At 33.3% G+C, this 63,506-nt stretch overlaps 6 protein-coding genes and 4 non-coding genes across 27 annotated transcripts; 3 read left to right on the forward strand and 7 right to left on the reverse strand.

Annotated features, from left to right (window-relative positions):
- The first annotated feature begins 5,379 nt into the window (after nucleotides 1-5,379).
- On the forward strand, nucleotides 5,380-11,488 carry LOC114186954 (probable disease resistance protein At1g61180). The gene is made up of 3 exons (XM_028075039.1): nucleotides 5,380-5,574; nucleotides 6,679-11,019; nucleotides 11,325-11,488. Exon 2 carries the CDS (start codon nucleotides 6,683-6,685, stop codon nucleotides 11,000-11,002), a length of 4,320 nt encoding a protein of 1,439 aa, XP_027930840.1. The 5' UTR covers nucleotides 5,380-5,574; nucleotides 6,679-6,682; the 3' UTR covers nucleotides 11,003-11,019; nucleotides 11,325-11,488.
- A 645-nt stretch (nucleotides 11,489-12,133) lies between these two features.
- LOC114187733 (probable sugar phosphate/phosphate translocator At1g06470) lies at nucleotides 12,134-20,945 on the reverse strand. 6 transcript variants are annotated; one of them, XM_028076070.1, is made up of 14 exons: nucleotides 20,774-20,935; nucleotides 20,252-20,576; nucleotides 19,438-20,129; nucleotides 19,160-19,329; nucleotides 18,355-18,440; nucleotides 18,045-18,094; nucleotides 17,556-17,623; nucleotides 16,634-16,734; nucleotides 16,466-16,478; nucleotides 14,808-14,992; nucleotides 14,510-14,596; nucleotides 13,659-13,753; nucleotides 12,978-13,121; nucleotides 12,134-12,628 (listed from the first exon to the last, which is right to left on the reverse strand). In XM_028076070.1, the coding sequence occupies exons 3-13, from the start codon at nucleotides 19,959-19,961 to the stop codon at nucleotides 13,010-13,012; spliced, it is 1,491 nt and encodes a 496-aa protein (XP_027931871.1). In that variant the 5' UTR covers nucleotides 19,962-20,129; nucleotides 20,252-20,576; nucleotides 20,774-20,935; the 3' UTR covers nucleotides 12,134-12,628; nucleotides 12,978-13,009. The 6 variants fall into 6 exon arrangements, 5 of the variants coding, with proteins under 5 accessions (XP_027931871.1, XP_027931870.1, XP_027931869.1 ...); XM_028076069.1 differs by having other exon boundaries at nucleotides 20,252-20,633; XM_028076068.1 differs by lacking the exon at nucleotides 20,252-20,576 and having other exon boundaries at nucleotides 19,438-20,251; nucleotides 20,774-20,945.
- Nucleotides 20,946-28,028: 7,083 nt separating this feature from the next.
- Nucleotides 28,029-30,562, reverse strand: LOC114187455 (septum-promoting GTP-binding protein 1-like). Its single transcript, XM_028075716.1, has 6 exons — nucleotides 30,094-30,562; nucleotides 29,489-29,609; nucleotides 29,294-29,390; nucleotides 29,157-29,196; nucleotides 28,505-28,588; nucleotides 28,029-28,272 (listed from the first exon to the last, which is right to left on the reverse strand). Exons 1-6 carry the CDS (start codon nucleotides 30,424-30,426, stop codon nucleotides 28,108-28,110), a joined length of 840 nt encoding a protein of 279 aa, XP_027931517.1. The 5' UTR covers nucleotides 30,427-30,562; the 3' UTR covers nucleotides 28,029-28,107.
- Nucleotides 30,563-32,947: 2,385 nt separating this feature from the next.
- Nucleotides 32,948-39,326, forward strand: LOC114188790 (pentatricopeptide repeat-containing protein At4g28010-like). Of its 13 annotated transcripts, XR_003605457.1 has the most exons (6): nucleotides 32,949-35,237; nucleotides 35,649-35,732; nucleotides 35,823-35,921; nucleotides 36,560-36,640; nucleotides 38,631-38,900; nucleotides 39,056-39,326. XR_003605457.1 is itself a non-coding variant. In XM_028077435.1 (2 exons), exon 1 carries the CDS (start codon nucleotides 33,045-33,047, stop codon nucleotides 35,199-35,201), a length of 2,157 nt encoding a protein of 718 aa, XP_027933236.1. In that variant the 5' UTR covers nucleotides 32,948-33,044; the 3' UTR covers nucleotides 35,202-35,229; nucleotides 35,649-38,396. The 13 variants fall into 13 exon arrangements, 1 of the variants encoding a protein (XP_027933236.1); XR_003605453.1 differs by lacking the exons at nucleotides 38,631-38,900; nucleotides 39,056-39,326 and adding an exon at nucleotides 38,041-38,396 and having other exon boundaries at nucleotides 35,649-35,930; XR_003605452.1 differs by lacking the exons at nucleotides 38,631-38,900; nucleotides 39,056-39,326 and adding an exon at nucleotides 38,041-38,396 and having other exon boundaries at nucleotides 35,649-35,921.
- A 6,585-nt stretch (nucleotides 39,327-45,911) lies between these two features.
- Nucleotides 45,912-46,072, reverse strand: LOC114189356. Its single transcript, XR_003605659.1, has one exon. It is a non-coding gene; the product is annotated as a U1 spliceosomal RNA (small nuclear RNA).
- A 2,336-nt stretch (nucleotides 46,073-48,408) lies between these two features.
- Nucleotides 48,409-48,569, reverse strand: LOC114189333. Its single transcript, XR_003605636.1, has one exon. It is a non-coding gene; the product is annotated as a U1 spliceosomal RNA (small nuclear RNA).
- Nucleotides 48,570-49,840: 1,271 nt separating this feature from the next.
- LOC114188467 (disease resistance RPP13-like protein 4) lies at nucleotides 49,841-51,472 on the reverse strand. Its single transcript, XM_028077039.1, has one exon. The coding sequence runs from the start codon at nucleotides 51,470-51,472 to the stop codon at nucleotides 49,841-49,843; it is 1,632 nt and encodes a 543-aa protein (XP_027932840.1).
- A 704-nt stretch (nucleotides 51,473-52,176) lies between these two features.
- LOC114189354 lies at nucleotides 52,177-52,336 on the reverse strand. The gene has a single exon (XR_003605657.1). It is a non-coding gene; the product is annotated as a U1 spliceosomal RNA (small nuclear RNA).
- Nucleotides 52,337-53,693: 1,357 nt separating this feature from the next.
- LOC114186775 (protein LHCP TRANSLOCATION DEFECT-like) lies at nucleotides 53,694-57,855 on the forward strand. The gene is made up of 2 exons (XM_028074785.1): nucleotides 53,694-54,009; nucleotides 57,302-57,855. The coding sequence occupies exons 1-2, from the start codon at nucleotides 53,734-53,736 to the stop codon at nucleotides 57,482-57,484; spliced, it is 459 nt and encodes a 152-aa protein (XP_027930586.1). The 5' UTR covers nucleotides 53,694-53,733; the 3' UTR covers nucleotides 57,485-57,855.
- Nucleotides 55,246-55,405, reverse strand: LOC114189339. Its single transcript, XR_003605642.1, has one exon. It is a non-coding gene; the product is annotated as a U1 spliceosomal RNA (small nuclear RNA).
- Nucleotides 57,856-63,506: the final 5,651 nt, after the last annotated feature.

Raw genomic sequence — 63,506 nt, forward strand, 5'->3', positions numbered from 1 at the left:
CCATACTAAGAACTCCTCGCCCAATAGTAGCCGACGGGAACTCAACCAGTTCCATGCCCATCGTATGTCCAACCACCGAGCACATCCCAAACCCCTAATGGACTTAGTCCTTCAAGCCCAACACACCACAACACATGCATATACAATCTAACCATGGTATAACAACCAAACCCACTCACAAGCACATAGAAACATAGTAATTAGCATAAACTCGCTTAGGCTAGGGACCCCTCGCCCAAGCTAGACCCGCAATCTCGCTTAGGCTAGTCCACCTCGCCTGGGTGAGTTTAACTCAGCAACCAAAACACGCCATCTCGCTTAGGCGAGATCCTCTCGCTTGGGCGAGTGACACGTTCGCCCAAACACCCATTCCCACCTCGCCTAGGCTAAAATACAAGCAAAACACCACACCTAATCAAGACATCTCGCTTAGGCGAAGTCATCTCGCCTGAGCGAGACACTGATTCGCTCAAAATCCATAAAACCCTCGCCTGGACGAGAAATCGCGCTCAACACGTGCAACTCCCTCACTATCTCGCTTAGGCGACCCTTACTCGCCTGAGCGAGAATCTATGTCGCTCAAAACCTATCCTCTTTGCCTGAGCGAGAAGCTCGCGTATGGCACTAGGGTACGCGTCTCTGCTAATCTCGCCTAGGTGAGCCAAGCTCGCCTGAGCAAGAAATGCAGGTTCTCTCACTGATCACGCACTCGGTTCACTCTAAACATGTCCAATTCGCACCACAAAACACACCAAACAGAATTCGAGCATACCAAAACAATTTACACATTACAAAACATCACATTGGCATAATATAGACTCCCTATAATCCCCAAATTTCCAAATCCCATTCCATTCCCGCATATACCATGTATATACCCCTTTTCTCATGCATTTAGTCCAAAATTCAACACACAGCAATACTAATTTCTCCACCCCCAATTCCCATCATATGCATCACGAATTTCAGCACACATTTTCACCAAAACCATGCAATACGCACAACAACATGAACTTTTGGGTTCAGCTCCCCTAACCTGGAATTAGTGACCAAAAATTGAAAAAGTAGAAGCCTTGATTCGCAGTCCCCGCTTGGTCCAGCCCTTGCACACTCACAACTCCACTCACTCTCTCTCAAATTCGTTCTCCTCTCTGTAGGCACAATAACCAATTGCAGAAACCCTATTCTCTCTTCAATTTAGCCTTTTATAAGTGGCTGATGGTAGGTTAATGTAAAAAAAAAAAAAAAAACGAATTGAACTTAAGTGTGGGCTTAATAGCTATTCAAGTCACTTAGTGGAAATATTTTTCAGCACCTAATGGTTATCCTTCTGCTAGGTTTTCTTTACCCATTCACATTCATACCACCACTAATAGTTAGCAAAAATAAAACCTACTTTATGCCTTACAAGGTTTGAACCCGTGACCTTCCCCTCATAAGGCCCAAGCACAACCACTATGCCAAACCACATTTGGTGATACTCATAATTCAACAATATCTTACAATACTAATCACATACTCATTCATATCCTTAAAAATCAATAACAAAACAATCACACATAATTGGCATACATAAGACTCGAACCCAAGTCCTCTCACACAAACCAAGTACTCTCAACCACATGAGCTAGTACTTTTCCACATCACATTAAACAACAATTAATGCCATAAAGGTGGCTTCTACCCGCATTTATTAATTAATTAATTATTTAATTAATTAATTTTTCCTGGGTCTTACAGTAGGTCCCCATGATTGTCATGGTTTGAGCAGACATTTGAGTAGGTCTTTACGTTTGCTATGGTTTGGGCAGGTCTCTGTGACTACCATGGTTTGGGTAGGTCTCCATGACTGTCATGGTTTGAACAGGTCTCCATGACTGCTACGTTTGGGAAGGTCCCCATGATTGCCACGGTTTGGGTAGGTCACCATGGCTACCACAATTTAGGTAGGTCACCATAACTGCCACAATTTGGGTAGGTCCCCATGATTGTCATGGTTTGGGTAGGTTCCCATGATTGTTATGGTTTAGGCAGGTCCCCATGATTTCCATAGTTTGGACGAGTCCCTATGACTATTACAATTTGGGCAAGTCCCCATGATTATTACGGTTTGAGTAGGTCCCCATGACTGTTATGGGTTTGGCAGGTCCTCATTATAACGTTCTAACCGGAAATTACTTAAATAAATATTAAAATCAGAAAATAGAATAATAATCCTCATTTATTAATAAATTGCTTTTCCAAAAATACGAGATATTTTAAAACATTTATTTCAATGCGCCAATTATAATTAAAGTCCAAGGCGTTCAAATTATTACAATTATCAACTAGTTATAAAACCATTACAAAATAGTCCATATAACTTTCATGAAGAAAACTAATATTAAAACTCCCGTAGCTGGCCCTACTTCGGCTCTAAACATCCACGTGCTCACCTGCATCCACATCTGTTCCCATGTAACAAGTTACATGCTCATCTCCAAACATACATAGATAGGGTGAGCTCAATTACATTAAACAAAATACGATATGCAGTAATAAAGCATTCAAAACCATGACTCATGTTAGCACCCCACTATTCAATCCTCACTTCCAAACCTTCTGTTGGACGCCTCTTGATTCTACACTGATCGATCTTTGTTGCACGAGTGTCTATTCACCCCTCTAACTACAGGCCACCACCTAATAGTCCACACGCGGGAATAAATTGCCACGGCCACAATCTACGACACCAAATGGAATTCTCCAAAACAAACTGCAGTTTATAGTTGTTCCCAGACTACCAAACTCATTCAGTTGCACTAAAGAGGGCAATCTTTCGGAACCTCGTCGTATGAGCCACGATCTCGCATGCTCCACTGGACTTCCTAAACCACCAGGCTACAACCTCGAGTGGCCACGTGTCACCCCAATACAAGTTACACTCGTAACTGGCTCCCAGTCAAAGCATCACATCATGACCTTCATCCAAAGCTGTGTAGAAATCCTCCTCACGATCCAACTCTGCACCCAAAACCGCCTAACGCACCTCTCGCATCGCTAGACAGAACTTGGTTCTAGACCGCCTGGCGGGCCCCTCCTGCCACCAGGTGCCAAGCGCCTTTCAGTGCTTCTGTCACACAGCTTTTGCCTGGCGAAACCAACCCTTCCACCAGGCGCCACACACATCTAGTGGCCACTGCCACTGTTTTGGGTCACTATCGCTTGGCGGCTCGTCCCGCGTCGCCAGGCGCCATACCAGTAGCGCAACACTACTGGTGTTTGACATATTAAACAAGTTCTAATGGATCCCAATCACACCATACACAAATTATAGCACATTCACACTTATCCACACATAACCCTAGGACAAAAATACAATGCAACACATTCGTAGTTTCACAATTCGAGTTATGCTTATGCTTAAATATAATGCAATTCATCATGTCGTCATTCCTTTACCAAATAATACATGTCACCTCAATTGTAAATCAACATCGCAATTGACACGTAATTACAGTTTTCACAGTCACTAAGCAACATCACAGTAAAACATTATATTGCTTTTACCCATATAACATCACAATTACCAACTTGTCATGCATATAGTTAATTATCTCACACGCAAGGTTTCCTCCTCACACCTTATACTCATTTACCCAGTGTGATGTGCCAATTTTTCCAGATAACCCTACCAAGAAATCCAACACAAAGCAAAATCTGGGTTCTGCCCAGATTTTTCTGCACCTACGTGAACCCTAAACTCCCAATTACCAATTCCAGTAAGTGTTTTGGTATAATTTTAAATGTTTAACATCACTCTAGTTCCTGCCAGCCAATTTAATATTATTTTCATGCAAACAATACATCAATTCTAACCCAACACATATTTCATCGTTTCAAAATCCCATATTATCCCATATAATGGCCGCATACTGTAGAGGGGGGTATCTAGCATAGAGTATGCGACCCAGATGACAGCTGGTGACCGCATACTACAAAAGGGGGTATTCAGCACAGAGTATGCGGCCCAGAGAATTGCTGGTGACCGCATACTGCAAAGGAGAGTATCCAACACAGAGTATGCGACCCAGAGGATTGCTGGTGACCACATACTGCAAAGGGGAGTATCCATCATAGAGTATGCGGTTCAAAGGATTGCTGGTGACCGCATGTAAAATGAAATATCCAGCACAGAGTATGCAGTCCAGAGAATTGCTGATGACAGCATACTTGGGTGTGATAAGGACATATAACACGAACACTTAACACATGTATTCACCGGCATATAGAACAGAAAGATGTGGTTCAATATATCAGATTATTAAGAATTATTTTAATCTGATAATCAATATTTATTTATTTAAAACCATCTATAAACAAACAAGGTTAATCAAATATATTGATACGAACGTATTGTCACCTAATATAAAAAAATGAACTTAATTCATCTAACATCCAAAAAGTAAAGAAGAGGATATAATTCATTTAAAATATTTCATCCTTTTTTTATCATCATCATTAAAAAAACACTTTAATCCATGATTTGCTCCTTATTTTTATAATTATAATACAAACTTAAAAAGTTTATTATTTTTTAGAAAATGATTGTATTTATCATTAAGATTGTGTTAGAATTGTCTCAAAAATTATATCACAGACAAAATATATATATATATATATATATATATATATATATATATATATATATATATATATATATATATATATATATATTGAGTTGGACACTTCGTTGATATGTGTCGAGTGTCATACTTGTGTGAGTATGCAATACATGTAAGACTCAGAAACACACCATTTAGAAGCAGTTTCCAAGCTTCATGGTCCGTGCATTCTGTATTAATTCAAACCTCATTACGTTGATGTTGTTGATGATGATTCATGCCTTATCTTTTTAATGGCAACTAGTTTTAAGAAATAATTAACTCTTAAGATTTTAGTGATTTAATATGATAAAGCTTTAAAAAATTCACTACAACCAATCAAAAGTTATTATTGGTGTGGTCACTGATGAGTAACAAGTTACTGTAAAAGTTAAGGAACTTTTCCAACATAGTATTTGTAATTAAATAACAAAGTACATAGACGGTTTACTTTTGGTTATTAAATTCTCTTATAGAACAAATTAATGAAAAATAAACACTTTTATGAGAAAATAAATTTTGCCCTAGTAATTTAAAACGATTTTACTATGCAGTTCAGCTTGAACAATTATGCATGTTAAGCTTGTTGTCTCATATAATAATGGTAGGCAACTTGCGATTGGAGGATAATGTCGTCTTACACTAATATTAAATAGTCACTAAACTCTTTTTTATTCTAAGTTATTGTTAATTCTTTTGATTGGAGAAGTTAAGGACACTTTAGTGCCCACCATCATCAGACATGAGTGTCCCTAAAGGTCAAGTCTTCGTCAACTGATACTAAGTTTTTGCCTATTGATGAGTAAACCTTTCTCAATAGTAGCCTCTCTCAAAGTCATTTTGTTCATTCTGCAACCTAAGCCTGGTAAAGGAGAAGAAACGTGCAACAATTGTTCAGGGAATTTTGGTTCATTAGTAATCTTAATCCAAGGTTTGTTTCATCCTCATTCATTGCATGTTTAACTGCTTCATATCTGCAATACGCACTTGACTTCTTTTTTATTGGATTTAATGTCAAAAGATAGAATCCAAAACAGCATTTAGGAATCAAAGAAGCACACATGTTTTGAATGATTTTGTTTTACACTCTTGGATTCTGGTTTTTGGTAAATAATGTGTATTTAGTAGCGGAAAATCAAAGGAACATGCATTATCTTTCCGAAATCACTTGGCTGTTGGCTCTGCGGCTTTAGTTCTTGAAATGTTTTTTCCTAAAATATTGAAACCAGAAATTTGTTTGAGCTCAGACATATTTTTCTTGAAATTTATAATTTGGTGACCTCTTCAACATTCAGGCAGTTGATACTTTCCTAATGTTTAAGGTGCAGTTCATTGAGATCATTACTTTGAATATTCCCTCATAATTTTCATTATTATGTCATAGTTGTTGTTTTAATGTGCAAATACAAAAATTAGTTGCAGTATGCATAATTATTGTTCATACCACTACGTGAATAATAAACCCTGTATTTGCGAGTCTTTTGGTAATCAACTGGTACTTTTCCTACATGGGGTTGTCTAACTTGCCTCAACCAAAAGTGAAGTTAAACAATCCCGTTGTAAATCATTGGTATAATTAATATCAGCCACCGATTAATAGCAGCAGTTCAATCTGTTAGGCTGTTTGGTTTTGGAAGTGATTATCATGAAAAAATTTGCAACATGAATTTAACGAAGCTTAAGAAAAGAAAGATAGCTATTTGGCTGAAACTGAAGAGAGATTTGGTAATTTTTGTCATTGTTTTCTTCATTATCATCATAGAAAGACCATATTTTAGTATGTCAAGAACAGCTGTTCCAGAGTATGTATAATCACTAGAAAGCTCTTGTATGAGAAAATCCACCCGTTGAAAATATTTGTAGTTTATCAATAAGTTCAATATAAACATTACTTTACCGTTATTTAATTGCTATTATAGTAACATAATATAAAGAGAGGATGTTTATGACTTTTACTCAGACTTCTTATCATAAAAACCTATGAAGGCTTACATAATGCTGAAAAAATATGAATCTCGAAGTCTTTTGGTTGCAGGGAAATGGCTGAAATAGGTACAGCTGTGGTTTCAACATTAATAGAGCGTGTGGTGGATGCAATTATAGGTCGTGCTCGATGTTTATTCTATTTCAAAAAGTCTGTTGTTGATCTTCGAAAATCAAAGAGAGAGTTGGAGAAGTCATTGCAGCACATGAGAGAACGTGTTAAAGAAGCCACTACAAATGCAGAGAAGATTGTGCAACCAGTTGAAGAATGGCTGAAAGATGTGGAAAGGGTTCTGGAAGATGTGCAGGGGCTGGAAGAAAGGGTGGAAGAAAGTGAATGCTGTTTGAACATGACATTTAAGTATTCTCTAGCAAAAGAGGTGATATGCATGACGCTGCAAATGAATGTGGTGAACAACAATAACAAATTTGAGCCATTTTCACACCCCATTAAACTCTCAAGCATGAATTACTTCTTTCCCAAAGACTTTGTGGCATTCGATTCTAGGAAGCCAGTTTATGAAGAGCTACTGCAGGCAATCCAAGATGAGAGGAGCAATGTGATTGGAGTAGTTGGTGTTGAAGGTTCAGGTAAAAGCACTTTAGCAAGAGTGGTGGGGAAGCAAGTAGAGGAATCAAAGGTTTTTGACAAGGTGGTTATGACAATTGTGTCTCAAGATGTAAAATTGAGAGATATTCAAGGTCAAATTGCTGATCACTTGAGCTTTTCATTGGTGGAAGAGACAGAACTTGGTAGGGCACTACGGTTATCTCACAGGTTAAAAACTGAGAAGATTCTCATCATCTTTGATGGTGTATGGCAGAAGCTGGATTTGGAAGCTATTGGCATTCCATTGAATGAGAATGACAAGAGATGTTGTGTCCTCCTCACCACCCGCGACCAAGAAGTTTGCACCTCAATGAACTGCCACACAATGATTGAACTCTCTGTGCTAGATGAAGATGAAGGTTGGGATTTGTTCAAGCAGCGTGCACAAATAGATGATGATTCTCCAGAAGAAATGAGAGAGGTGGCAAAGAGAGTTTTTGACAAATGCGAAGGACTGCTAGTTGATATTCTGGCAGTGGCAAGAACATTGAAGGGAAAGACTTTTACTAGTTGGGAATTGGCATTATTTAGAGTAGAAACTTCTGAATCAATTGATGTTCAAAAGGGCTTGAACAGTACCTATGAATGCAACGAATTGGAGGAAATAATTTGCTTGGATTGGAAGGATGCAGGTCAACTTAGATACCTGTATGCTCCTTCCCAGCCAGTTTTTCCCAAACTGAAGAAAATCTTAATCAAAGGATGCATCAAATTGACAAAAATCTTCTTCCCAAGCATGGTTTCAAGCCTCCCAGAGTTGAGAGAGCTGTCTGTACAAGATTGCAATGAATTGGTGGAAATTGTTTCTTCAGAGGAAGCTAGACAATTGGCAAATCTATCTTTTCAATCTCAACAAGTTTCTTTCCCCAAATTGTGGGTGATTGAGATTGAAAGATGCAACAAATTGAAATCAATTTTCTTTGCAACCATAGTTTCAAGCCTATCAGAGTTGACACAGTTGTCTATACGCAACTGCAACAACTTAGAGGTAATCATTTCTTCAGATTCCGAGGAAACAAAGAAGCACAGGAATGTAAATGCTCCTTTCTCACAATTTTTCCCCAAACTAGGGAGGATTAGCATTGAGAATTGCAACAAATTGAAAACATTCTTCTCTGCTATCACCGTTACAAGTCTACCAATGTTGCAACAGCTAATTGTAAAGGACTGCAACACATGGGAGGAAATAATTTCTCTAGATTCAGATCAAGCAGGACAGTTTAGAAACCTATATACTCTTTACAATCAAGAAGACTGTTTCCCTAAACTTGGAAGCGTCCAGATTGAAAGATGCAACTCGTTGAAAACAATCTTCAGCATGGAATTTGTTTCAACCCTTCCAGAGTTGCTTGAGTTGACTGTAAAGGATTGTGATGAATGGGTGAAAATAATGTCCTTAGGTTTAAAGCAAGCAAAACAAGCTGGAAACCTATCTGCTCATTCCAAACAAATTTGTTTCACCAAACTGCAGAAAATTGAAATTGAAAGTTGCAAAAGGCTTAGAACAGTTTTCTTTACAAACGTTGTTAGAAGCCTTCCGGAGTTGGAACAAATAGTTGTAAAGAACTGTGATGAGTGGGAGGGCATAGTTTCTTCAGATTCAGAGGAAGAAAGACAGTATAGATTCCTTTCTGCTTCTTCCCAAGAAGTTTGTTTTCCCAAATTGAGGAAGATTGAAATTGAGAAGTGTAACAAATTGAAAGCAATCTTTTCTACAACCATTGTCACAAGCCTACCGGAGTTGGAGCAACTGATTGTAAAGGACTGCGATGAATTTGAGGAAATAATTTCTTTGGATTCAGATGAAGCTGGAGGACTTAAAAATTCATATGCTCCTTCCCAACAAGTTTTCTTTCCAAAACTGGGAAGTATTAGTATCGAAAGATGTTCCAAAATTAAAAGAATGTTTTACATGGTTATTGTTAGTATCCTACCAATGTTGGAACAATTGGTTGTAAAGGATTGCAATGAATGGGAGGAAATAATTTCCTTAGATTCAGTTGAAGCAAGTGAACTTACAAATGTTTCTGCTCCTTCCCATCATATTTGTTTTCCTAGACTGAGAAAGATTGAGATTGAAGGCTGCAATAGATTGAAAGCAATTTTCTCTTCAACCACAGTTACAAGACTGCCAATGTTGGAGCAACTATTTGTAAAGAACTGCAGTGGATGTGAGGATATAATTTCCTTGGATTCAAAGGAAGCAAGCCAATGCACAAACCAACTCGCCCCTTTCCAACAAGTTTGTTTCCCCAAACTGATGAAGATTGTTATAGAATGTTGCAACAAATTGAAAGCAATTTTTTTCACAACCTTAGTTACTAGACTGCCAAGGTTGGAGCATCTGAGTATCGACAACTGCAATGAACTGGAGGAAATAGTTTCTCTAGATTCTGTGGAAATAAGCCAACTAAGAAACCTGTGTGATCCTTCCCAACAAAGTTTTTTCCCTGTGCTGCAGAGGATATTGATCAACAGATGCAACAAATTGAAAAAAATCTTCTCAGCAAAGATTGTCACTACCCTTCCAGAGTTGGTGCATGTATGGATTAACAATTGCAATGAATGGGAAGAAATAATTTCTTCAGATTCAGAGGAATCAAGTAAGCAGGGAAACCTATCAGCAGCTTCCCAACAAGTTTTTTTCCCTAAGCTGGAATCACTTTATATTGAAAAATGCAACAAAATGAAAACAATCTTTTGTGCAACGGTTGTTACTAGCCTACCCAAGCTACGACGTCTAAATGTAAAGGGATGCAACGAATGGGAGACAATAATTTCTTTTGGTTCAAAGAAAGTAGGACAGAATAAAAACTTCCTTAATCCTTGCCAAAGCAAATGTTTCCCTAAGCTACAAAGTATTTGGGTTGAGGAATGCAACAAATTGAAAACAATCTTCTTTCTAAGCATCGTGTCCAGACTACCTAACTTGGAATCCCTGTTTGTTGACAACTGCAACAATTTGGAGGCTATAATTTCGCCATATTCAATGGAAGCAACGCAATCTAGAAACCTATCAGGTCGTCCAAATCAAGTTAGATTCCCCAAACTTGGAAGTATTGTGATAAGGAGATGCAGCAAAATGAAAAACCTTTTCTCTACAATCACTTTATCAAGATTTCCAAAGTTAAAACAACTGTTTGTACTGGACTGCAATGAACTGGAGGATATAATTTCTTCAGAAGCAAAACCACTGAGAAACCTGTCAACTTCTTCCCAACAAATCTATTTCCCCACACTACAAAATATCCAAATCGAAAGATGCAACAAATTGAAGACAATCTTCTCCTTCATCATTGTTAGAAGCCTGCCAGAGTTGGAATGTGTGAGTGTAGAGGATTGTAATGAATTGAAAGAAATATTCTTTTTCGGTTCAGAGGAAGAAGGACAAGTTGAAAATATATCTGATCCCTCCCAACATGTTTGTCTTCCAAAAGTTCGAAGCATTAAAATCAAAACATGCAACAAATTGAAGTTTATATTCCCATATTCCGTGGCTTGTCAATGCTCTTCACTGAATTTACTAGATGTAGAATCTTGCCCTCAACTAGCGCAGATTGTTAAATTTGAACATGAAGGTACAAGTGAAGAAGAAGGTTCAGGGGTGGCGATTGATGATAATCATGCTAAGCATTTATTGTTTCCAAATCTTAGTTCGCTAGAGCTCAAGAAGTTGCCAACTATTACTGGGACTTTCCCATGGTATGAACCCCAAAACTGTCACTTGATCATACAAGAGTGCCCCAAGTATTTGTGGTTCACTTAGTGTGCCTCAGCACACAGGTACACAACTAATACTATTCTGCTACATTTTTCTCCGGTGCTGGTTTAAAATGGCATTCATCAATTTAATTAATGAATGTCAGTAGTTATAGTTTAGGAAATCTAAGCATTACAAATGAAGCATGAAATTAACTTGTTGGATTTAATTCCAAGTTGTGAATGAATTTATCAACCCAAAGATGTAAATTACAGTGATGGTTTGTGAATTAAAGTATGATTATACAGTGAGTACTGGACTCTTTTTCCCTGGATATTTAATAAATCAAATCTATACTCAAAGGAATACATGTTTTTCTTTATGTCAGTGGCTAAGCAGGGAAGCTAGCTGGTGGTGTAGTTCCCATGGCTGCTAGAACTCTTAATCTCAAAGCCTCTTGGTGTCTCAGTTCCTTCGTACGTGTGGTTCTTTCCTCCACATGCAGCTTAGCTCTGTTTTATTTCATTGCTTAATTTAAGTGCTTGTTTATTTATTTTGTCTCTGAAATTTAAATTTAAAAGCGTGTGTTGCATAATGGTCCCAGTAATTATTGATTGGTTAATGGAATTTGAAGGACTTTGGTTGAAGTATCCATCTTCAAGAAATTATTGTGACATTGTCGATCGAACTAATTAATATTGCTCATCTTATCTCAATTAGTATTTTCCTCGGGATTTAAGGTAAAACCGATTTTTTTCAATGTAGAAAAGATTTTGTTAGAACCCCATGTATGTTTGGGATCAAAGAGTTCTCTTTTTACCTTTGTCCCAGTGGGATCATAGAGTTGGGGCATTATACTTTTCTCGACTCATTGCATACAAATTATGCCTCAATTTAGTTGCATTCTTGAATTTGAGAGAAAGATTGCTTGGTTAGTGACTGATGATTCTTTGATTTCTTCAACATTATTGGAATCAAGTGGTACACAAGGATCCCAGAGTAAGTAAACACTATTGTTGGCCAAATTTCAAGAATGCTTAACTGATGCATAGTCTTTTACTTCCAACTAGGAAGTCTAGAGGTCCTATAGGTGCCTAAAAGGGAACTCTACATAGATGCTGCAATAAATACATAAAGGTCTAATTGATGTTAAGTTACTTTCCCATAACAATGAAATTCAAATTCAAGACCAATTTGTGTTGATAAGAAATAAAGAACTGGATTTAGTATATACAACAAAAATTCTGGTAATGTGATCAAAATACAATTTCATTACTAGAAAGCAAAAATGATAAAATTTTATCAATCACAATCTGCTGTGTTCTGCCAACATATGTCTAAATCTCTCGACAGATTCCGTACGTACTTTTACAGAATAAGTGAAGATGATTGTAGAAAGGCATTATATCCCAAAAAGTTGTTGGCTTACAAACTTCAAAAGAACTTTGATACCAAGCAGTGTCAAAATCTCTTCACTGATTGAGTACATATTTTTACAGAATATAAGTGATGTTGATCATAGGAAGGGGCATTATATCCCAAGAATTTGTTCACTCAAAGAAACTTCAAAAGAACTCGGACACCACAATTCCAAAGGGGAACATAAACATGCGTCTCTTGATGAAATGTAGCAAAACAAGTGGCATGTCGCTGGAAGATTATTATGTGCCCTTTGGTCTCTAGAGAACATTGCTTCGATATACATATAAGTCATGAAAGCAGGCTTCAGTGAATAGTTAGCCAATAATTTAATCAATAAAGACATAAATGTAATTTCTGCAAAATTCTCAAAAATATGGACATTTGAGTGACAAAATAGAATCTATACTTCATAATTAACATGCACTAAATATTTCCTAGAAATTGCAGAAATGGGAAATACCCTATGATATAAACTTCAACTTGCATGATTCCAATTTTCATTTATGATAACATGAAACATGTATGTTTCTGGATGACAAGACAATATATTCATTAGTGAATGAATAAAAGATTAGGTGACGATTTGTGCCATTAAACTGGCATCTGAGAAAAGGCTTACTTTGGCTGTGAACTGTTTGCTGGTTAATGGTTTCAGATGACATCTTCGTCCATCTCCTCAAGAATAACATATTTGGCTGCAGAATCTATTGAAGGTTCTGCCATGTCACTTCCACCAGCATGGCCCTTCCGAAGCTTAAGGTATCTGATATTTAAAAAAAAATAGAATAAACCACTCAACGGCTGCCATTAAATTGAGAGGAAATATCACAACATTTGAGAGAAACACCAGTATGGCAACAAGATAGTATGAGTATAAGAAGAAATATATAGTAGCAGGTTGTAGTTTAAGCTCTGACGTTGTATTATTAGATCAAAAAAATACTTTCATCCATTGTTTTACATATAATAAATTGAGTATTAAATTGGTTACAAATGAGAAATTCAGTACTAAACATATGATAAGGCATTGAACTTCCCAACTATGCGACCTATTAGTACAAGCAAATAAACTTTAAATATCATGTAATAAAATCTTTCCTTCTTTATGCTCTAAGCCATGTCTACCTACCCTGCAAGTTTTTGAAGTGGGAATATAGACTATAATAATTATTCAATTCAATTGTTCCCCTCAATGAGGCTGAAAGCTTAGAAAATAATGCATTTTATTGTTATCAGAGCATAAATTAAAAGTTCAGACAAGAAGAATGCAGATTTAACTGCTTTATGATTGATGACTTACTTGTACCAATTAAACAAACTGACACCAACAATAATAATTAATAGACCATATGCTTTCAACCAAGTGAATTGATCGTGGAAGTATAATACTGCAACCTACACACACAAAAAAAAAAACAAAAAACAACATAAAACCAGAAGAGTAGTTCAAATGTACAAGCAGAAAACCCAGATGTGAGGGGGAAACAAACATATGCATTCATCTACTCATTCAATACACAGCACTATTAGTAGAAATGTAGAACAATACATATCTGTTGCATTATACGCATAAATGCAAATCTATGTATTATGAGCAGATGTTGAAACTCAAGAATCAGTTAGTGCTCTAGTTAAAATAACATGTTAAAAATTATACTGCAATATCGAATTGACAAATTTCCCTAATTCAATAAAAGTACAACAACTAACTAGAGTAGAAACAAAAAGGACAGCTCTAATCAATAATTTAAAATATTACAGCTGGATTCCAACATCAGAGTCAAACCAAAATATGAAACTTCTTTGTTTAAAGGTTTCTGTCTGTATGATCGGTAACCAATTTCTGTCTTATATGCACTAACAAGAGTAAATAAAAGAGAGAAAAACTTATGCAATTTGTTTTGCAAATAACTAACAGTTCCATGAATGCTAATTTTTTCCCCTTTTTATTAAAATGAATCCCAGTGTTTAGCTCAGCAACTATTGTAATAAATATCATTGCTATTTGAAAGCATACGCTGCAAAAAAGTAATCCTGATACATTTACAACACAGAAGTGGAACTTGGTAGTATAGAAATACTTGATTGAATAATAAGAGGGAGGGACAGACACTGGATAACAATATCAACAAATGGAAATATAATTGATACCAATATGGTGACTGCCTCCTTAACAACCCCAGCTATTGTCACTGTAACAGCACTAGTTACTGAGATCAGAACATATTCTGTTAGTACCTGCAAGAACATCAGGATCCAAATGTAGGTGTGAAGAAATATTAAAGCTAAGCAATGTGACAGTAAACAAAAGCCTATTCAGGACAGGTGTAACAAGCAAAATTAAACAATAACTAACGAGCATAAAATTGTTAGACATCTCTTTCAGTCTTAGGAGGAAAGAGAAATAAAATACTATACACATATCTTAAAAGCGAACACACAGCCTTACCATAAGAAAGGCAATTGAACCACCAAGAAGCATCAGCAAGCAACTTCGAGTAATATGCACTGAACTATCAAAGTACTGATTTTCTCGGAATTCATCCCATGGATCTAAAGCCAGGGAAAGAAGGGCAGTTGACACTGCCATTACTGGAGTTACATAGCTCATCAGGGTAATTGGATTTTTCAGACCTGAATTATTTGAAAAAAGCATAAAATCCTTTTGTTAAAGTAGAACAGCATTTACAAAATCTTAACTCGAAAGTAAACTTGAGCAAAGAAAAATGATTCAATGCTAGATAGAGTGAGAATTAAAAAAGATGAAAATACTAGAATATGTCAATATAAAAAATTAGCCTTACTAAGTCTTCAAATAATTACTAGGCTCTATAATTTTAGAACTTCAAGGCCCACATCAATGCTTGGAGTGCTCTAAATCTCTTTAGTCGATTTGGTCTTTTCCTTTACCTTTTTGGCTTTAACCAGGATTTCTGATCCTCTTCCAGTATTTTGTATTCATTCTATTATGTTCTTTTATTAAAAGAAAAAAAATCAATTTCTTGATGCTTAATTAAATGAACAGTTTCATATCTTCTTTTCTATTTATTAACTACAACACATTTATTAATTTCTTCAGGAGCTTAATAATCAATAACCTTGTGTTAAAATGGAAGATTTCAGGATTGAAAAATATATCGATTGCAATTAAATTCAGATTTCAAGTTAAACAAGGTAGGCAATCTATGTGGTCTACAAGATAGTTGGTTTAAAATATATGGAAGGTAAATATAATTTTGGATTATAAAATCTACCGTGAAGCAACAGAACTATTTAGCTGATGAGCTGACGGAAAAACTAACTGAGAGGGCAGTACAAGCTTTCAAAAGAAGCAATATCCCTCTGACAGTTGAAGTCACCATTGTTGATGCATCATCAACCATCCAGCAAGGAGACTCCAATAATAGGTGTACAATTGATATCTTAGAGCTGCAGCATTAATCTTCTCTTTTTCAATATTTTCTTCTCTTTTGTTTAGGAGGACTGCTTGTCCTCTTTACTCTTTGAAATTATTTCTCTTGATCTCAATAAAATTATTTCTTTTACATAGAAAAAAATAGCTATTAAAATATATGGTAACTAGTATTTTCAAAGCTTCAATGTCTAAAATACGTAGGCATAATGCACCATTTTCTGTACCAGCAATTTACACTATTTGGTCACATAAATTATTAATGTGTCCAAAAAGGGCAAAAAGAATGCATAGTCAACTGGCAGAAATTAATGTCAGATTAATGAATTCATGGACCAAAACCACCAAAAATGGTGCAGCTCTAAGATATTAATTGTACATGAATATGGTAACTACTATTTTCAAAGCTTCAATGTCTAAAATACGTAGGCATAATGCACCATTTTCTGAACCAGCAATTTACACTATTTGGTCACATAAATTAACGTGCCAAAAAGGGCAAAAAGAATGCATAGTCAACTGGCAGAAATTAATGTCAGATTAATGAATTCATGGACCAAAACCACCAAAAAATAAATAAATTTAAATAACCAATTATTTAATTAAGCGAAACATTTCATCCAATATATCATATCAATTTAATAAAATTAATATTCTCAACAAATTATTGACATGAAGTTATGCAGGGCACATACCGTAGGCTTCTTTCTTTCAATTTGGTTTTCAGTTCAACACGAATGGCAAGAATGCAAATCAGGTTCCAATACAATAAAATGAAGCAATGTATCAGAATACATGGTTGACAAAAGCAGGAAGAGATGTAGATATCAATATACACAGAAATGAAAATGCAAATACGATACCTGTAAAAGGATCTGAGTCATACACCAACGAAACCCAGACATAACAGCAGCAAGCATTACAAGAACAAACCCCCAGAAGTCAAACTCAGTCTCTTTTGAAACTGCACCACACCAAAATAAATCAGGGATGGAAGGTTTGAATTCTTAATGTGCTATAAATTCGTAAATCTTATAAAATGCAATTGAACAAGTTTTGGTTTAATTCTAAAACATTAACAGAATAAACCAATACTTTTAACTGGTGGAGATTTCCAACAAAATTATGAAGATTTTATTGGCTGTTTTAGATTCTGAAAACATTTCTGTTGTTTAAACTTCAAACTAAATTATAAGAATAAAATGTCTATCCTAACTTCTACTGGATGCTATTTCATTTTGGAATTGAAGAAAAGTCCTCCAAAACAAAAAAGAATCAGAAGTATATTCAATAAGACAAGCAAAGATGGAAAAACCCTTGATAGCTATGCTGCTTATTCTCAGAAGGTTTCCATGCTCTATACTTTATCACTGAGCATGTAGGCAGCCAAACTGGCTCAGGTGCTTGTGAAAATAAACGCATATAAAAATAGCACATTATGATAGATACCAGAAATGTAAAAGGGAAACACAAACAGAGGTTCTTCAATATATCTCCTTCCTCCCAAATCTTACCACTCGATTCTTGCTTAACCCCTCAATCCCCTCATCAGTACATTTATGTATCCTACCCTACAGAATGTACTTGAAATGCCACCTCCCTGCTACCACACCCCATGCACAAGCAGTCACTTTGGAGCCACACATCCTACCTAACATCCCTTACCAATCTGTGCCAGCTCTCATCAGCTTTATCCCAATAGCCTTCCCTTTATCCCTTAAAAATTTAATAATAGGGGGGTATTTATCATATTACTATCACAAAAAGTGAAGGAAGATATAATACCTGTTAATAGTATGCCAAAAGAAATGATTAAGATGATGCCTGAGAGTCTAAAGCTTGGTGTCTCCAACCTTCCAACCAAAATTTACAAACAGATGTCAAAAAACAGGTAGAAATGAATATATATCACCTACAGGATGCATAACCAAACATGCAATCATTTGAGAGAGAAAGAAAGCAGCATGAAAAAGTATAACCGAAAGTAGAAAATAAAATGTTAATTGAAATAATTGCTAGCATGTCAATTCTAAAAGAATTCCACCTCATGGAATAAATAACTATTGCTGAAAGTAATGATTAATGAAAGCACATACCTAATGCCTTCAAGATTATGCAAGATTTCATGATAAAAAGTGTGTTTTCATTAATAAAGAAAGCCCACAAACTATCTTGTTGATGCAGCTGCTTAAATTTTAGTATGTTTAACATTTAAAGCAATCACAAGAATCATATAATCAGAGTGATTATGAAGGCAAAATGACTGGAACACACCTTAAAGCAAAAGCAAACAGAAGGAGAAAAATTGGAGCAGCAGATTTACACTGCAAGAGAAAAGGAAAGGTCAATAAGAAGAATAGTTACTTTGCTTCCATTAAAACGAGGTACAATGTAGAATCAAATCTACTGAACACTACGAAGCAAAATAGAATTAAATTAACACACACACACACACACACACACACACACACACACACACACACACACATATATATATATATATATATATATATATATATATATATATATATATATATATATATATATATATATCATTGTTCATGAAAAGAGAAATGTCACAAACCATTGTAGCAAACGTGACAGAAATGAAAACTAGAGATGCATTGCTCAAGTTAACATCCATTGCAGTTCCAAAAGCAGTTGGTACAACTGTTAAAGGCAAAGTCCATCTGTGGCATTAGTTGATATAAAAGTTAATGTAATAAGTGATGAGAAATTTGCAGAAAATGTGTGATTCAAGGTATAATGTCAGCAAAAAAAAACAAATAAAAAAGAATAACAGAAAAAATGGCACAGTCAATCATCCTAGGAGTTATCAATTCATATTGCTAGCAAATTTGTGCATACTCAGAGCAGCAAATAACAATAATTGCTGTTTGCTGGAACATAGCTAAGCTCCCATATTGACAAACAGAAATACGGGAGTAGCTCCACAAAATTAAGCGCCATATGTTTTAATTTTTTAGTAGAAAAATGTGATAAGTTGAGCTAATTTGTCTCACCATATAAACAGACACTCAACCTACAAACATGAAAGTGTCTATGTTTGAGTCTGCCTTTATTCCAAGCTACAAAAATTTATTAGTTTGGACCAAACTACTACTAGAACCTGGAGATTCAAGTACAAAAGAAATTAGAAAAATAATTCCTATCTTGAGAACAGTTATCACCACAGAAAAACAACAAATGATTTTAAATCAAAACCAGCGATGTAAAGATAACTGAAGTCATTCCGGATTTATAAGTTATAACAGTCCCCAAAATGTATTTAGAAGATACAGCAATACATACCTTTTCTACATAATAAAGTGGTGGGGAGAGTTAAAACCTATTATAACAAGAATTAGATACAGGAACCGCAAATTTACCTCTCAAAACGTAATCCCTCCAAGAAATGACAACTTTAGTCTCAAACCTATGAGACCAAAACCAGGTGATAAATCTTGAGAAAACAGCTTGCATTGTGAAGTGGATAGTATTCATTAAAAAAGGAGCTGGGAACTTTCCCATATGATCTCCCAAAAGACTTTTATTATACCTGTTCAATATATTTTAGAATAAGAAACGGAGGAAAAAAGAACTTGCATCAGAAACACTAAACAGGATAAATACACCAGCAATGAAAAAGGGTAAACAAGGAACTTACACTGTCAAAAAGAGACTGAAAGTGTACCACATAAGTATCAAAAACAATGTCTTCAAGATATTTGCTAAAAGAATAGGATTCTGGGAGCTTTTATCAAATGATTCATCAACATCCACAGAAATGTAGGAATCAACTCCATTTGTTCCTCCTTCAGACTTGTCCTCAATGTCAAAAGATGCATATTTCTCAGGTGCATTCCCTCTCCGGTGAACAAAATCATCATCCATGGTACCAATACCGTTTGTTTGCATACTCCTCTGCTGAAACTTTGGGTGAAAGAATCTCTCTCTGTCTAATGCTCTGCTCTGCAGCTCATTTTTTTGAGGAATAGGTAACTCAAAATCATAGCCCTCATCTAAACTAACATCTCCATTACCTAATTCCTGATCCAAATGGATGTTTCCATCATCATCACACCAGCGTGAAAAGGAAAGTTCTCTACGAATGCCCAGACCTAGGCTTTCACGGCCAACATCATCAACCTCTGTGACACCATTCTCTGAATCCAATTCACTCTGTACCATCTCCTATTATCCATGTAAGTACTCTTCCATCCAACTCATGTTTAATATCATCACTTTTTACCAAATCCAACAACATAAGTACACTTCAGTGCATAACACAGCTAGTGCATGGACTGCTGTTCAGGCACAGGACCTGCCTCTATGATCAAACCTTCAAGTGGGAACCCACTGATACAGAGAAAATAAAAGTAGGCTCTATTTATTTCGGTCCAAAAAAAGAACCAGCTCCACAGCTCTCAGATACCCACTCTATAGTATGGCTTGGATTAAACTAAAGACTAGAACTTTACCTGTACAGTTCAAGAAGTCAGAATTTCTTGGTAGGTGACTAAATCTAAACAAAACCATATTACAATACAAACCGGTGAGAACGCATAGAGGAAAATAAAACAACTCCTTAAAATTTAGATTGAAATTGATTGAAAAAGTAACCAACCCCTCAACTGCCTATTATCACGGTAAGCCCCAAAACTGCTGTAACACTTAAAAATAATAAGAGAAATCAATGAAAACTTTCCTTTGCAAAACAAGAATAGGTAAAAACACATTCAAGGTTTGTTCTGTACTGCCATTTTTAATCGGCCCAAAATCAGCTCATAGTCACCAAGCGTGAAGCTGAATAAAAAGATCACTACTTTGATAGAAGCTGAGAGATATAAACACCCATTTGAGCTAAAATTACCTCGTGCAAGTCAAACAGGAAAAATTCCATAAAAATGCAATCTTTAGGATATACAGGGGCTTTTGATCATACCCATCATGAAACATTGATTATAGAAATTAATTCTAATTTTCAGGAAGCAGGAACTAACCTGGGGATGATCGAGAGAGAGAAAATGAACGAAACAGATCTGAATTTGAAGGCGACGGATCTGAAACTTGGTTTGAATGAAAGGTGCGTTGGACGTTTCGCGGAATTTGTTTGAAGGTTATTGTCTTGCACAGAGTCACCAACCTGTTGTTAATGCTGATGATTATCGATTTATTGCCCTTTAACTGAATAATTGTTTTTTTTTTTGTTATACGTTATGCCACATAAGCAATGTTGGTATATAATTTTTGTTTCTTTTTTATTTTTATTTGAAATATAAAAAACTTTTCTTTCAATTTTGGAAAAATGGTTTGGGAAGGTAAGGTTGGTGGAAGAAACAGAATTGGTGACACGATTTTCAGGTTTATGATTGGAGGCAAATAATGAAATTAACTTTTACACAAATTATAGAATATTTGAGTTAGAAAAATATATTTGGACTAATTTTTTATTAAAATTAATCATGATTTATTAAGATAGTGTTAATAAATTCATAGACTACTAGGTTAACAAACACACATGATTACATTTTTATTAACCAGTATTAGTTATTATAGCTTTGCATAAGGTAAAAGTAAATTTTAGAGTTATTTTACTAGGAAAAATTTTACATTTTTGGAGGATAATTTTTTTAAAAAGCACTTCCATTTTTATTCAAACAAGTAATATTTGGGTATGTCACTTTAATTGGTTTTTAGTTTTTTTAATTAAAATTTTATTTGATCATATAAGTAGTATTTACTTGTTACATAAGCATAATATATGCCTATGTTATTCTTTTGTAACTGAAATGTTTTCAAAAACTGTTTTAACTTTTTTTACATTTATTCTTCTTATTAGAAAAATATATATTAAGTTTATTATTTGTCTTTTTTTATACCGGATAATGTATTGTTATATTTCTATCTTCTATTTATAAGATAGAGTTTATTACTTTATCCTTTAATATATACGAGAGATTTCTTAAATTTGCCATTCTCTTGCATAAGACAAATATATATGGTGATATATAAAATTTTGATTTTACTTTATTATCATTTAGATTTTATACAGGATCTTGTTAATTTTAATCATTATATCATTTACTAAGTGTGTTTATTATTTAAAAATAATTTTAAAAATGATATTAATAGATGATAAAATTGTTTTTAATATTTTTATTACGCTCCTTATTTGAACCATTGAACTATTTATGTTATTTTATGATTTAAAACTATATCAGTTAACACATTCAAAATAAGGTTATTTTTATATTACATAAAATTTGATTAAAAATATTTCAAAATATAGCATAAGATGAACAGCATAATTTACACCGCGTAAAACTCTAATAATTAAAAATAAAAGAGAGGAATGTTCTGTGCAGAATAACTCATCCCTAATTTAATAAATTATTTGATAACTTTAAAACACTATTTTTTTTTCTCTATTTAAAATAAGTAAGTTTTAAAATATTTTTCAAAATTGAGAAAATTAATAAATATTTTAGTAAGTGGAACCACATCATTCAATTAACTGTATTGATTATTGAAAAATTGATACACCAGATACCTAAAGAAATTATTGTATGAATTATTTATTTGAATGAAAAATTAAATAAAAATATAATAATGTTTTTGTTAAAAGATTAATTAATAAAGGTAACATATCTCAAACCCTACACCGAGAATATCGTTTTAGGTCCTATGATGGTCCTCGTTTGGTGACATGAGACATTAATGGCTAATATGATATATGTGACCAATAGGTGGTCCAGAATTTAAGAAAATGTTTAAAATGTTTATTTTAAAATGTTATTTTTATGTTCGTTTTATTTTTAAAATTTAAATAATAAATAAAACTAGATGTAAATAGATTTTCCTCACATATGTTAAAAAAGTCAAAACAAAAATGCTGTATCTTATTCTCTGACCAACCATTTTCCTTCAATAGAATTGAATCTTCTTCTCAATTGTTTTCCTCTTTTCTCCCTGTACGCGGTTCAAAGTTTAAGCCAAACTACCAACTTCTTTTTTTTTCTTCTATATTTCTATTCATATCTTGATAATCCTTATTTTGATATTCACGTTTTAAGAAACATAAACTTACGCATACAAGGAACTTAATTAACATGCATACCTTTTTTTAAATTTCATTTGATTTCTCCTAAGTTTTAACAATATTTATACCTATATATAAAAAAAAATATTATCCATATTTTTTTTATTTTACCCTTTAATGTTTTTTAAATTAAAATAATTATTTTATCAATTTTATTATTTAATAGATCGTTTCTTTAAATTTAACTATTTTATTTATTTAACCATTTTTCTAACTATAAAATTTTTTCACCATATAAGTTGTTATGAAAGTTTGCGAAGAGAAAAAAATATTATGATTGGAAAACACATAGATTGAAATTGAAATATACATTATATATAAAAAAATTTAATTTGACACCCCTATATTTTTTGTCAAGTTTCGCCACCGTCTATAATATGAGGTGTAGTGATATGATCTTGATCTAGAGGTCCTTTTCAAAAAAAAAAATTAATTTTAGGTTAAATTACTTGCTTGGTCATTGTATTTGTCAAGTAGTGTCAAATTAGTCCTCCCATTTTTTGTTGTCTCAATTTGGTCATTGTTTTTGTAAAAATGACTCAATTTGGTTAGTGTCATTAATTTTGACTAAACGGTGTTAAAATCAACGTCATGTGTCAATTTATAATTTTTTAAATTTTTTTAAATTTTTTTAAATTTTTTAATTTTTTTTTAATTTTTTACACATGTTTCTTTCCAGTTATGTCACATGTCAAAATGATTTAATTTGGTCTCTATTTTTTTTTTAGTTTCAATTTAGTCCCATTTTTTGTAAAAAAGAAGTAATGTTATCTCTCCTTAAATTGACACTCAATTCACTTTTTGTATAAATCTTATGACGCTAATTTTATTTCTTATTTATGAATCGCATATTAATTATTTTTAATATTGTCTCAGGAATATGTTGATTATTTGAGCTAACATGTTAATGACACTGGAAGGTCTGAATTGGATCTTTATTTAGATGAAGGAAATCTTGATTCAAAGTTTTTTGATAAGTTGGATGTATTGAGCTATTGGAAGAATCGTCAAGATCGATATCCAAATTTGTCTAAAATGGCTTGTGATGTGCTTACCATTCCAATCATTGTCGTTGCTAGTGAGTCTGCCTTTAGTCTTGGTTCTCGTGTGCTAACCAAATATTGTTCTTCCATTCTTCTCGAGAATGTTGAGGCACTCATTTTAACTCAAAATTGGTTGCATGGTTTTGAACTAACAGGTAACATTATTATTAGTCTTGTAAAATTAATTTAATTATTTATTACTTAGCATTTCAATACTGTTAGTTAACATTCTTTTTTTTTATTGTAGATGGAGACAAAGAAGATGCTTCAAGAAATCAGAATGTTCTGGATTTATCTTTTCAAGACTCTAATATTATAGTTGGATAGTAATTTGGATTATATTTGAATGTGTCTTGTGTGCTTTTTGTATATTTTTGGATGTGCATCATCACGTAACTCTTTTTAGACGATTACATTTTGTCTTCGTTTTGGGAACTCATTGTTGGATAGTTTTGTTAAATTAATGGAGTATTAATGGTTAACATATGTATTTATAATTATAAGCTGGATCATTGTAGATCATTTATTATAGATGCAATGAGCTCCTTCAGCAAACAAAACCGAAATTTCTTTGTCATTTATGGACAACATAATTTTCTTCTTGTAATTTTCAGAAAAATTCCAGCCATAATTGTGGTGATAGTATAAAAAAGAGGGTAAAGACGCATAAAATTATACAGTAGATAAATTATTTAGGATAGTAAATCATCACATATGGCATGGCACATTAAATGAAGATACAAGCATGAAACCATTTCATTAATTTATAAACGTATACATGTGCCTCAAAGTCTTTTAAGACTTAACTTTATTTACATTTTAATTATAATTATAATTTAATTATTTTTAGGATTAAAAAAAATATTTTTTAAAAATAAGTGAGTCAACTCGTTTAACCCATCAACCTGTGGTGGGCCAGGCTAGGTTACAATTTTCTGGACTCGCAAATAAATAAGCCGGGTTGGATTGATTCACTGAGAGACTAAACTTCGGTGGACTGGACCAGATCGGGTGACCCGTTTTGACAATTATAATGGTTCCTATAAGATTGTTACGTGAAAAGTCTAAGTACTATCTCTTAATTATACTTTATGGAATATTCCCGTCAAACAAATTATCTCTTAATTCCAAATCAAACAATTTTGCCCTTTAACATTGTACTAGATTCAAGTAGAGTTGTATCTTAAGGAAAATCTTGAATTTTTGTTATCTACTCTCTTTATGTTCATTCATTAAAAAATTACACCTTTGTAATTATTGTTGGAATGATGTTTATCTTTTTATATATTGTAATAATACAACAAAAGGAAAAGCCTTACCCAATGCCAAAAACTAGCTCTTATAAAACGAACTACCAAAAAAGTTTGATAATGGGTGTAAAAAATGGTCAGGCCTTATACTTTGACCCGTCAAGAAAAAGGTGGGTCGGGTTAAAATTTTCAACTCGCCAAATTGGGGTAAGAGGCAGGTCAATCCATTAGTCCATTTTTTTATAATTAAAAAATTAAAATAAAAATAATTTAAAATATGAACGTTTCTATATTATATTGTTTTTAAAGATGTAAATATGGAATAATATTGTAATTTAAATCATTGATACTTACAAATTAAGTTCTAACTTTTAGTTATAATATAGTAATTTAGCATATAAATGCAACAAGTATTTTAATTTATCTAATTAAAAATATTAATTATTCAATTAAAAGTTTAGAATTATATGATTAAATATACTTTTATATATATATAAACGATTTTTAAGAATTAAAAAATTATAAATAATAAAAAAGGGACCAACCAGCTTGTTAGTCCATCTTGTAGCAGGATGGGCTACAATTGCTAGCCCGTTTTTGTCCAACAGCCCGATCCGACCTATTTTTGACGAACCAAAGACTGGATAGGGGACTGGTCCATTTTTAGCGAACCAAGAATGAGACAAATCAAAATGGGTCGAGCTTGTCTGATTTTGCACTCCTAAGCTTTAGGACAAGATAGTGGAACAACTTCTTCTAACGCTCAAGAACATAGAAGAAGAATTTATATACAAGAGTTCCTTGTATGTGATGTTTAGAACATAATAAACGGGGCTAATTTATATTTGAATCCTTGAGTTTCCAATTATAATTATCAAAATGAAATCGTGTTATACTTTGTACTCTCTTTTTCCATGTTCTTTCCTTCTTTTTGCATAGTTTTTTCGTAATACTTTTCCCTTAAAAGATAGTTTTTCCGTAATTGGATTTCTATTTGGTAATAGTGAAGTGATATTAGCAATCACTACGTTTTTAAGTGAGATTTATAAAATGATTAGATGTCCAATAAAATTTAGCTAATAGTAGTGTTAAACACTTTGTTGCATACTGATTTCATGTAAAAGAAGATTTTGGAGAGGTAACCCTTTAATTTCCAGATCTTTATTTCCTTAGTTCACTCTAACTACTGCATTTATGTCCTTAGTTCTCTTCGAAGGCTTTTCATTTCATGGCATTTTTTTCATAGGTGGGAATAAGATAAATGTCATCGTCGGTAGTAATGACTTAGCATAATGCTTGTAGGTCACTCACAAGTACCTTTGCTTTTTGTGAAAATTGTTTTAATATAACCCATTAATAGGGCAAACAATCCAAGGTTATTAAAGGTATACGTTAGGAAATAAATTGTTTATAAGTCTTGTTTTTACCATACTCAATAGTCTCACATTGTTTAGAAGTTAAAGTCTAAGTCTCACTTCCTTCCACCCACTGAGATGTCTTGCAAGAACAAAACCATGATGGAGCACACACACACTTTAAAGCATATAATACTTCAGATGTATGGTAATTGACAACGATTTTATGCAAAGAATCTTCTTTTTCAATTTTTAAATCTTTTTTCTTACCAAGTTCAATATTTATGAGATTCATCAATATTTATTTGTTTCGAATAAAAATAAAATTACTAAAACGCTATAAAGCAGACAATATCTCAAATGTATAGTGATTAACAACGATTTTATCATCAAATTTGAGATCGAAACATCGACGACTACCGTAGGATCGATAACGGAACCATCAGCCCCTTAAACCCTTCATTGAGGATGATTTGTCATTCTCTTTAATGGAATCATCAGTCCCTTAAGCCTTCCATTGAGAATGATTCATTATTCTCCTTAGACCTCGACTGTGGACTTATGTTTCTACCGCATCCAATAGTCTCACATCCATTAAAGTCAAGATCTAAGACAGTTTAAATATTCTTTTCTCCTACCACCCTATAAGGTAATTTTTAAGAACAAAACTGGAATGGAGCACATGTTCTAAAGCGGACATTTGTATTTTTAATACTATTTAAGTTTTGAACAAAATAGATTATAAAAAGTAATTAAAAAAATATAATATGAACTATACATCATAAGAAGGCATTTGGAATTTGGTAGAAACGAACTGATGAGCTTTAAAAATTGTTTTAGAAGTATTTGATTTTTTTAAAAGATGAATTAAATTAAACTACTTTAGAATTGCTTCGAGTTATTTTGAAATACTGAATAATTATAAATTGTTTTAACGCTTACACTTGCATTTTTGAACAATAAATAGATTTAAGTTGAGATTTAAAACTTAATGAGAAAATTGAATTTGATTCATTGGAACGGTATCATCTGTGTCTTAAAGAAAAGATTAAAGAGAATAAGAATGATTTTATTAAGAAAAAGATTAAAGATAATAATAATATATATTATATAATTAAATTTTAATTAAATCTGGTTTTAGTATATTGATTCTTAATTAAATTTGATTTACTAAACAGGTTTATTCTTAATTATAAATCTTAAGTTAGAACTTTCAACATTATTCTGATACTAATGATTGGATCAAACCGTTTATTATCATATCCTCAAACAAAAATTATAATTGCTAATGACACAACTCTTTTTATTTAATAACATAGTAATCTAAATGATAATTGTGATTCGACTAACTTGATCTCAGTCTAGAGACAATCGAATAACCTTGGAACATGTTATAGATCTTCTTTCTTATAGACCAATAAAATTTTCTCATTTTTCTACTCAAAACAAAACTTACTCATATTTAAATTTTGAACAAGTTCCTAGGTAATAAACTTTACGAAACAAAATTTAGTCAATATGATTTTTTTTCCCTTTAAAATGTTATTTTCTTTGTCCTGCTATTTACATATAAATGTGAAGTACATATCAGAAGTCAATTGTGGGCTCTCCAAGTGTGAGATTTCGTTCCACTTTCCATGGCAAATTAAAGAGTTTGGCCATGATAAACTTGAAGATTTTGTTCACATTTATATTGTGGGTTGCACTTGAGAAGAAAAGGGTAGCTTTCATTGCCCTTGCATATGCCCTAGCCTGTGGGTAATCAAACTTCAAACATCACTAATCCATATTTAATCACTAATCATCCTTTAAACAATTTGGTAAACAAAAGGGCCAAGATTCAAAACCAAGACTCAAAGTCAATCAAAACACGCTTCAATCTCTCATCAATCAATGTAAAGAAAAGAAATGTTCAAAACAAAACAAAACAAAATAGTATTTTCAAAACATGTTTGAAATCTTCTACATAACAATAATCATTTACCTGTGTTACAATTGTCCATTGCACATCAGGGGGAAGTCTAACAAAGTCATCAAATTTGGTTCCAATCAGAATGGGAATCGCAGTCTGCAATAAATAAAATTAAGATCATTACTTCTTTTCTTTTTTTTTTTTTATCGAACAAATGTTAGTTACTAATCTTTATTAATCGGAGAAGTCCAATCTATCAAATCAATTTTATTTCTTCAAATTATCAGTAAAAAAATCAAATTCACAACTTTTTTTATCAAACAAATTAACTCACAATCATCATTAGATTATCACATCACATCACTAAAAAGAATAAAAAAAATATCCTGATCATTGAAATACTAAATTAAAAATAAATAAATAAATTAGGTTAAATTATCATTTTTCAATTACTAAACCACCTTATAATAAACTCATTTCCTATTTTAGCACACAAAACAATCACTGATATGTTCTCTGTTTGGTCTCAGTTTATGCTAAATCATAAGGGTCATTAAACCTTTGTGAAAATCATGCATGTGGCTTGTCCTTTTCTGTGTACTATTCCATGTGAAAAGAATTTGAAACCAACTTTAAGCAGTTAAAGGTATTAATTATCTGTACCACACACAATGAATTCATGTAATTTCAAAATAATTGACCATGTGAAATTGAATTTTTGTACCTGGTTCCACTTTCTAGCCTTACTGTACCACCCCACAACACTGCAAAAGACATCACAAAGTAAACACAAAAAGGTAAAAAATATCTCTGCATTTTTTCTGTCAAAATGTTTCCACAGTTCATGAAGGAAACAGCTACCTGTTCAGTGTGCAACGATTGGTGAGATCAAACATGATCAAAATTGCAACTGAATCTTTGCACGCCATTGGAATTTGATGAACAGAACCTGTGTCACCTGCATACACACACCAGAAAAAATAATTCACCATCAAAACTTCACTTATAAGCCCGGAAAAGCCTTGAAAATTCAATAAAAAGTTCAAAGTTGAACACCTGCAACATCCCAAATACTAAAAGAAATTCTAGCTCCTTGAACTGATAAAGTTTTGTCCATCAGATTCAGTCCCTTCATCTGCAAGCTCCTCTTTTCTTGCTCATCACCCACATACTTGATCTGAAAAAAATTAGTATATATTAAAACAAGAAATGAAAAAAAAGAAGTAGATTGATGACAAAAAAAAAAAAAAATCTTTTTCCACCCAAGTTTCTGGGGCCACATAAATTTTAGTGACAAACAAACCTTATACTTAAAACATAAACCTAAGTGTCAATGTTTAGTCCTAATGAAAGATAGAAAGACAACCAACACTGCATAACTGAAATAAAAGCTTAGAAGAAATTAAATCAGAACTCAAAACTGGTTTTTTCCAAGAAGTATAATTACTCACCAAACTTAAAACTTTTTTTTTTCAATATGTAATCACCAGGCATAAACAACTAATACCCATTTTAGATGAATGAAAAAAATGAAGAAAAGCTAGTTTTTCCAATATGGCAATAACCACCAAGGAAAAAGGACTGATACACATTTCAGATGAATGAAAAGTGAAACAGAAGCAAGGAACAAAGAATATATATTAAACCATGAAAACAAGTACCACAAAACTGGTTTTTCCAATATGGCAATCACCAAGCAAACTGATCTTGAGGTTGACCAAATCGGAGTCAGAGTCAGATGGGGTGGTGATGGGGTGTCCATGCAGGGAGGAGCCGCCGTGCACGGTGGCCGTCGAAGGGTTGCTACGGAGGGGCAGTCTGAGGTAAGGAGCAGGTGAAGGGGTTCCGAGAGAGCAGAGAAAAATCCTGTCCCAGATGAAACGACCAAGAAACGACACCCTATGGAACAGGTTGCAGTTAAGGTTGACATGATGAACCATTTTGTGACATACTTGAGTTGTTTTTCTTCTGCTTTTGCCAATGATTTTGGCCATGGAAGAGTGGTGTCTGCTTCTTCTTCTTCTCTTCTACCTTTTCTCTGTGCTCATTACTTCATTGCTTGTGTGTGTGCCTTTACTTTGGTCCCATCAACGAGGCATAAATTCTTGTGCATTCAATATGTTTAAATTGTTAATTGTTCTCTTTTTGGTTTGACAGAATAAACAATAAAGTTTTTTCCCCTGCCTTTTATTTTTCTAATATTCCCAAGACTTAAAGTTGAAAGTTGTTTGGTTTATGGATTTAATAATGATGATGGACATTCCTTCAACAATTAATTACTATTCAACTAACCAGTAATCATTATTAAATTAAGATAGACCTTCGAATATAAAAAACAAGCAAAAAAAATGTTCAACATTTTAGTTAGTTTAAACTAATGCTATAAAAATATTTTTACTTCTTAACTTACATTCGAAATTGAGATACTGAAATCCATATTTTATTAATATATGAAATACATCTTTAATTATCATTATTGGTTCTAGAGAATATACTTCATGCAGTAATGAAGTAAGAAACCATTTTTATATAATTTTTTTAAGGAGAACAAATTTTAATTTCACTTGTACTAAAAATGTATTTAATTAGCATGACGACATTGAATTGAATTATAAGTTAAATATATGATATGACCACTAGTGAAGTGGTTGATTATTTTTTTCATTCTTGAATATTGCAAGTATATTTTTGCAATTAAATATTACTTATTATTTTATTATATAAAAGTATATATTGTTCTATTTTATGTCACATTTTATTTTCAGAAAATGTTTTGAAAAGTTGAACGAGAAATATATATTTAAATTATTTTCGATTTCATCATATGAATCTATTAAATATAACTAAACATATGTATAAAAAAATATCTGTTTCTTATTTATTTATTTATTTAAATGTATATTTTCTATTATTGTTGCAGATCACAAAGAAAGGAAAAGGTCAATCTAAGGCATTTGACTCATATTTCTGAGACTCCAAAGGAGTCCAAGTGGCCGGCTATGGTGGAAGAAAAAAATTGTAAGGGTATTGTGGTAGTTTCACCCGGGGTAGTTTCGTAAATAACGATGGCAAGGCTTATGTACGTGTTTTTGTCCATATTTGTTAAGCATTTTTGTGACTTGTTTGTGTGTTCTGCTTTTAAGATGACAAAAAGATGGTAAAAATGATAAAATAAAAAAGAGTGGTTATGATAACAAGGAATTTATCCATATGAATCTAGAAAGAGTGTTGCTTCTTCTTTTATTCCATTGGTTTCGATCTTCATGGAATCAAACGTACATTTTATCATAAGCAAGTGTGCTAGAGGAAACAATAAGATGAAAAGAATAAAAAATAAAGTTATTTGAATTTAATAAAAAATAAAAACATGTGAAACATAATTAAAATGTTAAAATTTTTATTAGGTTATAGCTTCTTTATTAGGTGATTTAAGTTGCAAAAAATCTAAATGCGTTTTTTTACCATACTTTTTGTAATTTCAATTATGAGAATAATTTTATAAGACTTATTTTTTAATTAATCTGTTTTTAAATTGTTGATGTATCAAAATCACCTGTTGGAAGTCCCACGTCGATTAGAAATAAGACAAGTTCATAACTGGAGTGCAAACTTTTTCTTATAAGTCGATTTTGTGGGGTTAAATTAAACTTAAACTTTACTTCTAACATGGTATCATAGTCTTTGTTTAAAAAAACTATTTTAATGAAATTTTTTAGACATTCTGTTTTATATGATATCGGACTACTAACGAACCACCCTACAAAATGTATATATGTATATATTTCGATGTGAAGGAGTGTATTGGAAGTCACACATTTCAAAAAGAAGAAAAATAACAAAATTCTTATTGATCGTTGAAAAAAGTGAGATATAGTGAAAATAAAAAAAGACATAAAAAAAACTATCCTGAATTTGATGTTTTCAAAATAGAAGTTTTTATATGATCGTACAGTTTTGTTTAAAATTTAGAGTTTTAAATTTTATATTATATTAATGCAATATAGTGAAAAGTCTTATATTTAGATTTTAAACTTATATTCTTAGATATAGTAAATATTCCATCAAAATGTGTTACTCTCCGAAATGTATTTTACAAATCAACTTAGGTTAAATGAAGCAAACGTGATTGTTGTTATAAAGTGATACAGAAAAAAACAAAGGTATATAATATGTAAAAGAAATTCTAATAGATTAAAAATTAAAAAAACCTATATTATTGTATAATTATGAAGTAGTATATAACGTTTTCTTTAAACTTTATAATTATAATTTGAAAGTAATTTTTTTCTTGAATTAAGATAACCCATGTAAAACTAAGATGATTTTTTGTAGTGAAAGAGTAGACCTTGAACTATATTATGTTATATTAAGTTGTGTGTTTGATTGATAATCTGAGAGTAAGATATCTATAATGATACTCTAATGTACAAAACTCAATATAAGAATAATCAAACAATAAAGGTATAATAATTGAATTCAGCATACTTTGAAATGACCATATCTTTATACTAATTTTACTAAGTTCGTAATAGTGTGGGACTTCAAGTTGCTCAGCTATGCAAATTCTTTACCACTTTCCAAAGCTCAGAACAAATTACAAATCCCTAAAGCAATGATCCTCAAACGCCTCATCAACCCTCCTCTTCCCCCAATTTCATCTTCTTTCACCGTTTATCGCTTCCACGTTTTAGCTTCTGCTTCAATCTCCCACACTCCTCACTCTCTATCCGACGTCGTTTCCTCCTTTCACCGCACCATCAACGACCCCAATTCGACACCCTCCGAACCAGCATGCAACTCTCTCATCGACGACCTACGCAAGGCACGACAATACGACGTCGTTGTGTCGGTTTACCGCAAGATGGCTTCCGCGTGCGTTTCGCCCTGGCACACTTCTCTCACCGTGTTAATAGAAAGCTTCGTCAACACCCATCACCCAAGTTTTGCTGTTGGAGTCCTTGGCCTAATGATAAAACGCGGCTTTCGGGCTCACGTCTATAACATGAACCTCGTGTTGAAGGGTTTTTGCCGGAGTGGTCAATTCGACAAGGCAATGGATTTGTTGTCTCAAATGAAGAAAAATAGTGATTATGTGGCTCCTGATAATGTTACTTACAATACCCTTATAACTGGATTGTGTAAAGCTAAAAGATTGGTGGAAGCTAGGGTTTTGTTTGATGCAATGAAGGTTGGGGAGAGCAAACCCAATTTGGTGACATATAGTGTTTTGATTGATTGTCTTTGTAAGAATGATCAAGTTTGTGAGGGGTTGGTTTTGTTGGAGGAGATGGAGAGGGAGGGTTTGAAAGCTGATGTGTTTCTGTATAGTTCTCTAATCAGTGTCTTTTGTGGCAAGGGTGATGTTGAGAGGGGGATTGAACTGTTTGATGATATGAAAAGGAAGAAGGTTAGTCCCAATGTGGTTACATATAGTTGTTTGATGCATGGTCTTAGCAAGATTGGACGGTGGCGAGAGGCGTCTGACATGTTGAAGGACATGACGGCACGAGGAATTCGGCCGGATGTTGTTACTTACTCGGTTTTGGCAGATGGGCTTTGCAAGAATGGGAGGGCGGAGGATGCCATTAAGGTGTTGGATTTGATGGAGCAGAAGGGGGAGGAGCCAAGTACTTTCACATACAACGTTGTTGTGAATGGATTTTGTAAGGAGGATCGTGTGGAGGATGCATTTGGGATTGTGGAAATGATGGCGAAGAAGGGGAAGAAGCCTGATGTGGTAACTTATAATACGTTGATGAAAGGACTATGTGGAGCTGGCAAAGTTGATGAGGCGATGGATCTTTGGAATTTGTTGGTGAGCGACAAGTTCCATATGAAGCCGGATGTCTTCACTTTTAATTATTTAATTCAGGGACTTTGCAAGGAAGGACATCTTCGTGATGCTGTGAGGGTCCATTCTACTATGGTTGAAATGGGGTTCCTAGGTAACATAGTAACTTATAATGTTTTGATCGAGGGTTATCTAAGTGTTCGGAAACTTATTAAGGCGTTGGGACTCTGGAAAAATGCTGTAGACTCTGGATTTTCTCCCAATTCAATGACTTACAGAGTTTTTATTCTTGGTCTGTGCAAAATGCAGGTGCTGAATATTGCAAAAGGACTTTTTATTAAAATGAAAGATTCTGGGATTAAACCTACAGTAGTTGAATACAATGCACTAATGGCATCTTTGTGCAGGGAAGATAGTCTGGAGCAAGCTAGGAGTTTATTTCAAGCAATGAGAAATGTGAATCATGATGTTGATGTTGTCTCCTTTAATATAGTAATTGATGGAACCCTCAAAGCGGGAGATACTAAACATGCCAAGGAATTGCTATCGGAGATGCTTAACATGGATTTGATCCCCGATGCCGTAACCTTTTCTATATTAATAAATAGGTTCTCAAAACTTGGGCTGTTGGATGAAGCCATGTCCCTCTTTGAGAAAATGGTCTCGTCTGGTCATGTACCAGATGGTGTTGTATTTGATTCTTTGCTAAAAGGCTGTGGTTTAAAGGGAGAGATAGAAAAAGTCATTTCCTTGCTTCATCAAATGGCTGATAAGGATGTTGTTCTGGACTCAAAATTAACATCTACCATCTTAGCATGCCTTTGTCACATGTCAAGAGATCTTGATGTAGAGAAGATTCTTCCAAATTTTTCACAACACACTGAACATACATCAAAAGGAACAACAATTAAATGTCACGAGTTCTTGATGAAGCTGAATGATGTTCATCCAGAACTCAAATTATTTGTTGCACGATAGTGTGTGTTTTCAGGTGCATGCTACCATGGTACTATAGTAAGTTCTTTAGTTGTCCTTCATTAAATTAGTGACGTTGCATTTTTTATCTACTTTTATATCTCAGGTTAAATTGTAAAACTATCAAGATCATTTGGTTTCCTTTCAGAGTATGTGAGTATGCTAGGAGGCACTTGTGTGGTCTTGGATTTTGATCCATTACCTGTTTTGTGCCTGATCGGGTATTTGAGAAGGGTTCATATATTTGTTAATCTTTGATAAGCTGTAACCTCATTTCTGTATACAAGTATTATTCAAAGGTGTGATTTGGAAAATTCTTTTGCCCAAATTAGACCCACGTGTGAATGGTGTATGTTTGTGTGTGTTTGTTTGTTCTCATAGACCACCGTACATCATTGTATTTACCAAATGATGACTTACATAAATCAATTAAATATTTTTATTGGACAGATGGATTGGCAACATGACGATTATGGAGTTTTGAGGCCATGTGCATTTCAACAAGTTGCCATTTTATGATAAAGAGTTGCAAGTGTAAAGTTCTGCATCATGGTATACAATGCCCCATTTGATACTGATACGTAACCAATCCATGAATGAGATTTGTAAAGTGTCTTCTTACAGGTTTACTTCTATCACTGTCTGCTTTTGAAGTAGTCAAGAATGTCAGAATGACTTCCCTCTCCCGACAGTGGAGGGATAACAGTCTGCCGCAGTTACTCTGTATGCCTAGTGAGCCTAGTTTACTTAGACCACCACCGTTTTACCTTTTTAATGAACTCACTGTCGTAATCTCAAACTATTGTTAACAAATATTTTTCTTCAATTCATAAGGTTAGTTACGATGTGCATTGTTTATTGATCTTCGATCCATACTTTTCTGCCTTCTTCTGTGAATAACATAGAACAAATAAACTAAAACATTGATTTGGGAATACTGAATAGTTAAAGTTAGCTTAAATGTTCATTGTTAGGTAGAGCTATTGCTACATACTGCTGAATTCTCGTGCCCAAGGGTGGACAAAATATGTGTTTGGACCAATCTGATCCAGTTTTGCACTGCTCTGGTCCATTAAAAATTCATTTCCTTAAATCTGTTATCTATCTCCTTATATATTTCACAAGTTTTCCAAACCAAATTCAAAACCATCAACTCCTTCCCAATCCCAAAATCTGAAACTCATGAACCCCTTCCTGATCCCAAATAAACCCTAAATCCTCTTATCTCTTCTTTTTTTATAATTGATCCAAACCTGATGGTAAATCTAATTGGTAATATGAACGTATGTTATGTGTTTCTCCGTTTCTCCTTCTGTTCCTTTTTCTAGTTTTAATTTTTTTGTTGGATTTTGTTTGTGCAGAATGCACGGTGGTGCCACCGCTGTGCTGGTTGTTGTGGCACCGAAATTCCCACCATTGCATAATCAGGTTGCTATTATAAGGTTTGTTTCGTTCTTTCAGTGTAGTTACTTATTATTTGGGGTTACTGTAGTTTCTTTATGTGTTGTCTCTTTTCATTCATTTCTGTTGCTGTTATAAGGTTGGTACATTTCACTTGGAGAGCTCCTCAGAAAAAGTGCTAGCCAGAGATTGAATGGTTTTTTATACAAACATACATTTGTTATTCACTACAATTACTTAGCATTTAGAAATATATCATTATGTCCAACCAATATATGCACTAATGTATAAGGTTTTTTATATTGTCATTGATATTTGATAATTTATTAACCTTCATAAGAATTACCTTGAAAACCACATTAAGAACGTTTTGACAGAACCATTAAACCGTATCCTTATTATTTCAATGATTAGATGACCTCTTATTAAAGAGATATTTCACAGAACTTTTGGATTATCATGGATAAACACTTACCAGAAATGAGAGCATCGTAGAACTCATAATTCTCTTCCAGCTCTGCTGGTTTTCCTTTGGACTGCTGCAAGTGGGTTACTACTTCAGGCTTCAAATAAACCCCCGATTGAATAGAATTTCACATGGATAAAGTGGATCTCCATGTCTTAAGTTTACTGCTTCAATTTTTAACATGGATGAAAACATCAGCATACACCTGTTGTTCTGTAGCAGTGATCTTAGATGGATAAGGGATTTCATCAACCAACACCCGTTTTGTACCAACTGAAATTAAATTCACAAAACAATCAATATTTCTCTTACATACAAGCACCAAAGATTAGAATCAATAAACAACATTCAGCAAATCATTGGGTTGAGGGAGAGAGATCTTACTAGTTAAATTTGATGGAGATGGAGATGAAGAGTAGAAGAAGAGTGGAGATGAACAAACTGGCGTGGCAAAAAGTGAGTTAATTAGAGTAGATATTGAAGGGTATTTATTTAGACCCTATCTTCCAGACAAGGATGAAAATAATAAGGTGGTAGGTAGCTAGAGCAAGTTGGTCTTACACCTAAGTTAGTCAATTGCTAACAATTAGAGTGGACAATAGAAAAATTTTTGATGCTGAAAAGACAAACTATGGATGTGTGTTAAAGTTGTTGTTTAATGAATATAAAGGTCAAATAGAAATAAAAGATGATTAAAACACTCTTAATCATTAAATTGTATGCTTGTGTTGAATAGGACGATAATGTTCCACTTAAGTTGGCCGTATTGTTAAACATGCTATACCTGAGATATTGTTTGTGTTGACTCTTCAGGCCTTTATAGTTTGTGCTTTTAGAAGCGGTTCAGTGGGTTAAGGGATAAACTATTTAAACTTCATTTGTATTGAATGTTGGGAGATGGAACAAATACTTAATTGACAGTCAACCTATTGTGTTAGTTTCTTTTGTTTTGCTAAGCTTGTATCCTTTTTGCAGAGGAAATTTTCTAGCCTATTCTACATACCGTGAGAACCAGAGGAGTAATTGTGGACAAGTGGTTCATGAGAATTCTTTGGGCTTTTTTTTTTTTCTTTCTTCTCTTTGTTTTAAACGAATTACATGTGCTGGAAGATTGTTCATATTCAACTAAATTAACTTACAAATTCAGAAAGTAATTTGGAGAACCAAATTGGAGTTCACTGATGAAGTTCAGAAAAAAAAAAATTGAGTCCAACTTTGAGAGGTTGTCAAACTCATAGAGGTGTTTGTATGTGATGGCATCCTTCATCCCAAACATTCTCCTTTTCCTATGTTTGATATTTATCCTTTATATATGCTTTATGAAATTCCTATTTATTCTCCAATCACAGAAAACTTTAATCCTGTTACAATTTTCTGATAAATGTGAAGCACACACGTGCATTTTGCGATTTTCATTTCATAGCGAGAGAAATAAGAAAATATATGCTTGTTCACTGATAACTTTATGCATTTTTGCTCCCTGATTTATTTTTCTACCACAAATGATATGACTTATTTTTGCTTCTTGATTTTTCTCTGATGTAAAATATGCTATATTGTTGCAGTAATTGGTTTAATTACTGCAAAGGAGGTGAAATAGAAATGGGCAGAAGACAAAACGATAATAAAAAATAAAAAGTAAATTATGCAGTTTCCTTAAATTACATCGAGACTCCATTTTTTTTAATTTCTTTTTAAAATAGAGGGGAAATAGACTCCAAAAAATATCATCTCATACAACATTGAAGATCAACTCCAAGTTTTGTTTTAAATGTAAACTCTAATATGTCTTTTGCAGGTACTATTCACTATTCACTGACATGAGTGCTTATGAGGTAAGGGACTTCAAATTTTTTGCTTTATATATAGTATATTTAGTGCTTATCTAATGATATTCTGAATTGTAAAAGTGACAGCATTAGTTATTTTATGATACGATGGGCATTTTACGTGCCTTAATTAACTAAATATTCTTTTTCCTTTATTCCAGGTGTTGCAAGGGTATTGATTGTGAATTTTACTAGGCAAATAGCTAGTTGCAGGGGTATGAAATTGAAGAAAAATGCAATGGAATGGAAGAAAAAGGCACAAGAAACTACCAACCCTGTGATTCATCCTTTTTGTAAATGAACTCTTGCTTTTCAAGAGTTAGGCTGCAAGAAACTAAATTGACATATACTTAGCTTATTAGTTACTAAGTTATTATTTATATAAAATATTGTTATAATATATTATGTTTAATATATAATATATTATTTTTATATGGTTTTATTTTTTTTTATTTTTAAGAATTTATATAATATATTATGTTTAATCTTTAATATTATTAAATTATTTTTTATTATTTTATTTAAATTTGTATAAATATTTATGTATTAGATAAAATAGTTATTTTATTTTTAAAATATAGATTTAAAATTAAAATTACATTTATAAAAAAATTAACTTTTATTATAAACTATGGATCTAAAAATAGATTTGGATTATAAGTTGATCCAAATATTTTAATTTAAATTTAAATCTTGATTCAAATATTTGGATTTGAATTTTTGAAAAATCTAAACTAATATAAATCTAGATTGGATCTTTAAAAATTCAATTCATATCCACTTTGACTGATGTTTATAGTTTTCCTTTGAAGGAAGATCTTAAACTATTGAAAAGTTATTTAAAAGTATCTTAGTATTTTTGTTTGCCAGCTGCAGTCATGTCCTGGAGTTTGGATATGATAACATCCTTTGTGCACCCTGTATTAAATACTTGCTAGAGTAGATACACTTCAGAACCCTTACTTTTCCAAGTCTATGTTCTGTTGCAGCTATTTCAATTGAATATCGATCTACATTACATCAGTATTTCAAGTTGTTTCATGAAACTTATATGGAGTATGGACATAAATAGGGTTGGGCATAAATAGAGTTGGGCATGAATTGGATTTTTGAAGATCCAATTTAGACAAGACAAATTGGTAGCAGAAGAAGAGAGATCGAAAAGGAGATCCCATGCACCTTGTGTAGGTGTTTTCTTGTTTTTCAATTATCTTCAAACTTCTTCAGTATATAACTTTTCTCTACCTTTTGAGCCAATTTGATAATGTAACTTGCTCTCATTTTTAGCTTAAGTGCTTTTCCAAATTAGTTTCACCAATTTCCAGAAGTTTTTTTGACTTTGGAAAATTTTTCATTTCACTGTTTTGCAGATTAATTTTTCTTAGTTTTTTTTTTTCTAATTGAACTATTGAATAATAATTTAAGTTCACAGAGATTTAACTATCTTTAAAGTTTCCTCTCACGAACTGTGTAGTAGAGAAGTAAAAACTTAATATATCTTTAAGAAAAATAAAATGAAATTGAAATATCCTTCCAAAACCTTCTTTGGCATGTGGGTAAAGTTTTTGAAACTGGATCACTGTTTTCTTATTTTCACAAATTATTTTTAACATTTGTAATATTTGTGTCAATATTGTTTGTTGAATTTCTAAGGAAAAAACTTACATATCATGAACATAAATATGGAGATTAGTTTGTCGAGTAGAATAAGTAATGGTGATCATCATACTCTTACATTGATCTATAACTCTTGGAACTTTGTAAAGATTTTGTTGATGAAATTCACTGGTTGGGAATCATCATAAAAAATTCATGGTTGCTAAATGTGTTTTCAGAATTGAATGATTTGTATTTTTCCAAAAATAAATATAGCAAATATTTTGGTCTTGTTTTTCGATTTTTTATTATCGAAGAACAATATTCTCAAGATCAAAATACTTGCTATATTTATTTGTGGAAAAATACAAAACCTTCAGAAAGAATAATTTGCACGAATGAATTTTGTTGTGAAGGCTTCAAAACAGTAAATTTCGTCAACAAAATCTTTGCAGCATCCTTTAAGACTTATGGATCAAAGGAAGAGTGTAATAGTCACCATTTTTTATTCTTCTAGACAAACTAATATCCATATTTATGTTCATGATATATAAATTTTTATTTAGAAGACCAACAAACAATATTGACACAAGTATCTATCACAAATGCTAAGGATAACCTATGAAGATGAGAAAATGGTGATTGAGTTTTAAGAACTTTATTCACGTGTTAAAGAAGAATATTTTGAAAATATATTTCGATCTTTTTTTATTTTTGAAGATATGTCTTTACCTATATACTACATCTCGTGACAATGAATCCTAAAGATTGCTAAATCTCTATGTGAGCTTGAATTGCTATTCGATAGTTGAACTAGAAAAATAAACAATTAGGAAAAATCAATTTGCAAAACAATTGAATGCGAAATTTTCTTAATGCAAAGGAACTCCTGAAAATTAGAGAAACTAATTTAGAAGCTAAAAATGAGAACAAATGTAGGGGAAAATTCTATATTAAAGAAGTTTGAAGATGAAAAGAGTTGATTTGTGCAAAAGATTTGGCCTATTTTCGAATGTAACAACCTTAACGTGTATGAGAAGGTATGAGAAAGTTCTTGCTCAAAAACAAGAAAACATTTTGAGGAGGTGTATAGGAAATATAGAAAACAACTCGCTAGCTAAAACCAACTAAGGGCGAGACCACCCATGTTAAAGGTGTTTGATGATAGTCTACAAAACGATTGGCTGCAAAAATTCAATCTAATGCACTGGAACCATCAAAACTAGTGTGAAAACAGTTGTTGCTTGATAGAAGCAACCTCAGAAGAAAGATAAATATTTCAATTTCATAACAAACATAACATTGTCTCAGTGTTCATTTGTAGAGTGGTGTCGTCAACTGATTCAAACTTTTACTTTTCTTGGCTCTTTCTTCCTGTACCTCCCATTTTCCCTTTCTGCATTCCTATAAAAGTTGTAATTCTCAAACTATCTTTATTCAAATTATAATAAAAATCCTTACACCTCCTTATTTTTTATATTTTCTGGATTGATTATTTTGGAACGTATTTTCTGGATTTTAAAACTAAGGCCATGAAATGAACAACTTTACTTACTCTATCCACCACTACCACTCTAAAAATATTTATTTATGGATTTATATTCGTACGTAAATAATAATTTACATAAAGATATTTTACATATGGACTTTTGTCCAAATGTATCCTTAGGCACCATGTGACGATAATTATTTTTTTCGCATGTATTTAGAAAAAAAATCGTAACTAAGGAAATGGACAAATTATTCGTAACTAAAATTATTCATATTAGTTCACAAGGTAAGAAAGCACAAAGGAAATGGAAAAGCTTGCGTGCAAGGAATAAGGTAAATGAAAGAACTTCAAAGACTAAAATAAGAAAACAAAGATATGAATATAATAAATGAGGTTAAGTTGATGTTTGTTCAAATAATTTCTTTTCTTAGTTATTGTAGATTTTTTTTCTTACATAATAAATACTTTTTCTTTGTTAGATTGTAGATTGCTTAAAATTGTGTTTCAGATAATATAAGGTTTAATTAATCGGAAGGTACCCAGTTTGGTACTAGAGTGTAAAATTGGTACTCGCTTTTAAAAAAGTGTCAATTGCATCCCAACTTTTAAAAATTGCTTCAATTAGGTCCCTTTCAGACAGAGTTGACTAACGCCGTTAGTCAACGTGCCACGTGTCAATCTGTGGTTTTTTTGATTTTTTTTTAAAAAAAAATTATTTTTTTTTAATTTTTAATTTTTTTTTTATTTTTTTTTTAAAAATTAAAAATGCCACGTGTCAAGTCCCTGTGTGTGCCACGTGGCATTGTCAGTGCCACGTGGCATTGTAATGCCACGTGTCAGTGTTACTATTAGATGTCATTGTTTTGATTTCGATTTGGTCCCCACATATGTCTTTTTGTTTCAATTTAGTACCTAAGTATGTGTATCTGATTCAATTTTGTCCCAATTTTTTTTTTAATAATTAAAATATTTTTGTAATCCATTTTTTATAAGATTAAAAATAATTAAGTATAAATATTTTTACAAAATTAAGTACTAATATTTATAATGTTTCTCTTAATTTCAGACCAAATTTATTATTTGTATGAATGTTATGCTATTTATAACTACTAAAAAGACTTTTACCACTAAATTTTAATATAAATATCAAATACTTAATTTTTTTTAAACTTTTATACTTAATTACTTTTAATTTTATTAAAAAGTATTTTAATTATTAAAAATTATTAGGTCAAAATTGAATCAAATACACATAAGTAGGTACTAAATTGAAACGAAAAAACATAAATGGGAACCAAATCGAAATCAAAACAATGACATCTAATAGTGACACTGACACGTGGCATTACAATGCCACGTGGCACTGACAATGCCACGTGGCACACATAGGGACTTGACACGTGGCATTTTTAATTTTTTTTTTAAAAAAATTTTAAAAAAAATTAAAAAATTAAAAAAAAAATTAATTTTTAAAAAAAAAAAATCAAAAAAACCACAGATTGACACGTGGCACGTTGACTAACGGCGTTAGTCAACTCTGTCTGAAAGGGACCTAATTGAAGCAATTTTCAAAAGTTGGGATGCAATTGACACTTTTTTAAAAGCGGGTACCAATTTGACACTCTAGTACCAAACTGGGTACCTTCCGATTAATTAAACCATAATATAATATAATGCTTTGAAACATAATTTTAAAATGATGCATTATTGTCGTTTGTTTAACCAATTTTTCAGATGTATTATATAGATAATTCTAACAGTGCTTGAAGAAAACCTACTCAATTTTGAAGTAAATTTAATCTGCCATTTTTTATGTTGATTACATTAATTAGAACTAATATATATATATATATATATATATATATATATATATATATATATATATATATATATATATATATATATATATATATATGGAATAGCCACATGTACAATAAGCTGCAAGGATAGATAAGGAGGTTTATAAATAATTTTTTCGAATGCAAGTGTGTATGGACAAAAAAAATACATGTGAACATATATAATTGTATTTTCTGTTTCTTTAATTTAGGCGTGATATAACTTTTTTAAGTATTTCAGCTAATTAGATTTATTTAATCAACTTAAAAAATAAATAGCTGTCCTTTGCTCTTAAAAAAAAATTACATCACTAAAATAAATAGAACTAGAAATTCACTTAGAAAAGAACGAAAATGAAATGGAAAAAATTCTACATGATCCAAAAGTTTTAGATCGGAGGTCGAGTTGATCCAAGATGAAGGTCAGGTCGAGTCAGTCTAGGTCGAAAGTCAAGCCGAGTCGACCTGGGACAACAGTTGAGTTATGTCGTCTCGGTCGAAGTTCGAAGTCGACTAGGGCCAAAGGTCGAGTTGAGACAATTCAATTGGTCGATCCAAGTCTACCTTAGACAAAGGTCGAGTCGATCACTGGATATGATCAAGCCGAATTGGCCCGAGCTGAAAATCGAGCCCAATTAACCAAGGTTGAAGGTTGAGACGAGTTGGCTTTGGACTAATGTCTAGCTGAGTCGGATATCTCCAAAGTCGAGTTGGCACAAGTTGAAATCGAGTCAAGTAGGCATGGGTCAAAGGTCAAACTGAGTCAACTTAAAAGAAAGGTCGAGTTGAGTCACATCAATCCAGCAGTCGAGACCAAAGGTCGAGTTGAGTCAGATCAATCCAGCAGTCGAGACCAAAGGTCAAGTCGAGTCGACTCGGGCCAAAGGTCAAGTCAAGTCGGTCTAGACGAATGTTGACTCGAGTTAAGTTGGCTCGAGTCGGTGGTCAAGCCACGGAGACTAAGGTCGGAGGTCGTGCCATGTTGCCCTGCGCCAAAGGTTGAGCCAAGTCGATTAGTGTCGATAATCGAGTCGAGTCGGCCCATGCGAAAGGTTGATCCGAGTTAGCCCGAACTAGTGATTGAGGGTCGAAGGTCATGACGATTTGGCTAGGGCCAAAGGTTATACCGAGTCGACCAGAGTCGAAGGTCGAGTCGAGTTGGCCGGGCTAAAGGTCGTACCAAGTCATCTTGGATTGTGTGTTAAAGTTTGAGTTGCATCGGCTTATGTGTCGAAGTTCGAGTCTAAGATATCGCGCGTTGAAGATTGAGTCGAGTCAGTCTGAGCTAAAGGTTGAAATCAATCGATTCTAGTTGAAGGTCGAGATGAGTCGACCCAAGCTAAAGCTTGATCCTAGTTGGTCCAAGTTAAATATTCGAGAGTCGGCCGAATCGAAAATCAAGACAAGTCATCCCAGATCGAAAGTTGATCTAACTTAACTCATGGTTCAAAGATAAAATTGAGTTTCCTTAAAACAAAAATTAAATTACATTATCCAATCAAGAAAATGCATCATATAAACACAAGGTTAGATTTATTCCAATTATTCCATTCAAATTCTTGGAATTGTTGAATCCGTCGTACAAACACAAGCTTAGATTTATTCATAACATAACAAATTAAGAACAATACTTCAACTCAGAATTGCATTACGAAACAATTTATTCATAACATAACAAATTAAGAACAATACTTTTAAACTCAGAATTCATGACAGAAGAAATTAAAGAACATTTTCTTAGGTTTAGAGTTTTTGTTTTTTTTTTTATTGTGTAGATGTGGAAGAAGTATGTTTATGTTATTGTTCTCCATGGAATTAACGTGTCAACTGAGATTTATTTAGAGGTGATGACTGAGTGATGCATGCTTTGATTGAACTTTCCCCTGTAGAGAAGGATTACAAGGAGCAATATTAAACATGTATGAAACAAGTGCATTGAAAAGCTGCATAACATTTCACTACACATCTTGCCTAAGAGTAAACTAAAGACAGAAAATATAATGCAAGACAACACAAGAACAAAAGTAAAACACTAACAAACATTGGTAACCATTAAACTAACCAAGGAACAAAACTTAAGAAACTAAATCAAAAGAGGCCGCGCGGACGCAGGCCCCTACTACCAGAAATTATGATGTAGGCTCTGTCACGTGGACAGACCTTAAAGAAGCACCCTTTCTAAGTGCAATGAAAGTTACTTTCCTAGGCCATAGACCTTGTTGATCATCCATAAACCCCACCCAGGTAAGTATGTTTCTTAGTGTGACAAATCTTAGTTTTGTAGTGTATTTTCAGTGCCACTGTAAGTAATATTTTCAATGTGGGATTTGGTTGAGTATTTGGATTTGGAATGGTTTCAGATCCCTTGAGTGCTTGGTTTAACTTAAGAAAAAGGATTCAGGTACACTATGTTCAAAGTAGGAAGGATTTGCCTTCAAGAACCGGTGTTTCATTAATATACTGCAAGTAGAACCAACATTGCAGCTTTAATTTCACACCAGTTATGGAAATCCTGTACTATTTGAGTTCTATACCTTGAACTAGACCTGCTCCATTCTGAATTGGTTGCTGTAATCTATCATCACAAAAATATTTCAAGATCATTATTCTCTTTTTACCTCTTCTTTCTATTTTGTGTCAATTTCATTGTATCTATAAAATATAAATTTTTACGTCATTATTACACTAGTTTCACTCTCTAAATATCCTCCCAATATGCATTAACTAAAAATCACAAAAGGTTATATTGTAGAGTGAAAAAGTACTATATATTCCTTAGTTCACTACAATTCAATGACAACTTAGTTATATTCTATGTTAGAAGAATACTTTTCTTATTTCCAAACACATACAGTTTTATCTTAGGTTTTGTTATGTTGGACTTTTCTATGAACTGAGGTTGGTTACTTGTGTTCCATGTAATTTAGAAGGAAATCTTGACCTGATGAATCCTGGACTGATAAAGGGAAGTTTCATGTGGAAGAAGTCTGCTTATGTGATTGCATGCAATGCAATTGCAGTGGACAGTGGAAGAGGATACTATAATAACACACAGCACGTTCAGTGTATGATGATATATATTGTATTTTTTTGGGAATTTTACTGTAGATTTTGTTAAAATGAATTGAATCATATATCACCTAAGATTCAGTACCACCTAAGAATCACATAATGCATGCTCTATTAAGCAGAGTTACTGAGAAATGACCAAAGAAATTTCGATTAAGCAATCTTGAGAGGTATAGGTGTTGATGATAAATTTTGCAAAATAGTTGTGCTCATGCATCAGTTATGAACTTATCAGCACTCTTCTTTCAATATCAATTACAGAAGTTGAGGATATGTGAGGTAGGTAAATATATACACCATATGTAGGTATAGAAATTTCTCTGTTTTTTTCAGCTTATCTTTATTCTTACCTGAAAAACATAGCTAGGCACAACAGAAAGTTTAGAACATGTATATAAAATTCTGTAAATAGCAGTACGACATAGACACATACTTTAACCTTTCTTCAGTCAGAATGCTCTCTATTCAAATTCATGATGATTAAGAGAATATTTTATTTCTCAGTACTACGCAACAGGTAACAGATCCAGCAGGTTTTTTAGCTCCTAGGGTTCATTTAAAAGCCCATGGTTTTTGTTCATTCTTACATTTAGTTTATGATATACATATCAATCCTAGTTTTCTAAAGTTCAAGGATGAGTAATTGAGTGAACATTTATCATTTTATTTTGAGAGTTAAACCAGATTCATCTAAATTTTTTCATATTTCAAAACATGGTATTGATTTTATATTTTCTCTTGTTAAGAGGGTCTTTTTTACTTTAGGGGAAAACTTTGACGTGACGAAACCATGCACTGCTAAGGTGATGCTAAATATGGAACAAATATTCTTGTCCTGAGCTATTATAATAAGAAGCAGTGATCTTGAGACATCTTGGAGTAGGATAAGTGTCTGATAATATTTTATATTATTTTTTAAGGAATTTAATACACGGTTTCTCAGAATGATTTTTTAATACTACCAAACATAAATTTTAAGATTTGTGTATGTCATACAACTTAATATTGAGTGGATACCACCAAAGATCCAGATAGAGATACTCATTGACATTAAAGTTAAGGGCAAAGTTAAGGGCAACACTAAAATAAGTTAATTGATAAAGCATTGTATTATTCATTGACTTAATAGTGATCAATTAATGTGTTAGATTGTTTCTTTATAACATTTAGTTAGACATCAATGTATGAGCCATAGATAACCTCACCAATTTCTTTTCCTTTTCTTCTATGAGAACACATTGGCAATAAAGAAAGTTTGTTAAAAATTACCAACAGTATAGTGAGATAAATCAAGAACAATACAGAATTACACTACTGAGATAAATCTAGTCATAAAAGAATAAATTAAGAACAATTCTGACAACTTATGACAGATCAAATTAAGAGTTTTTGTTTCCTAGAAGTATGCAAAAGAGAGTGCATGCTTGATTGAGAAACTAAGACAGAGTACTCTAATAACAGAGAAACTAAAACAGAAACCTCTAAACTGATCAACAAACAAAATTTCAAAAACTCAATGAAAGGGGCTGCGCGTACGCAAGCCCCTACTACCACAAATTATGACGTAGGCTCTGTCACATGGACAGACCTTAGAGAAATACCCTTTCTAGGTGCAATGAAAGTTATTTCCCTAGGCCATGGACCTTGTTGATCATCCATAGACCCCGTCCAGGTAAGTATGTTTCTAAGTGTGACATATCTTACTTTTGTAGTCTATTTTCAATGCCACTGTAAGTAATATTTTCAATATGGGATTTGGTACAGTATTTAAATCCTGACATGGAATGGTTTCAGATCCATTGAGTGCTTGTTTTAAATTAAGAAAAAGGATTCAGGTAAACTATGTTCAAAGTAGGACGAATTTGCCTTCAAGAAGCAGTGTTTCATTAATATACTGCAAGTAGAATCATCAAGATTGCAGCTTTAATTTCACACCAGTTATGGGTTTGAGTGTCCAAAAAAACATGACAATCCTGTACTACTTGAGTTCTCTCATAATAAGACCTCGAACTAGACCTGCTTCTTTCTGAATTGGTTGCTGCAAACTGTCATCACAAAATTATTCTAAGATCATTATCTCTCTCTCTTACTACCTCGTCTTTCTATTTTGTGTCAATTTCATTGAATCTATAAAAGAAATAAAAAATCGTGGTTAGTAGTTTCACTCTTTAAACATCCTCCCAATATGCATTCGCTAAAAAACACAAAAGGTTATACAGTAGAGTGAAAAAGTATTACATCATTATTTGGTTGGGAGATGTGTAATGGGGCTGTGTAATTTTAAATCAGTATTACAGTCTTAGTTCACTAAAATTGAAGGACAACTTAGTTATATTCTATGTTTAGAAGAATATTTTTCGTATTTCCAAACACAACAATTTTTATCTTTAGTTTTGTTATGTTGGCCTTTTCTAAGAACTGAGGTTTGTTACTTGTGTTTCATGTCATTTAGAAGGAAATCCTGACCTAATGAATCCCTGGACTCATAAGGGGAAGTTAAATGTGGAAGAAGTATGCATTGCAATTGCAGTGGACAGTGAAAGAAGATACTATAGTAACATACAGCGCGTTCAGTGTATGAATATATTGTTGCATTTTTTGGGAAGTTTACCGTAGATTTGGTTAAAATGAATTGAATCATATATCACCTAAGATTCAGTACCACCTAAGAATCTCATAATGCATGATTCAGTACCGTAGATATTGTCATATAAGGCATGTTTCTCTGTTTTTTTCAGCTTATCTTTATTCTTACCTGAAAAACATAGCTAGGCACAACAGAAAATTTAGAACATGTATATAAAATTCTGTAAATAGCAGCAGTACGACATAGACACATACTTTAACCTTTCTTCACTCAGAATGCTCTCTATTAAAATTCATGATGATTTAGAGCATATTTTATTTCTCTGTACTACACAGCAGGTAACAGATCCAGCAAATGTGTTGGTTCAGTTAATATTTAAATGTTGTAAGTTCTTGAGACGTATGATCTTCAATGAGCAAGACACATGAGTATATCCTTGGATATCCATACTCTGGAGTTTTCCTCCTGTAATATATAGCTCACACAAACTTGAGATTATCTTTTCAGGTTTCAACCATTCTGGAATGTCTTGTCCTGGAAAGCCTTCAAGATGCAACTTTTTCAACTTTAGAGGCAAATTAACCTGAATGTTAGAGTACCTTATGTCAAACACACCCCATGATATTTTTAGTTTCTCAAGCACTGACAAGTCTTCCAATGTTTCAAACCCTATATCTGGGATCATAGCCCCACTTCCAATATGCATGCTGAGCTGCTTTAGTTTTGGCAAATGTGCAAGATCTGATATTTTGCAAGGAGTCTTGTCAGAATTACCAATCACAAATCCCTTTAGTACTTCAAGCTTAGTCAGCTTGTCAATCCCCTTTGGCATTCTATCCAACAAGTAGCATTGAGACAGATTCAAATGTTTGAGGTTTCTCAACAATGCAATATCACTTGGTAATGTTTCTAGGTTATGACAGGCCTTGAGATCAAGAGTCTCTAGGCTCTGAAGTTGAAAAATGGAGTCTGGCAGTTGAGATATTCTAGATATTACACGAAGGCTAAGATATCTCAAAGCCTCTTGATCCCTTAACTCCTTCAAGAATTCTTCGCTGTTCACTTCAATATGATGTTCTGGTGAAGCGTGCAGCCAACGACCAAGTTGAAGCACCTGCAAATGCTTCATTTTGGCCATCCTTTGGGATCCAAATATAAGATAACTTGCACCAGTATTAAAAATACCTGTGAAATCGTTAGATTTAGAACCAAACGCATCATTAAGTTCAACTTTTCGTTTGTTAAGTGCTAAACATGCAGGCGGAGTATGACTGTGATGAGATGAGGTAACCATTTCTGAATAAGTTCCAAAAGGCTTCTTCTCTTCATCATTTACTTTCTTCCTTAATTCATGAATACCATAGACCAAAGGATTAGCTTTAAATAATTTATTCACAAAGTCATACTTATGTGGTACAATTAAGTTAAGATCCATAAACTTTCCAAACACATATTCACCATTTTCCTTTGGTGCTTTCGTTTCACCTAAACCAACTCCAACCCACCAAAGGATTATATTCCTTCTCTTCATAACAGAATTCTCTGGTAAATGTAACAGAGACTTCAAGAATCTCATTTCATGATCATCAAGGCTGTCATAATTTTTCTCGATCAGTTTCAACTCCTCAGGTGATGCGTTCACTTCTTCTATTTGATCCAGCTTTGTTTTTCCTGGTGATTCAGTAGTTTCTTTATTTTCTTTTTCAGGTTGTTGGATTTGATCGGCTGGCAGCAACCTTTCAGTTGATTCCTTTATTTCCTGGCAAATCTTTTTCTCGTCTTCCATCAACTTAGGTATGTTGTTGTTGCGAAGATAGCCATCCACCTTTGTTAACTTATCAAGTAGTTCTTGTTCATTTTTCTTCACCTTGGAAAACAAATCCTTTATGTTGGTCAACTCACTTTTCAAATCCTTCAATTTTGCTTGTTTGTCTACACTCACCAAACGTTTCAACAATGTAGGCACTGCTTTCATGGGATTTGTCCGAATAGACATTTCTTTTTCTGTGATAAGACTGAAGGACAGACTTGTGGGAGATTTTGTGACTTTATAGAAAAATCCCGAAGAAAGAAACTATATTTTTTGCTATAAGATGGAGGGAAAGAGTGGCTTGAGAATTTAAGACTATGAAATATTAGTTAAAGAAGCAATAGAGCTTTGCAGCAAGATTGAGGTATCAAGTCTCTGACTTCATAAAAAACTGATAAAGAAACAAAGTACTTTTGCAATATTGAGATTTTGAGATAGGGTGGAATGAGGATTGAGACATTGCCAAAAAATTATTCCAATAGACAATAAGAAGTAAAGAATCCCCAAACATGATTCATTTCTTTTCCCAGTAGTCTCTATTCTTTGTTTGAAGTAAAGAACTATTCTGGCAGACTATGAGAAGAGAACTAATTGATGTGTCAGTGGTCTACACTTTCCTTCACAAAGGGAATCCATTTCTTGATGGTGATCTAAAAGAATAAAGACTTTCCAAGTTCCCAAGTAATGAACATCAAATTTTTAGACTAAGTTGTAGAAAAGACTCAAGTTCCCAAGCAGTGAACATCTAGAACTGAAGTTTGTAGAGTGAAAGTAACAGGAAATTCCCTGATTTAAGCCATAGTGGTAGAAGTTTAAGTTTATTACACAGATAGTATACAATACGCAATATCTAAGATAACTAAAATAAAAACCCTTAAAACATGGAATTAGAAGGGGCCGCACGAACGCAGGCCCCACTACCACAAATTATGACATAGGCTCTGTCACTAGGACAGACCTTAGAAAAGCACCCATTCCAAGTGCAATGAACGTCACTTTTCTAGGCCATGAACATTTCTGATCATCCATAGACCCTGTCCAGGTAAGTATGTTTCTTACGGAGACACATCTCATATTTGTAGTCTGTTCTTCCTGTTATTATATCTAGCATCGTCGATGTGGGATTGGGACAGAGTGCTTTGAATGTTAGAATAAATGTTCAGAGTTTACTGTTGCCTCTGTTCGTTGGATTATGTCTGGCTTTAGTATCACTCCAACTAAGGAATTGAGCGTCCAAACTGCAAAAGGAAAACTCTCATAACGAAACTAAAAGATCCCTATTAGAGTTCAATTCTTTTGGGCAGAAGACGTGAAGTTTAAAAGTTGGTTCAGCAAAATTCTATAGTTGCAAACTACTATCACTCGCTATCATTCGATTAAAAGTTAGTGTATAATGACAGACCTATGTGACTATCTCATTACATCGTTACTACTAAGTAAAGATTGACCTCTAATCTCTCCAATACTTCAAATAAAGTTTAAATACTTCTCCATTTTGCATTAACTAAATAGAAATGTAAAAGGGTAGAGATTGATGAAGCTTCAATAAGAAGTGAGAAGATATTTTAGTCTCTGAAAGTAATGCACAAAGCAGTATTTTCAAATCACTTGGCAGGGCTCTTGACTGTAAAATATCTTGGAATTGATAGAAGGCATTGTCATTCTGATTCAAAAGAATTTTAGCTTGACCACATCAGGCAGTACATGCCGCCAAGTATTAATATAGACTCAATACAGGAGAGAATGCAGCAGCACAAATATAATTACTTTCTGCATATAATACGAGTTCTGTTTAGTTTGAAATTTAGAGTTTTAATATCAAAAATGGACTGACAGGTGATTTTTTAGTGGCTGTTCTTCATGAGTAAATGTGCTGCAATTTTGTCCATATCAGCAAAATCGATACTGCTTTTTCATTCCTCTGGAGTTAGAGGCTGAATTTAGTCCATAGTTTGCAACTTCTGTATATTATTTGAACCATGCATCTTGATTGCCATTAAATAATTATAACTTTATCTTATAATAAAATAATAAATATAAAAAATCAGAGTGGCACAGCGGAAGTGTGGTGGGTCCAGGTCGTGGATCGAAACCAAGCTTTCATATTTGAAAGTTTTTTCTTTTCAAAAAATTTTCATCGATTATTCCTATGTTCACAATTCTAGTTTAAGTTATCAATAAAATGATCGAAACCAGGCTCTGATATTTGAAAGTTTTTTTTTTTTTTTATAAATTTTCATCGATTATTCCTATGTTCACAATTCTAGTTTAAGTTACTAATAAAATAATAAAGTTGTAGGGTGAAGAGAGAAATGTAGAGGTGTACATAGAAACTCTGCTTCCAGTTGGGGGATAGCATCTATGAGACACGTGTGTGGATAGCAACATAACACCAAATAAAGTGAAAGTTTCACAACACAAGCTTGCTGTTTCAAAACTCAACAGCAATGGCTTCCATCTCATGCATCACCCACCACCCCGTCACTTCCAAGCTCAAAAATTTCTTCCCTTCACCTCACGTTTCTGCCTCAGACTTGGCTTCAAGGTTTCTGGGCACAAAAAAAAGTGTTGGGTGGCTCAGCCTCACCTCTAGAATTGGCCCCTCCAACGGCTCCAGAGCCACGTGCTGGTTCAGGTTCGGGAAGAACGGTGTTGATGCCGAAGGTGCTGGCATTTATGGCAGCCAAAGCCGTGATGACTTTGACAGAGATGATGTGGAGCAGGTTGGTGATTGAAGCTTTTAAATTTGGTAGTTCTCACAATTGTGTCATGCTTGTGCACGTGGTAATGCTGTACAAGTTCATTGTTGTTTGTGTTAGAAAATTACATTAAGGGATAAGATAATATTGTGCGTGTTAGTTGTTTGAAAAAATTTGAGCTTGGTGAGATTTGACATGAGAGATTGTGCTTATGTATTGCTGGTATGTGTTTTGGGGGTGGCTTTAAGAAGTGGGGATATTTTTCCTTTAACATTAGGATTTTCCAATTTCATGTGGCTAGAAGAATAGAAAAGTGAGTTCATGTTCTTAAAGGGGTTAGATTGAGGGAATCGATTTGGTAAATAAAGGCACATTCAGAGAATTAGAAAAGGTTTGTGAGGAAAGAGGAATCTTCTTGGGAAGGAGAAACCCTTGGAGGAGAGTTCTTATTCTCATACTTAGTAGTTTAATAAGATTGTTCATATCCTGTTCTTGCTTCCATGCTTTCATTTTTAGGATAAGATTGGAACTTTTTAACAGTTTTTTACAGGGGAAAGTAGGCAGGAACATAATTGAATAAAAGAGGCAGTAATGAAGATAGAACCAAATATGTCTGTTCTTTGTCTTATTTAAGTTACAATTAAGTAATTTTTATCTTGTTATTTTTCTCTACTAGGAGATTACAGCTACTAAGGAATGTGAATGATGTTTGTTGATTGGAAATTTTAAACTTCTGCAACTGTTAACTATATTATGCTTATGCATTACTGAGTTTTGTTCTTGGAGTCACTATAGATTTCTTCTATTAGGTTGGAAAGTTGATTTGGGTTGGAATTGCGATGAATTGATTTTTAAATCTGCTTTATCTTTACCCAATTTTAAGCTGTGTGATTGATTCATCCTCCATTTATTATTAAAATACCTTACAGAGTCAACTCATCTTGCCCATCTGCTAGAAAATAGATAGAAGTCCATTCTTTACCGATATGCATTTTTGTTAAGAAATCTTGAATCAATCAACTTACACGGACAAAATCTCTTACATGACATCAAATTTAAAATGCATAAACTTAAATAATATATGCTAGTACCACCTGAACAGACTTTAGGCCAACATCCCTTCTAAGTACAACACAGGTTATAAGATGGAGGGACAGAGTGGTGAAGCATAGAATTTCCAAACATGATTAATTTCTTTCACATTACTTATGATATACATTATTAGAGAACATGAAAATAAAAAAATTTAACACAGAAAAAGAAGGGGCCGCGCGAACGCAGGCCCCACTTCCACAAATTATGACATAGGCTCTGTCATTGGGACAGACCTTAGAAAAGCACCCATTCAAAGTGCAATGAATGTCACTTTTCTAAGCCATGGACCTTCTTGATCATCCATTGACCCTGTCCAGGTAAGTATCTTTCTTAGACTGACACATTTCATATTTGTAGTATATTCTTGCTGTTACTATATCTAGCATTGTCGATGTGGGATTGAAACAGATTGCTTTGAATGTTAGAGTAAATGTCCAGAGTTTACTGCAGCTTCTTTTCGTTGAATATATGTCAGGCTTTAATATCACTTCGACTAAGAAGTTGAACGTGCAAACTGCAAAGGAAAAACTCTCATAATGAAACTAAAATATCCCTTTTATAGTTCAGTTCTTTGGGAAAATAACACTCATGTTGCTCCGTTCTGCAAAATTTTATACTTGCAAACTACTATCACAAAAATATAATAAAATCATTATATCTGTTCAAAATATTTTTTTGTTTGATTATTACGGTATTTTCACTTTTTAAACTTACATAAAATAACTCAATAGGTCTTTAAAATCTTCGAGAATTGAGGACTGAGAATCCACAATAAATAAGTGGTAGACAACAGGTGGTGAAGATAGGGAGCTAGTCAAGAAATGAAAGCTAAGCATAATTTTCTAATCTTAGGAAATTTGGGTAGAAAAATATTGTCACAAATGAAAATATAACATATTTTAGCAAACCAAACACTTTCTTGAAGCATAAAAACTGCATGTGCTGCAACTCTCATTCTACCTAAATTCTATCATTAGATTAAAAGATAGTGTATAATGACAGACCTATGTGACTATCTCATTACATTGTTACTACTAAGTAAAGATTGGCCTCTGATCCCTCCAATACTTCAAACAAAGTTTAAATACTTCTCCATTTTGCATTAACTAAATAGAAATGTAAAAGGGTAGAGATTGATGAAGCTTGAATAAGAAGTGAGAAGATATTTTAGTCTCTGAAAGTAATGCACAAAGCAGTATTTTCAAATCACTTGGCAGGGCTCTTGACTGTAAAATATCTTGGAATTGATAGAAGGCATTGCCATTCTGGTTAAAAAGATTTTTAGCTTGACCAGATCAACTAGTACATGCCAAGTACCAATATAGACTCAGTACAGAAGAAAATGCAACAGCACAAACATAATTACTTTTTTGCATATAATATGAGTGTTTAGTTTGACATTTAGAGTTTTAATATCAAAAATGGAATAACAGGTGATTTTTAGTGGCTGTTTTTCTTGAGTAAATGCGCTGCAATTTTCTCTATATCAGCAAGATTGATACTGCTTTTTTCATTCCTCTGGAGTTAGAGGGTGCAACTTCTGTATTATTTTAAGCATGCACCTTAATTGCCAATAAATAATTATAACTTTATTTTATAATAAAATATAAATATCAAAAATCAGAGTGGCGCAAAGGAAGCGTGGTGGGCCCATAACCCACAGGTCCCTGGATTGAAACCAGGCTCTGATAGTTAAAAAAAGTAAGATTTTTTCATAAATTTTCAGAATTGGTTATTCCGATGTTACCAATTTTTGTTTTAGTTACTAATAAATAAAGTTGTAGGGTGAAGAGAGAAATGTAAGGGTGTAAGAAGAAAATCTGCATGCACTTGGTGGATATGGCTTCTAACTCATGCATCGTCCACCACCCCATCACTTCCAAGCTCAAAAATGTCTCCCCTTCACCTCACGTTTCTGCCTCAATGTTACACAGTGTGACAAATCTTGCTTTTGTAGTCTATTTTCAATGCCACAGTAAGTAATGTTTTCATTTTGGGATTTGGTAGAGTATTTGAACATGGAATACTTTCGGATCCCTTGAGTGCTTGGTCTAACTTAAGAATAAGGATTCTAGAAAACTATGTTCAAGTAAGAAGGATTTGCCACCAAGAACCAGTGTTTCATTAAACTGCAAGTAGAATCAAATTGCAGCTTTATTTTCACACCAGTTATGGATGAAATTCAACTCATTTTCACTTCATTGTTACTCCACTTACGAAGGTCGAGTTGTACAGGGACGAAGATTGTGTTGAGTCCACCAGGGAAGATGGTCGAGTTGAATCGTACAGGGCGATGGTCGATGTGAGTGGAGCGAGGCCAAAGGTCGAGAAGAGACAACCCGGATCGTGTCGAGCGGAGTTAGTCCAAGCCAAAGTTAATCGAGTCAACATGAGTTGTATTTGATCAAGTAAATCAAGGTTGAAAGTTGAACCGAGTGGGTCAGATGTCGGGATGAGTCGATCTTTCGAAGGTCAGGTCGAGCCATTGGGTAGATGTTCGAATCGAGCCGACCTAAGAGGATGGTTTGGCCGAGCCAACTTGAATGGATGGTTGGACCGATCTAACACGAGTGGATGGTCAACCCAAGCTGGATTAGGACGAAGGTCTAGCCAAGCTAGCCCGAACGGATGGTCAGTGTAACATCTCAAATTTATACTACGATGATTTCAGTACGATAACACCAAAAATTTTATGATACATACAATATATAAATGTTATGTTATTTATATCTTCATTATTTCACAAAAGAAATATATATTAGTTAATTAATTAAAGATGATGTTTCTTTTACTAAAGAAAATAATAATAGTAAATAAAGTTTGAAAAAAATAATATATATATATATATATATATATAAAAGAATATTAGTATTCTTTAATCTATATAAATAATTAATAATTTAGTTTTAACCATTAAAATAATAATAATAGTAATATAAAATAACATAATAATAAAAACATTGGCAATAGAACCTTAGCTTAATTTCTATAAGATAACCTGCTTTAAATGTAAGGAATATTTTATGCACATACGTATTTTGTATAATGGTTAAGATCCACATATATGGAAGATAACTCAGAAAAGGAAAAATCCTCTAAGGACAAACCATGTGCAACTGAACAAAAAAAGTAACTCAAAATTTGGTTTAATTTGAAGCAAATGCAATGATTACATTACTACTATAAACACAAAGGTAGATGATGAAAGAAAAAGGGTGAAAGAAGTGGAGAGGAGGAAGTGAAACGAAAAAGTCAGTGGAGAAAAAGACTGGCATAGTATCAAATAACAGAAGAGCCTAACCGTGTGTGTATAAATTACAATAAGTGAAACAGGGGGATAAAACATCTATCATTTTATCTTTTATTTTTGTTATTTTTTTAGTATGTTCATAATTTTTTTTACTTTTATATTTATCTTAAATGATGTGTCACTAACTTATTCTAATTTATATTTAGTTTCTGTTTTTATTTATTTATATTCATTTTCAGTTGTGCACTGATCTTATTTATTCAATTTATATTTACTCTCCTTTATTTATTTATCTTTATCTCCAGTCATGTACTGGTCCTCTTTATTTATTTATATTTATTTTTAGTTATGCACTGATTTTATTTTTTTATTTATACAATTATATGGTTTAATATCAAAATAAAATTTATGATAAATAAATATTTGATTATTGTGATAGGAGGTATAACTTTGGGGATTTAATTGAGTAAGTATTGTTACTCAATATGAGATGCTCTTGGATTACTTTATTGGTCATTATGAGACTCATTTATATCGACTAGTCACTACAAAATTAATCCAAGTTTTTATAAAGTATGATGAAAATCAAGTTTATGGATTTGAAAGAATTTTTATTTTATTTTATTTTATTTTATTTAGATATGTTGTATTTTTATGTGATATTTGTCTCACTTCCTCATTTTATGATTTTGTATGAAAATCAAAATTTCATAATCTCATCATAGATGGTCACTCCTAATACGCTTGATCCCTTCTTCGCTAATATTCTAGCAGTCTTCCCAAGAAATGCATGTCAAACAAATGCGATAAATAATTTAGTAACATTTTAAGAAATAGAAAATTCTACCATCACTGTCCTAACGACTCCAAATGCACCTGTTATCCTTGAAGGACAAAATGGACTCACTGTTTATTTACCCCAATAGTCCAAATAAATCTTATCCATAACATCTTTCCTCCAACTGCTTAAAGGTAGGGGTGTCAAAACGGGTCAGTCCGACCCATTTTTGGCCCATTTTAAATGGGTCGGGCCGGGTTGGCCCGACAAGGCGAAACATGTTTTTTTTGGCTCGGCCCGTGGGTTGGTGGGCCGACGGGCTGGCCCGCCATCCTTTTCCTGATATGTTCATTTTGTGGCCCAAAATCAGATTTTAAATCAGGTCCTGTATATAAATGTAATAGTACTACATATGCATTAATACAACAATAACCTGCGCAGTGACTATAATAATAGTCAGGGTGGTCTGTTATGTAACACAACCAAAGATACAACAGTGAAAAGTCAACACAAAAGGAAACATTTGGAAAACATGCAAATATGCTTACATTAACAGACTGCATATGCATTAATACAACAATAGTTCATCATCACAAAGTCCAAACAAATTGAAATGATTAAAAACAAAATGTAAATGATGTCTGGCTCTTTCATAGTCATCATGAAGGTCACGGTTGCAGTTCCAGCATCAATAAGATGTCTGAATGAGAGTACTTTAGGCATGGAACATAACCAAAGTGCAAGCTACATAAAAAAAACAGAAGCATTAATTATCACAGTGAATATACAAATACAATGTGTTGCAGAAGCATATAAACCCTCCAAATCAGTTTGATCACAAATCAAATAAATGGAAGGCACGAACATGCAGAGGATAGTATCATAGTACACACATCAATTTGATCACAGACTCATAGTGGCAGTAGTTATTTGATCACAGTGGCAGTAGTTATTTCATCATAGTGGCAAGAAAATAACTAAGTTATATTAACTAAGTATCTGTAATTTATATTAACTAAGTTACTCACCTTCAATTTTCATCAATATCCAATTCAGTGCCAGGGTTATTAGATGCAGCCTTAGAAGTACTACCCTCAGCTATTCCATTGTCATCATCATCATCTTAAAAAAATACATGGAATTATTATTGAAAATATTTAAGTCAGAATTGAAAATTCAGAAGTTACCATATTCACGAAACCCATGCATTCAGCTGCTAGTACAAATAATTGCTTCAACATGTTTTGACAATAGACGACTTCTATACTTATTCAAGATCCTTGAACCAATGCTGAAAGCAGATTCAGATGCAACAATAGTGATTGGAATGCTCAGCAAGTCCCTAGCCATGATTGACAAATCTGAGAAACGTTGATTATTACTCTTCCACCATTCAAGAACATCCATACTTTCAGTAATATTAGCATCCAATGTTGGCTCATCCAAGTATATGTCAAGTTGGTTCTTCCCCGTATTAACAGAAGCTTGAATCTTGCGTTGTTTTAATTCCTAACATAAAAACCATAATCATAGTTTAATCAATAAGTTTATGCATAGTAATTTATGTACTAGAAAGTAATATGACTTACATGAAGTGCATTGGACTTGATAGAATCAATTGAGGATGATGTTGTTGACATATGCATATCACTATGCTTACGCTTTAGGGGATTGGAAGTGTCATTTTTGGAGCAATATTCAGAGAACAACTTGTACAATTTTTCTTTAATCTTCTCTAACTTTGCTTCCCAAGTTAGAGGATCTATCTTCTCAAAGCAATAGCCCAATGTTTCCAACTTCATCCTTGGGTCTAAAATTGCCCCAAATGCAAGGACAGTGCTATATTCATCCTAGTATTTATCAAACTTTACCAACATCCTTTCAACCATATATCTAATAACTTCGTCTTAATCTTTTAAGCTTTCCAGTAAATGGGTTTGGATGGTCCACACTTGTAAAAAGTACAAGTTTGATGTAGGGTAGCATGTGGCAGAAATCATATTTGTGATCTCATAAAAGGGCACTAAGAAAACACAGATTTTTTTCACTCTTTTTCCATTTCTCATCACACAGACAATACTTATAATTCTCATCAACCAAGTGAAAACTTCCAAAAACTCATTTATATTTGAGGGCACTTTCAAGCATAAAAAAAGTAGAGTTCCACCTTGTAGGAACATCTATACAAAAAACAGTTTTTGCATCAATGTCCCCTAATTTTTCAATGCATTGTTTAAACTTCATCATCCTACTTTCAGAACCCTTTACATACTTTATGCTCTCCCTAATATGATCTAATGAATCACCAAGAGCTTTTAGTCCTTCTTGCACAATCAAGTTAAGAATGTGTGCACAACAACGAATATGCATAAGCTCACCATCACATACCAAAGAATTTCGCAAAAGAAGCTCACTTTTTAAAGTTCTAATCAGAACATCATTAGTAGATGCATTATCCAAAGTCAAAGAAAATATTCTTTTCTTAATTCCCCAATCATGCAAAAATCCATTTATTTTCTTTGACAGCTCAAAGCCAGTGTGAGGTGGAGGGAAGTGACAAAAGTTTAAAATTTTAGAGCACAATTTCCAATTTGTGTTAACATAATGTGCTGTCAGAACAATATATCCCTCACCAGTTATAAAAGTCCATAAATCGGATGTCAAACAAATCCTATTTCTGTTTTTCCTGAACTCCTCCTTTAGCATGTTTTTTTCTTTCATATGTATTTTCATGACATCATTCTTTATTGTATTTCTAGAAACTAAACATGCATCAGGATTGATATAGCTTATCCAAATTCTAAGAGCTTCATACTCAACAAAGTTGAAAGGTAAACCGTGTTGGATAATTAAATTGGCAAACAACTGACGGCAAACCATTGGATCTATTCTTCTAGCTTTTAACTTTCCTTGCCCATCCACTATCATTTGCCTAACATATTCAAATTTAAGTTTAGTACATTTCTCCATGTGACGCTTCAGATGAGATATGCCATTTTGACTACCAATAACATATTTTTTGTTGCACCCATTACACTTTGCCCTTTCTTTTCCATCATCACCAGCCCCAATCCTTGTAAAATATTTCCATACATCAGAAGTTCTTGACTTCTCAGTTTTCTTACTACTAGAGGATTCTCTAAGTTTTACACTATCATCCATATCCTCTTCAACCGCATCAACATTCTTAGACTCATACTCATTACACACAGTTTCAGTTTCATGATCTTTACTTGGAGGAGGACTACTATTAGACTCATGCTCATCCATGATATTAAATCTGGTTCACTAAATCCTAACAACAAGATGATAAAACAAAAATGAGTATACTGACTCTTCTACAAAGTTACATCAAACTTACAGCAAAAGGTTAATATTGTTCAAAGTTAGGATGTCAACTGAACCAAATTGCATACATAAAATCATGAGAATTGTGTGAAGATTGAACAAATTAAATTCCGCATTTGTGTTTTAAAATATAACAATTAGAAAATTGAGTTCAAAATCCATGAAAATATGAGTAAAGCTAATCATCTTGGACCAGGTCCAGTCAACTAAGTGGCCATAATTATGCAATTTGACAAATATTTACATTAACATTTATTAGCAAAACTTGCAGTCATCTTACATGTTGACAAACTACATAGCCATTTCAACTTGTGGGGCTTTGAAGCACAAAAGCAAAGCATGCCTTAGTCAAACAAGAAAAGCTTGATGTTATGCTAGATAACAAGACGGTGCCCAAATCTAGTCTATTCACATATTGTGAACGCTCTACCCCATATGAAGAATTAAAGAGTACAGGAAATCATTCAATTCCAGCCCTAATTAATTTTCATCAACCTCTAAAGCAACCACAAAAAAAAAACCTGTTTACCAAATGATCAATTAATGGCAGCAGCTACGAAATTGAAATTGGGGGAAAATTGAAGGATGAACAACGATTAATGGCAGCAGCTACAACCATTAGGATTCACAAAATGGGTCGTCCTGGTCGAAAATCACAAAATCAGAAATCTAGGGTTACGAAATCAAGAATTTAGGTTACAAATTGGGAGAAAGGGAACCAGAACGGAAATTACGAACAAACCTGTGTTGGCGGTGGTCGTGGTGGTCGGAATCGTCCACCAATCGTAGTGTCTGACGGTGGCTCTGCGTTCTCTGTGCACGGCGCTGTTTTCTCGCTTCTGGCAGCCACACCGTGACTCACGGTGGAGGAGAAGAAGGTATGGCTAGCGGCGACGTGGTGGCCAGCGTCTTTCGTGGTGGCCAACGGCGAGTGGGTGGAGGAGAAGCGAGTCTGTGTGTGTGGCACAGAGATGAGAATCAGGAAGGAAGAAGAGTCGCAGAGTTGTGGTTTTTGGTGGTGGGGGGCGCGCGCAGTAGTGAGGGAGGAGG

Source organism: Vigna unguiculata, chromosome 6 (assembly GCF_004118075.2).
Source record: "Vigna unguiculata cultivar IT97K-499-35 chromosome 6, ASM411807v1, whole genome shotgun sequence".
Lineage (NCBI taxonomy): Eukaryota > Viridiplantae > Streptophyta > Magnoliopsida > Fabales > Fabaceae > Vigna > Vigna unguiculata.

Excerpts from the sequence above, each read along its gene's own strand:
- LOC114186954 (XM_028075039.1), top strand. The coding sequence starts at position 6,683 with ATGGCTGAAATAGGTACAGCTGTGGTTTCAACATTAATAGAGCGTGTG.
- LOC114188467 (XM_028077039.1), bottom strand. The coding sequence starts at position 51,472 with ATGTCTATTCGGACAAATCCCATGAAAGCAGTGCCTACATTGTTGAAA.
- LOC114187455 (XM_028075716.1), bottom strand. The coding sequence starts at position 30,426 with ATGGCCAAAATCATTGGCAAAAGCAGAAGAAAAACAACTCAAGTATGT. Across the intron at positions 29,391-29,488 it reads TAGTATTTGGGATGTTGCAG|GTGACACAGGTTCTGTTCAT; the intron begins GTGTTCAACTTT and ends GTGTGTATGCAG. Across the intron at positions 28,589-29,156 it reads AGGCTAGAAAGTGGAACCAG|ACTGCGATTCCCATTCTGAT; the intron begins GTACAAAAATTC and ends TATTTATTGCAG.
- LOC114187733 (XM_028076068.1), bottom strand. The coding sequence starts at position 19,961 with ATGGTACAGAGTGAATTGGATTCAGAGAATGGTGTCACAGAGGTTGAT. Across the intron at positions 19,330-19,437 it reads TTCAGTCTCTTTTTGACAGT|GTATAATAAAAGTCTTTTGG; the intron begins GTAAGTTCCTTG and ends TATATTGAACAG. Across the intron at positions 14,597-14,807 it reads GTTCAATTGCCTTTCTTATG|GTACTAACAGAATATGTTCT; the intron begins GTAAGGCTGTGT and ends ATGTTCTTGCAG.
- LOC114188790 (XM_028077435.1), top strand. The coding sequence starts at position 33,045 with ATGATCCTCAAACGCCTCATCAACCCTCCTCTTCCCCCAATTTCATCT.
- LOC114186775 (XM_028074785.1), top strand. The coding sequence starts at position 53,734 with ATGGCTTCCATCTCATGCATCACCCACCACCCCGTCACTTCCAAGCTC. Across the intron at positions 54,010-57,301 it reads ACAGAGATGATGTGGAGCAG|GTCGAGTTGTACAGGGACGA; the intron begins GTTGGTGATTGA and ends CCACTTACGAAG.